The sequence below is a fragment of the Amphibalanus amphitrite genome, unplaced genomic scaffold, assembly GCF_019059575.1.
Source record: "Amphibalanus amphitrite isolate SeventyFive unplaced genomic scaffold, NRLGWU_Aamphi_draft 000766F_arrow, whole genome shotgun sequence".
Lineage (NCBI taxonomy): Eukaryota > Metazoa > Arthropoda > Thecostraca > Balanomorpha > Balanidae > Amphibalanus > Amphibalanus amphitrite.
The window spans coordinates 247,153-319,241 of NW_024882260.1; the positions used below are offsets into that span (position 1 = coordinate 247,153).

The 72,089-nt window shown below is 49.2% G+C and overlaps 1 protein-coding gene and 1 long non-coding RNA gene across 2 annotated transcripts; one reads left to right on the plus strand and one right to left on the minus strand.

Moving 5' to 3' along the window:
- The first annotated feature begins 833 nt into the window (after positions 1–833).
- Positions 834–36,045, plus strand: LOC122365842 (homeobox protein unc-4 homolog). The gene is made up of 4 exons (XM_043337424.1): positions 834–1,567; positions 33,527–33,696; positions 34,417–34,533; positions 34,785–36,045. The coding sequence occupies exons 1-4, from the start codon at positions 1,288–1,290 to the stop codon at positions 35,427–35,429; spliced, it is 1,212 nt and encodes a 403-aa protein (XP_043193359.1). The 5' UTR covers positions 834–1,287; the 3' UTR covers positions 35,430–36,045.
- On the minus strand, positions 17,609–26,491 carry LOC122365843. The gene is made up of 4 exons (XR_006253802.1): positions 26,052–26,491; positions 20,678–20,808; positions 19,034–19,995; positions 17,609–18,326 (listed from the first exon to the last, which is right to left on the minus strand). It is a non-coding gene; the product is annotated as an uncharacterized LOC122365843 (long non-coding RNA).
- Positions 36,046–72,089: the final 36,044 nt, after the last annotated feature.

Genomic DNA, 72,089 nt, shown 5'->3' on the forward strand with positions numbered 1-72,089 from the left:
AGAAATCACTTGAAACACGTGAAGCATAAAGAAGCTCACCAAAATAATACGCTAATGCCCATCATTTTCTTTTTCTTTGAGAGATATTCCTAGGAACGATCCCTTCGTCAATACACGGCGAAAACAGAGCATATTAATGCCAATTGTAGAGTCAATTCCTGCAGCTGCATGTGAAGTATAACGGTCATATGAAACAACAGCAGCAGCAACAGCATCAAATATCGTTCGATTGCATTACCAAGTAATGTGAGACATGTTGACATTATACCGCGATATTGACCGGTAACAGGACGGCAAATGCTATTCCCGGTAATATCAGAGCTGTGGTCGATTGGAGCGCTATTGGAGGCATCCATCAATTTTACCATTAGGTGGTGGCATGGCAGGCTTTATTCACCGCTAATTTTATGAGCGCTCCTAGTCCGATGCACGCCACATTCCAGTCAATCAGAAAGGTCATTAGCAATGCCATTGCGTTATATGCGGTGATTTCATTAGCCTACATACGAGTACCAGGCCATGCCGTTTGGAATTAATTCGCCCACAATCTGATCATTCTACCATTTAAGTCTATTAAGCAATGAAGAATTAATAACCGGACACTAATTTCAACCAGCTCTAATCTATCGAATTGCGGCGCCGTTATCGAATTAAGATCATTTACACCCGTGCCAGCTCTATTTCTCATCCAGAACGAGTCACTAATGGAGAGCGAACCGCGCCGGACGCTGATTGGTGGAGCGCGCCGCTGGCTCCGCCCACTATGGATCCGGGGCGGAGTTAGGGCGGGGCGTCGGTGGGAGCCGGCTTGGCTAGCCGCGCTAACAGCCGACATTCTAACTGGCTTTCGGCGGCCGGCGGGACGGACGCGGTTCTCGGCCTCAAGGTGCCGTGAGACGTGTCGAAGGAACATTTTCATCCGTGTTTGCGTGGCGTGGCTTACTAAAACGCTTACCAGCCAACTCAGCAAGTTTTCGGTGGTGGCAAGCGGCGGTGAAACGAAGATAATCGAGAAACAAGCGATCACCGGTGCGGCGGGTCGCAAGGAAGTCGAACTGCAAGACCAGAACTGTTGCAGAAGTGGCTTCAAGTCGGCAGCAGAGACTCCCTACCAGTGTTACCAACAGTGGGAACTTTATCGGACCTTAGACAGTGGCTGTTGACAACTCCAACGAACCCTGACAATCAGCGAAGTGGCAAAGAACGACTGGCAGCGGCCGATGCGGTGCTAAGCTGGCTCCGCCGCCGCCGCCGCCACCACGCCACCACCCGCCGCCGCCTCGCACCATGCTACTGGAGACCATGCTTCCCCACCTGGGCTACGGCGGCATGCCCTTCGGCATGCTCTTACCACGACCTCTGGTGCCTCTTCCGTTCCCGGTGGCACGACCCAAGCCGATGCCAGCGATGGAAGGCGGTCACCCGGGAGGACTTCAGTTTGGCGTGCAGCGAATCCTGACAGGTCACCTGACTGGTCATTTGACGGGTCATCTGACGAGTCATCTGACGCCACCGGGTCAGGGTCACAACAAGACGGAAGAGAGATGCGAGAAGGATATGGATGAGGGTGAGTAGAGAGGGGAGGAGAGAAGAGAGTAAAGAGGGGGAGGTGGTTGTTAAATATCGGTACCTCAGAAGCGGACGGAGAGCTTACTTATCATATCATTTACATGTTTGTGAATGGGTGTGGAAACGGTCTCAAAAAAGCTTGTGTGGTATGGAAATGGCCGTGTGAAAAATCGATATCAAAGTTGAATCTGTTGTCGAATAGATCTTACGACACCAACCACAAGCAAAATTGTTCTCATGTTGCTTTGGTGCGACGGGATTCCTACAACATATACCTATTTGAATGTACGGAACGAGTTCTGAAACCTGGTGCGTGGCAAGATGATGCCACCGCCCGCCGCCGCCAATTCAATAGGATAATTCGACAGAAGGTTTGAGTCTGCTGAGAACATGTTTTCTTTTACAAACTGTCATTATATTCATGTTAGACTACCATGCAGTGGTGTTTATACAATTTAGACCTCTCACACCCAAGGTTCCGTGTGGCTCCAACAGTGGTCCCATAACCTCACTGGGTCAAACAACGGACCTCTCAGTTCTCTGAGTGAAGCAGTAAAGTACCGATCCTTCCTAAGCCACAGCCGACGCGCCTCGACGGTCGGTCGGCCGCCCCAACTCGATCGCCACGGGGCGACCTGAGCCAAGGCGCCAGCGGCCGGGTTTTCCGACCGATTGCAGAACAAAACATACGCGGGGCCCGCACTGCAGCGGGTCGACATTGGGCCCGCTTACAAATGCGCAAATGAAATGGGCGTTCATAATACATGTGTCTAAGAGTTTTCAACCGCTCATCCTTTGGATGACATCATATTCATTGAATAATGTGTAACGCCTATGCTACCAGTAGTGGCGGAACACCTTCAATTAAGGGGGGGGGGGCACTGCCGACTTTTGGTCCCATTCTTTCCATGCAACGCCCATAGGGCTAATGTTAAAATGCCAAAATCAAAGGGGAGCACGGTGCCCCGGTGCCCTCCCCGTTCCGCCGCCTATGTATGCTACCATCGTATTGTCGTTGTTATCTGCATCACTTCAATACGAGTATGATGATGTCGCATACACGCAATAATTCAAGTAACCAGTTCAAGAAAAATAAAGGGTAAAAATGGGTAAAAAAAATAAGCAAAAATAAATTAGATTACAACCAGTAAGCTGGTCAGAAGAAAAAACTAATGAATTCTGGACAGCTGCCCATGCTAAAGTCATATCAAGGAGCAATCGGTGCATTTTTTCTAAATAGGCATCTAGACAGCTCCATTTCGTATATCCAAAGAGAAATAGATTATAAATACACGCGATCTGTCACTAAAGCGATATAAGCGTGTAACAGGATGCATCAACCGCAGTTTTATATAACAGAATAACAACAGACAAAGGAGCCTCAGATAAATTCCCAGCAAACATGCCCACATGGTTCCCATATGGGGCCCACATGGGCCCCCCACCTCTTCCATATGGGTCCCACATGGGAATGGCAGTGGGTGACACGTGGGACCCATATGGGTCAGCCCACGTAGGCCCCATATGGGACCCACGCGGCGCCCACATGGGACCCATATGGGTAGCCCATCTGTAGCCCATGTCCCACGTGGGCCCATCTGGCCCATGTTCACCCCATATGGGACCCACATGGGATGCCCATCTCCAGCCCATGCATGCGTTTGGCCCATCTGGCCCATTTTTATCCCATATGGGGCCCATATGGGTAGCCCATCTGTAGCCCATGTCCCACGTGGGCCCATCTGGCCCATGTTCACCCCATATGGGACCCATGTGGGCATGTTTGCTGGGTTACGCCATAACTGAAGAATTCTAGTGCAGAAAAAAAAGAATTCTGACCACAGAAGAATTTCATTACGTTACAGTACAACACTGATCTCACGTTCTGAAAAAAAATCATCCAATGCAAGCTCTTCGCAGATTTTTGCTCTTCTCTTCAACAGTTACATCTTCTCAAACCACATTTCTTGTTTAAAGGACAAGCCCTTAAAGAATTGTTATTGCTAAAGGTAAGAAGATCTAAAGAAGCTTACGGTCCTCCCACTTCCTAGTCCTGGCTCCTACTCCTAAGAGAATAACTCAGAGTGAATGTAGAACAGGTGCATTCATTGCTGATCTAAGACTCGTAGGCTCCAATCATGGACCATCGTTTTCGTGCAGACTACCGATTATAACCATGACATATGCCTTGAAATAACAATAGTCAGCACATTTTGATTTGATTAACCACATTACATAAATATCCATCAAACAACTCAATAGAGCTAATTATTCAGCTTTAGCTCCGTCGTAATTAGAGCTAGTTTCGTACTACACTGAAAAAAATAATGACACCTAAAAGGGGTGTTTTTTGAAGCGTACCAAAAACGCGCAGTTTTCTGGAGTCCGATTACACCCGGAATCAGACACTTTCTAGGGTATTATGACACTGGTTGAGGGTGTATTTTTACACCGTACGTCGTCAAATGATTCCCGGAATCATACGCCTTATGGAATAAAAATACACCCCAAATCAGAGTCATAATACTCTAGGAAGTGTCTGAAGTGTCTGATTCCGGGTGTAATCTGACTCCTGGAAACTGCGCGTTTTTGGTACGCTTCAAAAAACACCCCTTTTAGGTGTCACTTCAGGGAGTAATCGGATTTTGAGGGTGTATTTTGATCCCACACGGTGTATGATTCCGGGAATCATTTGACGACATGGGGTATAAAATACACTCCCAACCAGAATCAGATTACCTCGGGGGGTGTCTGATTCCGGGTGTAATCGGTCTCCTGGAAACTGCGCGTTTTTGGTACGCTTCAAAAAACACCCCTCGTAGGTGTCACCTCAACGGTGTCAAATGACTCTTGGGATGGTTTTTCTATACCGGTTCAGAGCCTGTTCCTGTTAGCGTCATACATCAGCTAATATAAATATTACCGGTACTATTGGTCTCCTAATATGAGAAATACCGGTAATATTCGAGTGCAGGGATTGGGTTGTGTACAGGGGTGAGGGATGCACTCGAACCGAGCTGCGGCGAGGGTATAAAGGGTATATGTATTCATCGCATCAGAAAAACAGGTCGCCTGGGCCCTTATCTTGAGACCAATAGTATGGTACAACTAACCAACATACTCATGGGTATGTTCTGCTTCTGAAATTATAGGAACGATTAGCCAGACTGCAACGAGACTTTAAATGTACACTGAAAAAAATAATGACACCTAAAAGGGGTGTTTTTTGAAGCGTACCAAAAACGCGCAGTTTTCTGGAGTCCGATTACACCCGGAATCAGACACTTTCTAGGGTATTATGACACTGGTTGAGGGTGTATTTTTACACCGTACGTCGTCAAATGATTCCCGGAATCATACGCCTTATGGAATAAAAATACACCCCAAATCAGAGTCATAATACTCTAGGAAGTGTCTGAAGTGTCTGATTCCGGGTGTAATCTGACTCCTGGAAACTGCGCGTTTTTGGTACGCTTCAAAAAACACCCCTTTTAGGTGTCACTTCAGGGAGTAATCGGATCTTGAGGGTGTATTTTGATCCCACACGGTGTATGATTCCGGGAATCATTTGACGACATGTGGTATAAAATACACCCCAAATCAGAGTCATAATACTCTAGGAAGTGTCTGAAGTGTCTGATTCCGGGTGTAATCTGACTCCTGGAAACTGCGCGTTTTTGGTACGCTTCAAAAAACACCCCTTTTAGGTGTCACTTCATTGAGTAATCGGATCTTGAGGGTGTATTTTGATCCCACACGGTATATGATTCCGGGAATCATTTGACGACATGTGGTATAAAATACACCCCAAATCAGAGTCATAATACTCTAGGAAGTGTCTGATTCCGGGTGTAATCTGACTCCTGCAGGTGTCACCTCAACGGTGTCAAATGACTCTTGGGATGGTTTTTCTATACCGGCTCAGAGCGTGTTCCTGTTAGCGTCATACATCAGCTCAGAAAAAAACAGGTCACCTGGGCCCTTATCTTGAGACCAATAGTATGGTACAACTAACCAACATACCCATGGGTATGTTCTGCTTCTGAAGCTTATAGGAACGATTAGCCAGACTGCAACGAGACATTAAATGTAGCTTACATGTGTCTTCACCCTTGCAGCTACAATTTTATCTATTGACGATGACGTCTTCTTTTCAATCAGTCTTTATACCAGATATTGTCAAATGATTCTGGGAATCATACACCTTATGGGATCAAAATACACTGTCCAACAGAGTCATAATTGCAGTTGTTAACCACGTGACGCAAATTAACAATACATGCATGTCATTCTTTATTTTATATGCAACAATAAATTCCAAAACATTTGGGCACGAAATGTATGGCAAAATCTAATGAAAACTTATCGTAAGGCTCATGGGTCCGTGACTTCATTCACCGTAAGGAATTACTCACATTTCAACAATGTTCCATCAACCGGTGATTATTGCTACTTAGGTAGAGTTATTCTGCAGCTTAATGACATAAAAACTTACCTCCGTCTCCATGGTGCATTGCTATCTTGTCCTACTTCAAAATTTCGCCGAGTGCAGCGCCTCGTTATTTAAATACGCATGTTGAGCAACTACAAATAAAATCAGTTTATCGTTAAAGCACTATCACTTGAAGTAAATCTACACTTTAAACAACGTTTGGCGACATTACAAGCGCGTTAATTCAAATAAGTTCCTCTCCCCGCTCACACCACACGCACCCACGTGGGCACACTTCCGGCAACTGAAGTCAACGGCTTTCCTAACGGTTTTCCTGCAAGGTCGAGCTATTTCATCTTCGTGGCGGACCGGCATGGCTAGAACACAAATGACGTCACACGACAATGCAGCTTGCTGATTGGCCGGGCATTGACTCAAACCACTGGACCTGAGCTGTGGTTCGCACCAGGGTTACAGAGTCAGAGTCAGAGTCGGGTGGAGTTGACAGTTGTGGCCGGAGTCAGAGTCGGAGTCGACTTTGGAAGCCGGAGCTGGAATCGGAGTCTGGGTCACCGAAAATAAATTGATACCGCAGCGTATCCGGACAAATCTTTGCATGGCATTTCTTCGTCGCGCAATTCTTCGTCCGCAAAACTTCGTCCACGCATTTCTTCGTCCGCGCATTTCTTCGTCTCCGCCTTTCTTCGTCCTGCATTTCTTCGTCTCGCATTTCTTCGTCCGAGCATTTCTTCGTCTCCGCCTTTCTTCGTCTTGCATTTCTTCGTCTCGCATTTCTTCGTCCGCGCATTTCTTTGTCTCGCATTTCTTCGTCTCGCACTTCTTCGTCTCGCATTTCTTCGTCTCGCATTTCTTCGTCTCGCATTTCTTCGTCTCGCATTTCTTCGTCTCGCATTTCTTCGTCTCGCATTTCTTCGTCTCGCATATCTTCGCCTCGCATGTCTTCGTCTTGCATGTCTTCGTCTTGCATGTCTTCGTCTCGCATTTCTTCGTCTCGCATTTCTTCGTCTCGCATTTCTTCGTCTCGCATTTCTTCGTCTCCGTATTTTTTCGTCTCGCATTTCTTCGTCCGCACATTTCTTCGTCCCCGCATTTCTTCGTCTCGCATTTTTTCCGCAAATCTTCGTCCGCAAATTGACAGTGCAGCCTACTGATTGGGCTATTGCCTATTTCATCTTCGTAGCGGACCAGCCATGGCTAGCTCACACATGACGTCACTCGGGGCATTGATTCAAATCACTGAACCTACACCAGGGGCAGGGTTACGGAATCAGAGTCGGAGTCCGTTGGAGTCGACAGTTCTGGCCGTAGTCGGAGTCGGTTGGAAACGACAGTTCTGGCCGTAGTCGGAGTCGGAGTCGATATTGGAAGCCGGAGCTGGATTCGGAGTCTGATTCACCGAAAATCTCTTGACTCTGCAGTGTTGGTTCATATAGGAACCAACACTGCAGAGTCAAGAGATGGTGGTATACCACCAGTGACGTCAAAACAATTTCTGTTATACTTTAGTGTTTTTTGATACTATCATGTGGAGTTTTTGAACCCTATGGGTGTCATTTCACTCAGTTGAGCGTTTTCGTAATCCGTGACTCGCTTATTAGGTGTAATTTGACCCTCAGTGGTGCCATAATATTCCGGTGTCATTTGAACCCAATGGGGCTCAAATGACACCGGAATATTATGACACTACCGAGGGTCAAATTACACTCAATAAGTCATTTGAACGGAATATTATGACACCACTGAGGATCAAATTACACCTAATAAGGGAGTCACGGATTGCGAAAACGCTCAACTGTGTAAAATGACACCAATAGGATATAAAAACTCCTCATGATAGCGTCAAAAAACGCTTAGATGTGTTATTTTACACTGACACCGTGCAGGATCTTTTGACACGACACCTAAAATGGGAGTCAAAATTTTGGGAGTCAAATGACCCTTGAGTATGTGATTCTGACCGAGATCAATTTACACTAAAAAACGGTGTATGGACACTGTTTTTCAGAATCGGATTACACCATGGGTGTCAGTTGATTCCCAAATAGGGGATCGTGATTCCCGGGGGGAGTAATTATTTTTCTCCGTGTAGCTTACATGTGTCTTCACCCTTGCAGCTACAATTTTATCTATTGACGATGACGTCTTCTTTTCAATCAGTCTTCAAACCAGATATTGTCAAATGATTCTCGGAATCATACACCTTATGGGATCAAAATACACTCTCCAACAGAGTCATAATTGCAGTTGTTAACCACGTGACGCAAATTAACAATACATGCATGTCATTCTTTATTTTATATGCAACAATAAATTCCAAAACATTTGGGCACGAAATGTATGGCGAAATCTAATGAAAACTTATCGTAAGGCGCATGGGTCCGTGACTCCATTCACCGTAAGGAATTACTCACATTTCAACAATGTTCCATCAACCGGTGATTATTGCTACTTACTTAGGTAGTTAGGTATTCTGCAGCTTAATGACATAAAAACTTACCTCCGTTTCCATAGTGCGTTGCAATCTTACTGTCCTTACTTCATAATTTCACCGAGTGCAGGGCGCCTCCTTATTTGAATACGTACAGAGCAAGTTACAAATAAAAACTGAACTTTATCGTTAATGCACTATCACTTGAAACAAAACTACACTTCAAACAACGTTTTGCGACATTACAAGCACGTAAATTCAAATAATTCCTGCCCTCACTCACACCGCACACACCACGTGGCACACCGCGCGCGCAACTGAAGTCCAACGGCTTTCTAACGGTTTTCCTCAAGGTCGCACTATTTCGTCTTCGTGGTGGACCGACTAACACAAATGACGTCACAAGACAATGCAGCCTGCTGATTGGCCTATTTCATCTTCGTGGCGGACCAGCAGCACACACATGACGTCACTCGGGGCATTGACTCAAATCACTGAACCTACACCAGGGTTACGGAGTCAGAGTCGGAGTCCGTTGGAGTCGACAGTTCTGGCCGTAGTCGGAGTCGGTTGGAAACGACAGTTCTGGCCGTAGTCGGAGTCGGAGTCGATATTGGAAGCCAGAGCTGGATTTGGAGTCTGATTCACCGAAAATCTCTTGATTCTGCAGTGTTGGTTCCTACCACCAGTGACGTCAAAACAACTTCTGTAATAATGTAGTGTTTTTTGATAATATCATGTGGAGTTTTTGAGCCCTATGGCAGGGCTGCGGAGTCGATGGATTTTCGGCGACTCTGACTCCGACTCCGATTCCGGCTTTCAAAAACCAGCTTCGACTCCGACTCCGACTCCGGGCAGAATTGTCGACTCCGACCGACTCCAACTCCCGACTCCGACTCCGCAGACCTAGCAGGGCTGCGGAGTCGACAGATTTTCGGTGACTCCGACTCCGACTCCGGCTCGGGTTTCTAAAATCGACTCCGACTCCGACTCCGACTCCGGTCATAACTGTCGACTCCGACCGACTCCGACTCCGACTCCGACTCCGACTCCGCGGCTCTGCCCTATGGGTGTCATTTCACTCAGTTGAGCGTTTTTCGTAATCCGTGACTCGCTTATTAGGTGTAATTTGACCCTCAGTGGTGCCATAATATTCCGGTGTCATTTGAACCCAATGGGGCTCAAATGACACCGGAATATTATGACACTACCGAGGGTCAAATTACACTCAATAAGTCATTTGAAGGGAATATTATGACACCACTGAGGATCAAATTACACCTAATAAGGGAGTCACGGATTGCGAAAACACTCAACTGTGTGAAATGACACCTATAGGATATAAAAACTCCTCATTATAGCGTCAAAAACGCTTAGATGTGTCATTTTACACTGACACCGTGCAGGATCTTTTGACACGACACCTAAAATGGGAGTCAAAATTTTGAGAGTCAAATGACCCTTGGGTATGTGATTCTGACCGAGATCAATTTACACTAAAAAACGGTGTATGGACACTGTTTTTCAGAATCGGATTACACCATGGGTGTCAGTTGATTCCCAAATAGGGGATCGTGATTCCCGGGGGGAGTAATTATTTTTCTCCGTGTAGGGTGACCCGCGTGCTCCGCAACGCGAAAAGGGATATTTTCGATCGGCGGGTGTTCGGTTGTTCTTGTGTCGGTTGGGTTATCTATCCATTTCGGTCGATTGCTTTTTGACGGCTAAACGTTTTGGTTTGTGGAAAAAAATATCCACCGCATCGAGGTGCCCGTGTCTGATCAGCCCCCGTTCACGAGCTTCAGAATTCCTTTACCGTGACGTCATCACGGCGCATGAATTTGCCTTCACCCATAGAAATGCATGCAAAGCATGGTGTGTTTCAGGCGGGCTAAGGAGAAATCTAAGGCCTACATGTGTTCAAAAGACGTACCACTAAGCCAATGGATTCTTCTCATTACGATAAATGGGGTTGAAATCGAAACATTCGGCCTATATTTATCTAAAATGGGCCAATCAAATGGACCCTGCAACTCATAATGAAGGATTTCCTCTGCGTTGAAAAATTTGTTTCAAGTGTTTTTTATCAGCGACAGGGGAAATCCTTCATAATTGCTACCAGATTACTACCATATTCCCTCGCATTTCTGTAGCGCATTGCCACACAAATAAGAGTTTTGTGAAGTTTATATTAATTTAATTGTCATATTTTGACTGATTTTGGCGATTTTTAATTATTTCAACGCAGCATGGATCAGATAGCTCTCATAGTTTGCTGAAGAATGTGGTTTTTGCTTGGTTATTTTCAAGTTATCTGTGATTTGGTGCGCCGTGATCGTAGCATTATACAAATTATAAAATTGAATCAACTTTTGAAGTGAAGTTCACATGAAAAACCAAAAGTTCAAGCATAGTAATTGTTTAAACATAATGATGCAACATGTGTCTCCCAGATGGAACTTATAATTCAATTGAAAACTGAAAATGGAAAACAGAAGATGGATATGCGGAGTTACTGAGATCACAAGGTGCTCTTGATTGTTGGTAATTGAAGATGTTGAGAGAACTTGTGAATATGCATACCAGTCCTGACTTGCTTGATTGTTTAAAACTATTTTAATTCTCATTATTGTGTAATGTGTAGTGACTGTGCACATTGCGCAGCACATGTGCGCAGAAATGTGCAGGTGGCTGGTAGGTGGGTTAAACTTCGGAGATGCGAATTTGGATATCAGTTATAAAATTAATGGTTATGCCTTGTAGAGTAAGCTCTGCTGGTTTTTTTGTAATTGTCTTTTTTATAATTGTAACCTACAATGCTGTTAGTTTCATTTTGAATAAAATGCTAGACCAGAATTTGCACTTGTTCATGCATGAATGGCTAAGTTTGGGGTGTTTATTCAACCCTGACTGCTCAAGTTTTTCAAAGGGACATGACCCAGCACGGCTAGATCAGCTGGTACCTACCTGTTGACTATTTTTGTTTTTGGTGGTGATGTGTTTGCTGTTTGTCTTTTGCAAGGTGGTCAATGAAATAAAATAATGCATTATTTTGGAATGTTTCCTTGACAGAAGCCAGGAGCCGGATTGATGTGTGCTGGTGAATGAGATGGTTCAAAAGCATTATCTGATGTTTTTCAATGTGCATAAGCCATAACATCCCTTTCATACGCTGAGGTTTTAATAGCTTCTCAGTCTCATTTTCATTCTCATTTTCAGTCTCAGTCTCATTCTCAGTCATTTTCCTGAAATATTTGGTGTAGATAAGAGATATCAGTACCTTCTCACAGGTACCTGCCTTCTGCTGGATGAATATTTAATTTGTTGGACGAAATGGACAGGTAGCCTTATGATAATGTAATGTGAAATCTTATTTGTATAAAACTTTGAAAATGAAGTTCTAATTATTCATATGTGCATACATTTTTGATGACTAAGAAAGTTTTCCACAAGAGTAAAAAATGTGGGAAAGTCTATCAAATGACACATTCTGAAGGCTCAATGCTGACAGAGTGCTGCCTCAAAGAATAACTGACTTGCTGGGTTACGAATATTTCTTTATTTTAATTTTCAAATGTAATGTACAATACATTGCAGTGAAATAACAAAATAGTGCAGTAAAATAGTATTGGCGACGATCAAACAACACGTGCGCCATTGATGTCTGCAACAATTGCTACCAGATTGCTACCAAATCCGTGACGTAGCTACGGCGCCTTTATTTCCCTAGTGAACCAACCTGAGTAGTAAAGTAATCTTGTGTCTGATAAGCATGCTTTCCGCTTCAGAATCTGTCAAATGTGCTTTATAATTTAGGCGCGTAGTTTTATGACAAATTAAAGGCGTATATAATTTTCACTAAAAATCGTTTTGCAGAGGTTTGAAACATTTATATTTTTAAGAATACTGTTGCTTGTCATGCAAACGTGATGATTGGATCTTGGAGAGAATTGAATGCTCTTTCCAATGATAGCATTTTCAATTGTCAAACGTATCAGGTTAAGCAGCAAAATCCGTGTAATTATTTAGTGGCACATTTTGGACAAATACCATTTAATTCAGCGATTTTTTCCACATTATTTTTGATCAATTAGCTTTTCACAATTTTTCCATGAGATACGGTACATTTTTATTGCTAATAGGCGCTGTTTCAACTCATTCCGTCTGACGATCACCTGAAATTAATATAAATTCCAAAATCCGTCCAAAACGTCCATTTTTCAAAAGAAAGTGTCCTCCCCGGTGCACGTGGCGCGTGCCAACCCCTGCACCGCACACCATTCGATAGCCCGTTCGATTCTCTACACGATGCTGTTTTCCCCGTACCGGTCGGGCCCACGGTTACCGAGATATTGCACCGGGACCGGACCCGTGTCGGGCAAATTTGGCTGTTTTCGCCCGTTTTTGCCAGCCGATTAATACATGTAAAGTCTATGACGCGAATTTGCACTTTTTGGGCACGCGCCACGCGCTCGCTATCGATCCGATCGAGCTGAGACCCATCAAAGGCACGTTGTCCATCCTTGTTCTATGAGTTGCGCAAACTTCAGCGCGGTAGGTGCAACGGTGTGACCTGTAACCCGCGCTACGTAGCACCATGTCGCGACCTTCGTAATAGACAGAAACTACGTCACCACAAATAGTAATATAGATTCACTTTGAGTTTCGGGATCATATTTTGTTTTATAGGTATGTGGAAGTTGTCGCTCCAAAGCCCTTTTCCTGCCCCAGCCTCGCTCATGGTTTCCCAGTTCTCTGGGGCAAGTCGAAATGGATGTCATCAACCACCCATTACCGACAGTTGTAATGGCTCGCCTAAGTAGTGGCATGCACACAACATGACATAACCCGGCTGTAAACCCCATACAGACAGCTCTACATCGAACTGCTTAGAGGTGATTACCAGAAATGCTTAGTCGTGATTACCAGACGAAATCAATATTGCTGGCAGCATAATGGATTTCAAAAGCTCCGTTTGATTTTGAATTCCAGGTGAAGCGTAAATGCGGGAAGTTCATTCACTTTGATGGTGTAGAATGTGGATGTGGCATATTTGTCAAGTAGGTATTCAAGTTTTTACTGCATACATGCCAACTGCCAGCCATTGATCAGTGAATGATGGCAGCCAGTGCCGGCAGTGTCGCCTCATTCTGAAGCTTGAATTCCATCCGCGACTAACGTTATCTCATAGGTGCTGTAACACTATAATTTGCACATGAACTAAATTTGTAAAGCAAAGGAATGATGTAAAGCACATCCAAACTACAGTTCTGGAAATGTCAGCTTCCAGAAAACATTTTAGGGCTTGAAATTGTGAAGCCGAGGTAAACCTTACCAAAATGCTTCGACAAAGCTAGCCGAAATACCCAAACAAATTTTTACCAGACATTTTTAACCAGATACGTTTCAAAATTACACAAGTTTAGTGTGCGCAACGTCACCGAACATCGAGTACCAGTATCATTACGCTCCCGTGCGCGTGCTAAGCGAGCCAGTTGAATTAATACACACCTAACAAACTCTCAGTGGCGCAATGACGAGACGCACTAACGCGCCGCTCAGTAGCTGTGTTATGAAATTCATGGTCCTGAGTCCCTGCCCCTGACGTATAGCACGACGGGTGCCTTTCGGAGGCAAAGACCGTGCCGCGCGCAATGCCGCTCGTACAACGATGCTGTGTACAAACACCGAAAGCTTTGTGTGAAATGCGGGAAATGTGCTGAGCGCGTGAGTAAAAACTGTATGACGAAGCAAGACCCTACCTATAAGCTGCCAAACGCACCACTTAGAATAAAGACTTATAAGCAGATGTTGGGACATCAACCATGAAGAACAACGATTGGCACAACTTGGCCAAATTTGTGCCAGGTCTGAACAACAAAGTACGCCATCAATATCGTTCTTCAAATGTACAGGACAGCTGTTATTTAGAGCCCATGAGCGCACTAAAGGATTCGCCTAGAAAAGCCTGAGGACACACCACAGTCATAACTGTTCCATGTCATTCCCATCCCATCTCATCTGCGTCCCATGTTTCCATAATGAACCACCCATTTTTAAAACCTACCCGACAGGATATGTTTGTAATTAAATTCGGCCCAGCTCGTTTGAGGGTGCTTAAAATGAGTGCCGAAATTGCCGCAGCGCCATTTCGGCCGCCATTGTGAATGGCCGGCCGCTAACCGCACTGACAACAATAACAAAAACTGCACGCCGCACGCCATTTCCGGCCCGTCAGCACGCGCATTTCTACGGCACCGCACCTCGGCCGTACAAATGTGCACCTCGTTTTGCCACCAATTAAGTCGTTATCAGCGAAGACGGGAAGAAGCAGAAGGATAATTGGTGCGTGCCAATGTGATGGGCGGTAAATATAGGCTCCGAGAGGAATTTTCTATCAATTGTGACTAAATATGGCAAGAGGTAATTAGGCGGGGTGCTATTATAAAGTCGCTGAGATGCGTCCGGCTGGCTCGCCCGTTGGATGCGGCTAATGGTGACGCCCATTAGCTGGGTACTGGGGGAATTATAGGTCGGTGCTGAGCGGTGATTGTCGAACGGACGGTGGTGGCGGCACCTGTTCAACCGATAACCTCCGCTAGCTGTTAGTGATCGGATAAAGAAAAATAAGCAATCATATAGACTTTTACAACTATTTCACCGCACATGAGATAAAATTCAGCAGATACTTGAAAAACTTGGCAGGTATTGTACATTTGTACAGAGGCCTCTTGCACCAAAATCCTCTTGCACCAATGCTTGGATTATTTTGTATCGTGTACCCAGTCCAAGTCTCAAATGTAACAATTTGCGTGCAAAATTTAGCAAGCACATGTAGGATTATGTATTGGGCTATTGCAAATAAATTTACCACCGTTAGATTAGCTTATTCTGAAACCGGTTTTTCGATTTTACTTAGCTAGGTAGTTTGGTGCAAGAGGCCTCTACTGTCTGCTATGCCATGTAAACTGTCTTCCTGCGGCTCTTGCTCGAGGAAAGCCTTTTTACACAGACAGTAACTCCACAAAGTAGCAACGATGTCTCCGATTATTATGATGCAAAGCGCATCGTGCCAACCCAAGCAACAGTAGATTGCTATCCAGCCCAATCCCATACCAAGATTTAATTGCCAATATCCTAAATGAACCTTTTCAGCAAATAATATTTAAATCAATATGACAACCCGATATTTTCACTATAAATTTCATTAGTCAGCTAGAATGATTCTACCGATGGTGCAACTTTTGACTCACGTTCACTCCCGGTTGGGGTGTCGTGTCAAAGTCGTCAAAGTGTCAAAGTGTCAAAATTGGGTCTTGTCTCGCAGTTGGTGTGTTTAAAATGGACCTCAAACTTACCAGGCTCGATCATACAGCACTTTTACTCGACAGTGACGAAGCTGTAAACCACCAAAAAGGACAACCACACTCTAGCATGAATCAATGCATGGTTTAAATTCCTTTCAAAGAAACATGCATATCCATTGGCCCTTCACTAACGCAGCAATGTGCGCCAAACAGCCAGCCAAGATGGCCAATCTGAATTTGTCGCCGGCGGGCACCCATTCTCGAAATTCGTATATGCATGGACGGAAGTAAAGTCCGTGTTTACAGGGACGTCCACGTTTTTCGGTGTCACGCCGTTGCCGTTGAATTTTCGACGATGCCCTCTTGACATGACAACAAGCGAAGTTGCCCGCTTGTTACTAGCCCGATTCTGTGCCGAAATTGACGTGTTTAAGGGTAGAGAATTCGACCGACATACATGGACCAAAAAAAGATGTGATAAGGGTGTTTGCATGGACAGTGGGCGGAGCCTAATTTCTCTATGAGTTATTTTCATATATCCATGGACTTGTGGGCGGAGCTTAACACAGTCCATGTAAGCACGGTTTTATTCGCTTACTCGATTCGAAAGCAACCTCTAATCGTGTTTTATCGCCATTAGATTGTATGTCATGCGCGTAATTTAACCCTCGCCAGACCTGTTGTTTTTCTACATACCGTTGGTACGACCCCCTCACCTTTTCGGCCCTAATAAATAACCTGAACTCATGTGACCTTTAGGAAAAATCCGAGATGTACAGCCCTCTGCAGACTGCGTGGTAGGTATTCTTTTTTCGATAAAACCGATAATAACTCAAAGACTAAGTTATCGGTCGGTCGGATCTCATTGCGTATAGATGCGCCATGCTCCACTCCTTCGATTGGTTCTATCACTGAACGAATTATACAACTAGTGTAGCAACAAAATGCAAAAGTTTGTTTTGGGGGCAGATATAAACTTTCTTGTACTGTTGTCAAACTAGCTGGAAAATGTATACCAAAATAAGCCCAATCTAAGGTGCGGAGTCTCGCACGTCTTGCTGTTACGTTTTCCGAGTGGCTAATAGCATATAGTATTCGCGTTATTCCCGGTTTTGTCGAAAAAAGAATACCTACCACGCAGTTTGCAGAGGGCTGTACAAGGTGTGAGGCCTCTAGATGATATTAGCCATTAGGCACTGTAAGTTTCATCTCCCTTTGAAAGCTCCTCTGGCACTGAGAGCGTTGCGAAGTTGCGACATTTTAGGACCGTGCAGATGCTCACTTATGTCGTAAGTCATTAACTTGACCTGACCTGAAAATGCGGATGATGTCACAAGATTCGGGTTGAATCAAATGTCAGGTATGCTAAGGTCCAGCTCTCTATCTTCAGCGTGTCCCGAGCTATCGTAAAAAATAACAAATATAAAAGGCGCGGCGCTCCCCCCCCCCCCATTCGGCCGGCGAGCGTTAGTTAAACCGCGCCTGACAGGGAAGAGGGCTATTTAGAGCCCCTCCCCTCCCTACACACTATACACAAACATATAAACACTAAAATGTGTGTGCAAATTTTATATAAAAAATGTGTGGAGATCTGGTGATTGTTCGGAATGATGGACTCGAGTGAAGCGTGAATTGTCGGCACCGATCACCCCGTCAAAGAGCAAGAAAGTAGCTGCTAAAGAGTTAAATGAGGTCATATCACATGGGCATGAATACACTTACTATCGACTGTTCGAATTATTCAAATGTATTGCTTAAGTCTCGCTCAGCTCCCAAATTCTGCAGAACAGAAAAGACTCGGTTGATTATTGTTGCGAGATACACAGATGAGTTTTGAAATAAGAAAAAAAATGGAACGCTTCACACCATATATTATCAAATATCAGCCACGCAAGTCAGCATGAATGATCAAAGAATGATATTACCTGGCGAACTGAGGGCAAACAATTGCATAATTTTAAGCCAGCTGATAATGATTTTCTTCGCGGTGAAAAGTAATCCGCCTATGTGATTGCGTCATACCGCCGCTCGTCAGGTCCGCATGAACAGGGCCAGGTCATTCGTTCGCGCGCCACCAGCGCGAGCGGACGGCGAATGCCGAGCGCAACAGTTTACATAACAACTTTGCACATGTTGAGGCGGAACAAGCAAATCCGCTGCCACAGACGAGGCATCTTTGTCACCACGCACCTTCATGAACGTAGACAATTAACATGAGTGTATGCCTAAACATTGAACATGAATCTCGAGCCGCAGTCAACGGCGGCAGAGCGCATATTCTGGGCGGGCACGCACACGCGGCGGCTGCCGACTGTGCGCGCGCGTGGGGCGGTGGCACCAGTGGAAGGGCGTCTAGCGTGCGCGTGGCGGCATCGGCGCCGGTAGACGGCCGTCTTGGCGCGCGCGCGGCGGCGGCGGCGGCGGCGGCGGCTGTCTTGGCACGCACTCGTCGGCCAGCTGGACGGAGTCAGAGCAGCCAGATTCCCAACCAGAACTGACGGTCTTCCGACGCAGCGTCTTCAGTACGGCCAGAGACAGACTCGTTGTCCAGCGCCTCAGTCTCCTCCGTCTGGCATCACACAGGGGTGGGGCTGGGTTAATACAGGCTGACACGGGGAGTAGTTAGGTTTAATACCGATCTGGCAAGAGAGAGGGTAATGGGTCAAACACTGAGCTGACACAGGAGGAACGGCTGGGTCGAACAGCGAGCTGACAAGGGGTGGGGGCTGGGTCAAATACCGATCTGACACGGGGAGGGGTCTGGGTAAGACATCAGGCTGACACAGAAGAGAGGTTAGATCGAACACCGAGCTGGCACGTGGGAGTAGTTAGGTCTAATACCGACCTGACACGATGGAGGGGGCCGGGTCAAACACCGAACAAACACGGGGAGAGGGCTGGGCGAACACCGAGCTTTTAACGCATAGGCGGTTACTCGACAGGCCGAAAAGGGAATGTCAGAGAGTAAGTCACCACAGGAGCTAATGCAAAAGGTAGCTGATATTAGGAAAGATAATTACTGACAGCACGGACACGGAAAAAGGCCAAGCTAGTCGTACGAGACACCATAAAGTATCACAAATTACCAAAAACACGTCGTTGGCGGTTCATGGTACGGCACATAATTGCCGCACAACTGCTATACGAGGCTCGGAAGACCAATTCCCCGCTGACCCTGCAGATGCACTATCAGCCAAGCCAGTTCAACAGCCATATCAGAGCGACCATGACGTACATAGCTTCCATCGGTACCCCCCCCCCCCACCTAATACCCACCTGTTCAGTATAATCAGCTGAGATGTAGATCAGCGGCCGCCCTGCCCGCAGGTGCCGCGGCCGCCGTCAGCTGTTGTGGTGTCCCCAAACTAGCTGCCGCCGTAGCCAAAACAAGGCTCTTGTGGGCCTCGTAGCCGGCGACCAAGATCGCCACCATGTCGTCGCGTTCGACATCGTGGGCCGCGCCGACGATGTTTCCCCGCGCACGGAGCCGGAGGCCGTAAAAGCACGGACACTCCAGCAACACGTGCGCCTAATTGTCTGCTGCTTCGCCGCAGACCAGGCAGCGGCCTGTTGGACATTCGGTGTCACTGCTGACTGCACTGGGCGCACTCTGACGTTGGCCTTCTTTCAATCCGGTGGAGATGCTGCCCCGATCATCCCCAGTGGCCCGACCAGCGCTGATAAGTGTAACAGCCTTCTCCCTGGTAGCAGCTCGGACCGGGGCGGGGGCGCCGTGAGCTCCGCGCGCGCACTGGAGCAGAAGCGGCCCGCCGGGACCCATATGTCCCAGTCGTCTCCATCTGGTAGCGGCTTGGACCGGGGCGGGGGCGCGGTGAGCTCCGCGCGCGCACTGGAGCAGAAGCGGCCCGTCGGAACCCGTATAACCCAGTCGTCTCCATCTGGTAAGCGGAGCAGGGAGCCGCCGCCGCCAAACCATCCTCCGCCGGCCCGTCCGAACAGATCCAGACGGCCTCATCCGGCAGCTCCCGGATGCATTCCTCCGCGCAGCACGGCCACTACAGATGCTGCGAGCCTGCGAGGCTGGCCCGCGGGCCGACTGCCGTCTGGACGCGCGCGCGCAACGGCGGCGCCAGCGAGCTGCTGTGTAGGCACTCGCCCGTCGGCCAGCTGGACGGAGTCAGAGCAGCCAGATTCACCAACCGGAACTGACGGTCTTCCGACGCAGCGTCTTCAGCACGGCAAGAGACAGGCTCGTCCAGCGCCTCACTCTCCTCCGTCTGGCATCACACAGGGGTGGAGCTGGGTTAATACAGGCTGACACGGGGAGTAGTTAGGTTTAATACCGATCTGACAAGAGACAGGGTGCTGGGTCAAACACTGAGCTGACACAGGAGGAACGGCTGGGTCGAACACCGAGCTGACAAGGGGTGGGGGCTGGGTCAAATACCGATCTGACACGGGGAGGGGTCTGGGTAAGACATCAGGCTGACACAGAAGAGGTTAGATCGAACACCGAGCTGGCACGTGGGAGTAGTTAGGTCAAATACCGACCTGACACGGGGATTGGACTGGGTCAAAGTTTAGACGTTTCTGTCACTGGCGGTGGACCTGCGCGTCACCCTCCCCGTCGGCGCCCACCTTCGGGACCACGGCCGTAGCCAGCTCGGCCAGCTCCAGGTCACCCTTGACATTCTATAGCTTAGTCTGAACACCAGAACACACAGGTCAGGTCAATTATCAGTATTTTGAGTAAATCAATAACATTTTACCAGTTTCCCACGCATTTACTTTGATGCACCATAAGAAGCGGCGGTTGCTGTGCACTAACGTTTTCCCTGTAACTACCCCCCCCCCCCACACACACACAGGCCTGTACCTTCCTGCCGTCCTCTCTTTAGTTCTTGTGTGCGGGTTCCCTCGTCCGTAGCAAGCCCCCCCCCCCCCCCAGACCCGACACACCTGTATCCGATGGGCGTCCGAGCGCGAGACTGTTGGTGATGGCGACGGCGTCGCCTGTATGAGCGCGCGCGAACAGTTTTTCTCTGGAATCCCTTGTGCACTGAAGGTTCATTTTTTCTGGAGGTCGCATCCTGCAACGAGGAAAAAAAATGTTAAAGAATAGCAAAATCCCAAGGGATGATGCATTACTTACCTATATGGCGGGCATCACCATACAGTTATGAAAATGCCATCAACATTTAACTGTCAAAAATGGAAATATGGCTTATGTGGCCTGCATCACTATGTTGTCATGAAAATGCCATCAAAATTCAAACATGACCATTGACCTTGAGTCTGAGTAGGTATCTTTGTACCGGGCATGAGCTGAGTTTCTGCTTAGCCTGAATACTCTGAAACTGGGCTTCAGCTTCTTGGGCTCGGCTGGGCTCTTTGACAAAAGCTTATCACATGAGCAAGTCTCTGACTGAACCGGTCAGCGGTCTCTTCAACTCAATGTGCTATAAATTGAAAATTTTGATGGAAAACAACATGCAGTTCCATTGATATTTCACTTTTTTGGATCATTTACCTTTCTGTTCTCACATACCGGAGCTGAGTTTTACATAGGCGTGGGGACAGGGGGAAAGGGGGCGACCGGAGGGCCATGCCCCCCCCCACTTTCGGAGGTGGGGGGCAGCAATGTTAACTCCCCCCCATTTTTTGATGAACTTTTGCGCCTGTTTATACCACTCGGCACCCTGAACAGTGAACACCAAAACTTGACGATTCTTCAGGTTCGGCCTTCCCTTCGAAATTCGATGAAGATTTCCTTTTTGTATCTACAGCGTTAAAGTTAATGAGCGCAAATTTCCTTCACTCAATGTAGGAAACCATATCAGAAGCAACAAAAGAGAGGTCTGTTGGCAGTATTACGTTGAATACGAGGCGAGGCGTATGATAGCAGTGAAAGAAAAGATTAGACAACAGTGGCCAGAGGACCGAAAAATCCATGCTTTGCTGCAAATAAAATAAAAATAAATCTGCTTTGCTGAGCCGAACGCATTGAAAATTGCAGATGCTTTCATCACACTGTCATCATCATGTCTCCATCAAAAGTTACTGTCAAAAACTTATGGTGAGCATTGGTGAGATTTCTGGTGACCTCTAGGCTCTACAGTCTACAGGCTTCTGCACACACTGCTAGGGGCCATGCTGGTCACTGAGGAGCCACGCTTGTCAGTGCCCTTACGCCGGTCTCTAAGAGCTCCAAGTGGTCGATCTCTGAGGATCCCACGCAGTCTTTGGAGGCTTCACGTCGGCCCCCTGGTTCTTAGGTCATTAAGGACTAAGCTGGTCCATTTTAAGCCTCAGCAGTCAGTATAGGTCTAAGAGCCTCAGGTCGCCCTAACGGAGCCAATATCGATCTCTTCGGGGCCCTTTGCTGGTTGAGAGCTGATGCCCTAAGCTTTAAGAGGTCCCAACTCGAGTTATGACACCTGCTCTGGCCCCTGATGGCTCCATGTCGTCCTCAGAGGCCTCACTCCGACCTCTGAGGTCTCATGCTGGCCTTTGACGGCCCCATACGAACAGATGAACCCACGCTGGCCTCAGGGCCCTACGAACGATGGCCTTAAGAGGCCCCTGCTGACCTCATGGAACCCAGGGAACATCTAGAAGCCTATATCGGTCTTTGAAGGCCTCGTGCCGGCCTCTAAGGGTCTTCTCCGAGGGCCCAGTTCTGCATAAGGGCTTAAAACGGCTGGCGAGGTCCTCGAGATGGCCTCTGATGGTTTCTGAGGGCTTAGCCGTCGGAGGACCGAGGAGAGCAATTAGATGCATCGAGAGTATTCCGATAGGGTTTTGGTAGAAGGGATGCAACTACCTGACATAATGACATAAATGACCGTGAATTGATCGACCTAGCGGCTGCGGAGATCTCTAAAAATAAGCCTCCAGGCTCTAAACAAGCCTAAAAATACATCACTTGAGCGGATCAACATTGACACCCATGACTTTCCACGTGGCACGGCAAGGGCCGGGCCGGAAGTTGCGGGGTCACAAAAATAGGTGGAGCGGTGTGTTCGAGACTGGCGGGTGCCAGCGAGGGCCGGGCAGCGGAGCAGCACGTGCTCCAGGACATAAAACTCTTCTCGGCACACGGCGCAGAGCGCCGCGGGGCACCGCTTGTCCAGGCACTGTTGGCCTGCCGCGGAGGGGAGACGGCCGATTTGGTGTACGTACTGGAGCGAGCGGCCCCAGTGGCCTGCCCTCATGTGGTGCACCGAAACGGCGTCCCCCCGGTCCTCTCAGAGGATGGGGACTGCTGCGTGCTCCCGAAGAGTGGCTTGAATAGTGACTCGGACCAGTTGCTGCACCATTGACGCGAGACCTCCCGGCGTCCCAGAAGACCCTGCTAGGAGCCGCCATCTGGACCGAACTAGCGGCCCTGGGACCAGATGGCCAAGGAGGCGGCCGCGCTCCCCCAGGCGGCGGTCCCGGTGGACGTCGCTACCGCCCACCGTGCGGCCGTCAGAATGGCCCGCGACCGCACCACCGCCGTCTGGCCGGAGGGCTGGTACCGGACCCTGATGGGGAACCGGCTGCCGCTACCGGTCGCGACGGGGGACAGATCGTCGGCCGTCGACGTCCATCAACTCCGCGCGGGCCACTGGTCAGGATCCCGCCAATACCTTCACCGGATTGGACGGAACTCTTCCGAAGATTGCCGCCAGTGCCCTGACTGTGCGGCGGGCCGGTGCACCGTGTGCCGGGAGGAGGCCGACACGCCCCGGCACCTCTTCTTCCGGTGCCCGGCCCTCATGGGCTGGCGTCTCCGGAGGTACGGGACGATTTTCCCGAGCCCGGAAGACGTCCGCGGCGACGGAGAGGTGGCGGCCCTGGCGGCCGCCGTGAGGGACCTCCAGAGCCGCACGGCTACACCGCGGTAACGCGGCTGGAGGGAACATTAACAACAACATTAACAACAAGGCCGCACAATGAACCGCCCGGGTAGCGAGCGGGCGTCCGAGGGCGGGGCGACCGCTTGTTTCGCCACGCCGTTCGTGCTCTCATTCCCCTCGATCCTGCAGTGGGCAGGAGCCTGGAACCCACTGCAGGATTACTTCACGACGCTCGGCCATGTTTAACAAGGTCTTCCATGCCTATCTCCGCGCCGAGGGTGGAGGCCTCACCTGGGCGGAAGCTCCTCCCCTGAATAGACTTAGGGCGGCTCGCAAGTCGAAGCACACGACGACCGAGGCGGGGGACGTCCCATCCCAAACCCTCTCCAGAGCCGCCCGCAGGTGAATCTGCTGCTAGACTGACAAGCGTGGCGAAAAATTCGGTGACCGCCATTCGCCGAAAAAAATTCTGCGGCCGCCCTGCTCCGAAAACTTAGCGGCCGCCATGCGCTGAATTCGACGCATGCGAAGTTACGCCGGAGCTGAAATTTTCGGCGCAATCCCCGCCACCACGCCGGACATATTCGGCATCACGTGTATTGTTTTCCAGTCTGGCAACAGGAACGGAAAAATTATAGTCATTTGATGTTTCAACTGGATGAATTGCTTTGAAATGTCCAAGGAAGTGGCCCTTGAAAGCCGCTCTTCTGTAAAACTAACTGGCGCAGTTTAGAAGCTACTTGACAGTTGCCACAGCCAAGTTGATTTCAATTTTCAAACTCAAGGAAGACTTTAAAAATCCCAAATTTCATTCCACAGGTTCCACTTCATTTTAATTTTCAAATTTGCGGAATTTTAGCTCAAAATTAGGTAGGTAGATGTGGTAGGTATAGATTAATATTTGTGGTTCTCATTGCAATGTCAACCTGCAGATTTTACAGCATTAAGTGTTTCTGCTTTTTATGACACAGATGCTGGGTTAAGATGAGTAAATTCACAAAAGAGAGGAAACACTTTGACCAGAGCATGGCCATGGACATTCACCTAAGTTACAAGTTTGCATTTCATACAAGGCTATTGTGCCTTTTCAGTAACAGCAGCAGGTCAGCAAACTCATCCACCAACTGTGCCCCTGCAACTGGGGGAAGCAGGGAAATGAAGTGTGACTAATGGTTGGTGACAAAGCCTATCTATTCATCTGAGTCTGTCTCAGCTGAGTCTTCATGGGTGGAAGCACTAATAGTTATGCAATGTCTGTAATTGTTATGAGGTAAAACAGTAGCTGCAATGTTGGATAATATACATAATACATACCTATGAGGCAGAATAAAAGAAATCTGCCAAGTTAAATGCAAATAATTTTATAAAAAGGTAAATATAATCAACCATGGTGATCAACCATGTCTATGAATATAGAAAATTGACAGAAGTCAAAGCAAGGTTGTCAAACAGCACAGCTGCCACATACCCAAAATACTCTATTAATTCAGATTTAAAAATGGATACACCCATAAATGATCACATTGATACATGCTTATGCAATCTCCAAATTAACATTTCCATACAATGTCCAGCAAAAATCCACAGCATAGGTACCTATCAAAATTCGGTGCCGGGGACCCCAAAAGCCTTAAAACTATCAATTGACACCACAGGCAAAATTTTAGGATTTTATAAGTTATAAAACAATGTATGATTTTTCCCCTTTATCATAAAGACCACAGGCCAGCCAATGACCATGCACAACAACACAATTGGACAGTGATGAAATTTAACTATATATACCTCTGGGAAAAAGTCACATTTTCATTGCTCTAATCTACTCTGGATATTACCTTTAAAAAAATTGAGCCAAGATGGTCTAGAACCCTACCAACCAGGACTTCGGAAATGGCATTCGGAATTATGTAGGAATTATGTCGGAATTATGTGTAGGTACTACATATGGCTACAGTTTATTATTTCTTGACAATAAAATGGCCAATAACATTTTCTTTTGTAATCAGATAGATCAGCACCACTGATAGGCAATATAACATCTATATATAAAAGTAAAGGAACACTCAGTAGCTGGCAACGCTGCAGACCTGTGCCGTCTGCAGTGTTAAACTTTGTGACTCTGCGTAAGAGGTTGGTAAATTGATTTTCCCCAAATATTCCAAACTGACTTTGGAGCATAAGCAAGATAATGCTGTTCTTGCAACAAAACTAGATTTTAAGGATTCATAACTGTGACTGTGACTGTCTTGAGCAGGCTCAGCTCAACAGCCCCTATTTGTGTACAAATATAGAACAGCATGTCAATATATTGACAGTGGTAGTCTATTTATTATTAGGAAAAGGTCATCTCATTCAAGCACAGGAAAATCAAGCTTGACAAACATGGCATGCCTAAATCTAATGCTGTGGCCATGCTCTTGGGCTTAGAAAAGTGGGGCAACAATACAAAATACAAAAATACATAGTAGTATGCCATACAGCCGAATGCTTACCTTTCTATTTCCACCCATCGTTATCCACTCGCCTAGAGCACAATCCAAACGCCAACCAAACGCGACACGACTCTTCCAACACAGAAAAACGCACATGGAAATTGCCGCGAGAACTTTCTCGGCGCCGCCGATGTTGCTTACCAACGGCTTCAAGCCTTGCAACAGCTGACGATTAGTGAGAACTGACTTCTTTTCATGGACGACCAATCAGAACCGGTCTTACAAAAATGCCAACCAATCAAAATGTCGCTCTAAAAGGGCGATGCTATCGCCACGTGGTGGTGAAAAAACACACTAATCTAGGATAGCATTTTACATAGGAGTATTCTCAAGGACGAACGGGCGCGTCCATGCATTTCGGATGATTGGTATATCGCTTCATCGTCCATGATAATGCCCGAAACTGCTATTAGGAATTCATGGACAGCGAGACGTCCATGCAATCCCAGCCGTCCACGTTAATACCCTAAAAACCGCAAATTGTCCATGGGTTTACAACATTTCAAGCACATACGGCTCTAGGCCGTTGTACACGGGCAACTTCCGCCGGCAACTCTCAGCAATCGGTTGCTCGGCGACTCTGGGCAACCGATCGCCCAGCAACCGGTGGCAGCATGCGAGCAACTCCTAGCAACACCAATGAATTTGCTTTCACATTGCTGACGTCACAATTACGTCACGCCGAGGCACTGGGCGACTCTCGACAACCGGCATTCCAGAGCCCACCGGCAACCGGACGCAGATGTTGTTTGAGGTTTGTGGCGTTGGATATTCAAGTTTTCTGCATATTATATATGTATCGATAGACGATATGTATTAATGATAGCTTGCCTGTGCCATCGTTCGCTAGTGATGCCACTATCTTTTTAACGCCAAAACGTGGTATTAAAAGTTAAAACAAATATCAAAGGTTGGAGTAGCTTGTATATGTTGTTTATCTGTGGCATGGGTTGATAATCACTAAAATGATATTAGTCCAAAGCGATTGTTTTATTGAATGGGTGCTTTCAGGGGTCATACAGCTCCCTTCATGGGCGCAGAAATGCGCTACGAATACTTGCGCCTACGAAGAAATGCGAGACAAAATAATGCGACACGAATAAATGCGCCGACGAAGATTTGCGGACGAAAAATTGCGCGACGAAGAAATGTCATACGAAGATTTGTCCTGGTATCTTCAGACTGGGCCCACTAGCTTGCTGTGAACTCCGACTTATTGAGATCTACTCACTGATACCTATAGGGCTCCGATATTTGGAATGAGATTAAGAACACCAATACAGGCCCAAGTGGTTAATTTTCTTTGAAACATAGGTAAAAATGGCCCACTTTCGTTATATATTATGCCCCCAGGTCCCCCCAGAAAATGGAATTCATGGGGCCCGGGGGGACGGTCCCCCACGGTTTCTCCGGCACTGATCCCCACCAATAAATCAGAATTGAGACCAATATCCAACCTGTCAAAATCCCTTTCAGATATCATGACTAGTAATCGGCATTGAAAAATCTAAGAGGACGGTATTTTGTAAATATTTTACCTATTTGCTGCTCCATAGCTGCATGCTCGTACAGGTCTCGCGGGTTTTAGCGGTAGGTGGCTCGGCGAGCGGGAGGGCAACCAGTTCCGCCTCTGTATCGGTGACCATTTGCTCCGCCCAGTTACTCGCTAGTGTGTACTACGACACATAGTAAAGTGGGGAGGGGAGGGTTAGAGTGGCAGCCTGCGTCGAGGCTAGAACCGGTTTCTATCGTCTGGGCCGGCGACACGGCATGCGGTCAGGGGACGGGGAAAGGTCAGAGGTCACTCACAACGTGCAGTACCGCGTCCCGTCCTCTCTGCGTGCTGACCAGCGCACGACCTCGGCCGTTGGCCAATCGGCATTGAACGGTCAAGGCCACCAGTAGCCAGCGGGCGGGGTGAGCCGACAGCGTGCCGATCCATAGTCGTCCAAAGTTTTTAGCCGCTTACCATGGAGGCCGGGAGACGAGTGCAATGCTATTGCCTATTTCATGGGAACAGGTTGTTTTTTTTTCGTTATTTTTAGAACAAAATCAATGTGAGCCGCTACAAAAGCAAAAAATAAAATGGAATATTCCATAACTCGCACCCATATCGGTGTTTTTGCAGGCGCTAACGTATGGGCGGGGTGGATCAGACCTCACAGTTGATCGGCTTCTGATCAAACTAGAGCTTCATGAAAAGAAGGAACATGTTGCGCGTGACGAGAGGAAGCCGATGATACCCAATTTTTAGATCATACGTCAATCGTTAACCATAGGTCACACGTTGACCTTCCAAGCCAGGTTAATGACCCAAAAGTCGGAAGGATCGAGACCTGCCTAGAAGTTTTTGTTTGTTGTGAGCTTTTATGGTGCTTTCGGTATAAGAGAGAGAGAGAGAGAGAGAGAGAGAGAGAGAGAGAGGGAGAGAGAGTGAGAGAGAGAGTGAGAGAGAGAGAGAGAGAGAGAGAGAGAGAGAGAGAGAGAGAGACAGGCAGACAGACAGACAGAGAGACAGACAGACAGACAGACAGACAGACAGACAGACAGACAGACAGACAGACAGACAGACAGACAGACAGACAGACAGACAGACAGACAGACAGACAGACAGACAGACAGACAGACAGAAAGACATACAGACAGACAGACAGACAGACAGACAGACAGGCAGACAGACAGACAGACAGACAGACAGACAGACAGACAGAGAGACAGAGACAGAGCGAGAGAGAGAGAGAGAGAGAGAGAGAGAGAGAGAGAGCGAGAGAGAGAGTGGGATAAATTGGCCCTCTTAGAAAACGGTCGGTATCTGTATTTATGCGACAATACACGAAATTAAAATGAACCTTAATCCTTCTCACAGCTAGCCTGTTCAACGTGTTTCCATTTCTATCAGTATCGCTAATGACCTCACCTTTAGGCCATGTGACCAGAAACCGGCAGCTAAACTGCGGATATTCTAGGGGCGTGGAAACCTTGAAGATTGACTGTGCCGCAATGTCACCCCTAGTGGTTATAAACCTGGCTAGATCTGCTCCATGCGCTCAGCAGATCGGCAAATTTGTAGTTAAACAGCCCTGAAGGCACCGGCCAAGTAAGCCACAAGGGACCAAACATCATTTCACATGTTAGGACGTTTCTAATCACAAGTATAGAAATGAGCGGTTAACCCACGAGCCGCTGGGCGGGGGGGGGGGGGGGGGCATAAAATTGCTCCCCCTTTACGTTTTGTGGAATATCTCCGAAACCTGATGAGCTACCAACGTGAAACTTGGCAAAACTTGGCAAGTCATTTCACATGGGATTGACACCAAATTGGAACACAACCTCGGCTAGGTATTCAGGAAGATGTGTGCAAAGTTTCTCTTCTCTATCTATTCATCGCAGAAGTAAAGGGCCCCCCAGTAAAATGATGCCCCCCTCCCCCCCCCCCCCCCCAGCGGCCGGCGGGTGGCGCGGAGGCCCAGCGGCCGCCGGGGTAATGAAACCTGACACCCCGAATGCCCATTCTGGCCTAAACATAATGGGCTCTAAAAAGTAGTCACAGACCAATGGCCATTTTGGTCAGGGTCATTAAATTTTCAGGGAGGTGTAAAATATCAAATTGCGGATGGCCTGAACTTATCCTGACCCCTGACCGCATGGATATTAAATTACTTAAGGTGAAAAAAAAATAACTTACGGCACTGAAAGCTTCGCAGCTATCCGCCACTTCCTACGCCAGTTATTCAGGAAAAACTGAGGAGAGGGGTTTATTTTATCACCCCTAGTAAAAGGTAGGGTTTGAATTCCATTAGGTAAAAGTAAACGGTATCATCGAAAAATAGCATTTCTTTTATATTTATCAATAAAAAATGGTGGATTCTTTCGTAATGTTAATAAATGTTTATTAAGTAAAAAATAATTTAAGTTGACCATGGCACGACATTTCCAATCTATTTTATACCTAAACCACCACCCCGTTAGTTCTAGCCCCTCCCGCCTGCCGTCCCCCCCACCCCCCCCCCCCCCACCCCACCACCACTACCACCACACCGGCTGAGTTACAAGGCTGAGGCGAGCGCCTCCCCTTCATGTGCGCCGAATAGCGCCGGGCTCTCGTGACCTCTGACCCCACCGCCCGAGGGCTCGGTCGCTGTCCAAGGACGCCTTGCGCGGCGGGCCGCAGTGATAGCCTCTGCCGAGTCCCGTCTCTATCCACCGTTCACCACGCGCTGGATTCATTCATGCGTCTGTGTTTCAGCGTCCTACCCGTTGGGTGGCACCACTGTAGTCATAGGCGACTGCAGGGAAGCCGCGGTCAGAATGCCCCAAACGGCAGATTTTGAGGTTTTCTTTAAATTTCTCCGAAACTAGCCGGCATACGATCAAACCTTTTTCCATGATCATGGTAGGGAGCTATACGAATAACTCGGTCACATCTTTAAGCCTACAAAGCTGAAGACGAAAAAGATATAGCCGGAAAGGCAAAACCTACCCTTAAAACCCGCGAGACCTGTACGCTTCATTCTGCATATTTGGAGGCAGGTTTCCGGAATTTAGGGCGATGGAAGGATGGGCTTAATTGGTTTGTGAGGATGTGAACTAGTGGTGTGGTCAAAACTACCAGCTACAATACTGACCGCAAGTTCCGACATACTGTGGCTAATATGCACATTGTCAAATTAGCGAATCAAATATATAATTATATCAAAATTATTTTGGCTCCAGATGTATAAATTTATACTTGGATTTTAATTCAAACGTCAGACCTGCCGAGATGTTCCAAATGATTTGGGATTGGATTGCAGGGAAAGCGATGGAATCGAACAGGCATGTAAGTGTAAAGACTTAGGGAAATTATAACTTCTCGCTTCATGCGCTCAACTCGCGAATTGTGTAATTCAATTTGGACACATCATCGCTTTTTTGCATCTATTTGCCGCCTGTCATGCGGCAATAACCGTCGATGCAGGCATTCACATTCATGTTGGTAAGTCGTGCCGCTTTACAGCTTTCACCACATAGAAAGGTAAAATAAAGGCTTCTTTGATACACCGCTTTAGTTTGGGGAAGCTAACATTTCTCTCTCAGCTTTGACCATATCTCTCGCTTTGAGATTTTGTAGATCTCTCAATATCAGTCATGTTATAGTTAATTTGCTCTATGTAGGCCCAAAGGCAATATCGACAGGGAACACTGCCGAGAGACACGTATATTTTCAATTGAAGAAATCCTTGCACGCCCATCCGTCATTTAATTTATTTTACTCCCGTCATCGTCCAATATAATTCAATTCGACTGTCCGTCAATTCAATCATATTTACCGCAAACTCATCAATGAGCATGTAATCATCATGAGTGTTATAAAACGCCTCGCTGTCCATGTAGTAATGCTCACTGAAGCCTTCACATGACCATTTGTCAGAATTAATAACTGGAAACGTAGGTATTGGAGCGGGTTAAATGGCCTTCTAGAACCCAGAATGATGTGCTCATATCACGATAGGTGTGCCATGCAGTTTGGCGGCGTATGCTAGAAAGAGCATGAAAAGGAGAGGGAGGAGGAAAGGAGAAAGAAAGAAAGAGAGAGAGAGAGAGAGAGTGAGAGTGAGTGAGTGAGTGAGTGAGTGAGTGAGTGAGTGAGTGAGTGAGTGAGTGAGTGAGTGAGTGAGTGAGTGAGTGAGTGAGTGAGTGAGTGAGTGAGTGAGTGAGTAAGAGAGAGAGAGAGAGAGAGAGAGAGAGAGAGAGAGAGAGAGAGTGAGAGTGAGAGAGTGAGAGAGTGAGTGAGTGAGTGAGTGAGTGAGTGAGTGAGTGAGTGAGTGAGTGAGTGAGTGAGTAAGAGAGAGAGAGAGAGAGAGAGAGAGAGAGAGAGAGAGAGAGAGAGAGAGAGAGAGAGAGAGAGAGAGAGAGAAAGAGGAGAGAAAGAGGAGAGAAAGAGGAGAGAAAGAGAGAGAGAGAGAGAGAGGGGGCAACCGTGTGTTTTCGTAGGTTGGCTGCAAGTGTTGCACCCACAGCCTGAGCCTGCTAAACGATTACCGGAACTCGCACATTGCTCGGCAAACGACCAGGGAGGGACAAGGCCATGTGCCTCGCCCAGCAATCTTCATAGACCGGATGGTTAGTTTAGGAGGAAACTTAGCTATTTCCTGACTAGACTGTTCTATGTATAATCGTCTGTGGGCACAGCGCACTCGATTCTAGTTCATAACAACACTGCTTTAGCTTAGTGTAGCTAGCTCTACTCCAGTTCAGTCTCTAGCCAAGCTCTCAATCTAGATAAGTTCAGCATTAGTTTTCTGACGTTTTCAGACCCCAAAGCGCTGAGAGAGCTAACAACTACGGATAAGTAAGTGTCCTTAGTCCTTACGTGCACTCTCGTTGCACGCAGTCGTCCTGCCACACCCTCTTCACCTACCACCGTCCAAACTCACCACGTCTACCCCAGCGCACCACGTTCGCCACGACGGCACGTGATTGGCGGGTCGCGCCGCGTCGGCCGCGCCGGCCATTGCTGCGCCGAGTACGCCGCCGGCCACGGGCCGACGCTACCCGGCTAACAGCGGCTATTAGCGCGCCCAGCTATGAAATACGGCCGTAATCATTTTAGCCAGCCGGCTCGCAGCGGCCCTAGGCCGTTGCTCCAATGGCGGCACGTTGCATGCGCCGGGATCGTATCGGTTTCAATTTGTCGGCCCGACAGTGCGCATTGATTGGCTACAAGGAGGCAAAAGCGGCGTTCCGACACGCCACTGCGCAGTGTTTGCCGCGATAACGCGCCGTAGTAAACGCCCCGGTCGCGCCTTGGGTGGGTTAAATGCCGTGGCGAGCGAGCGGGGCTTTTCTGAGAGGACCGAGAACGGAACCTTGTAAGACGCTGGCTGGCGTTCGAGGGGGTCCGTCGGGGCGATAGGAAATGTTGCACACATTTGAAACACTTTCCGGGATGACATGGGGGGGGGGGGGAGACCAAGCCTCCGTTACTTTAGTATTTCAATATGAGATGTGGACATTGGCTAACAACACCTTTATCTGGATACGAAAATTCGGTCTATTGCTAGAATGCAGCAAGTAGAGATGTTGACCGACAGGGCAAAATTATTCGCTGTGGTTGCGCTCAGTGCTGTACCGACGTGCAAATGTGGCGACCATCCTCATCGTTTCAACCTGGATAATGACCAACCAGCCTACCAGCTTGCATTTGACCAAGTTGGACACTCACTCGCGAAATGTTTGTCTCTATGCCTCCTCTCTCGGCTTCCCAAAACTCTGTTTTAGATTAAAAAAGAGGAGCTTTTTACCACCCTCTTCTCCTGATTCTTTTATATTGGCCCCTTGGCTAAACGACACTGCATTCATTGATCTTTCAATAGCCACCATGCTTTGTTGACCTTCCTTCCTCAGTTTACCACTGCACTCTACGTCGACCCCCCTCGCTTGCCCACCATTCTAGATTGACCTAACTTGCGATCTTCTCCTCCTTTCACCAACAGAGTTTGAAGACGGTGAGGACGCCGCCGCCAAGCGACGTCGCTCGAGGACCAACTTCAACAGCTGGCAGCTGGAGGAACTGGAGAGGGCCTTCCAGTCCGGACACTACCCCGACGTGTTCATGAGGGAGGCGCTGGCGATGCGACTGGGTCTCACCGAGAGCAGAGTGGCGGTGAGTGTGCTTGGAGGGGGTGTTCTAAGGAATGACGACGGGTCTTCACTCCTCGCTGCTGGCTTCTCCCAGCAGCGAAGTAGCGTTGAGCTAAACGCTCCTTGTATTGTATTGAACAATCATGAGCGATCCACATTCTGAAAGTGCGTGGCGATTACTACTAAATAAAAATACTCCTTTGGAAAAAATACACATTTTGAGGTTATTGTCTTGCTTGGACATCAAAACAATATATAATTTTAACGGACGTTGTAGCTTAACAGTGAATTGTAATCAGCGCGCAATCTGCATCAACCGCAGACTTACCAATATAAATTTATTTCCTTTCATCACCTTTTTTTCTTTTGAATAGATAGGTGAAATGCATAACAGCTTTCTTCTAAGCAATTCAATGCGGGACTTGAGCCCAGTTAACGGCCTGTAATGAGTGTTTCGCGCAGAATCGCCACTTTCCACCCTCTTCCCACTGTGCGTGTCGCCATTATCCTCGTCTAATGGTGATCTCAGCTTACCGCCGCAATGGCGAATCTAATGGCGGTCTTAGCCTACCACCACCACTCCACTAGCCAACACAATTAAAAGATAAGATTTCCGACAATCCCGGCGCAGTTTTCACTCTCCTTTGCGCCACTATCACCGCACGATCGCTGTAATTGGTGCGGCCATTTTCGGCTGGCTTCAGCCCTAGTTTTTGTGTCTGACTGTTGGGTTCCTCCACAGGTTTGGTTCCAGAACCGGCGGGCGAAATGGCGTAAGAAGGAGCACACGAAGAAGGGGCCGGGGAGGCCGGCACACAACGCTCACCCGCAGACCTGCAGTGGTGACCCCATATCACCGGTGAGGATAAAGAACGACCCCAACCGCTAGCGTGTTCGATAGGGAATGGAGTGAGAAATATTGAGGCAAACGATTACGTGTCAACGATCGTCGTACGGGAATGCAAATGCTTTGTGTCTTAAAGATTTATATCAGTGGACACTTTTGCCTACTACAATGATTGCTTACCTCCGACAAGAAGATGAGCCATTTGGTGAGTGACTTTTTCAAGTGAAGTTCGATACTAACTCTCAGCGTTCTCATATTCGCAGGAGGAGCTGGAGCGAAAGGAGGCCGACAAGAGGGAGCGTAAGCTGGTGAAGCAGCTGGAGCGTCAGCAGCGGAAGCTGGCCCAGAAGGGCATCCACGTTGAACTCGCCACACTTCGAGCTGAGTGGGAAGGCCGTCAGCGACGCGATGAGCCAGAGATTGACGTGGTGTCTACCGGAGAACCCGTCGAGCCGCCATCAGACGATAGCCAGCCACCGGTTAGTAATGTTGGTAACACGACCAAGAAGGCGTCGTTGTCGCTGTTCAGCATCGAAAGTCTGCTAGGCGAGAGCCGACCGGAACCTCGCCAAAGGCCGGTGAGCGGACCTCCAACAGGTCCTCAGCAAGACTGCTCGGCTCAGCCAGACTGCATGCCGAAGCCAGACTGCGGGCCACAGTCAGACAGCATGCCCCAGGCAACGCTGATCCAGTGTGGTCAACAAGAAGAACGCGCACCTCAGCTAATGCTGACCCAGTCTGAGCCTCAGGTTGAAACGAACCCAAAGGCCTCCGCCCCAGCTGAAGTTCTTCAAGAACCAGCTGGTGTACATGCCACAGCGCCTGCTTCCGGAGTGGGGATCCCTCCAGGACTGCTGAGAGTAAGAAGCCTGAGTGCCAGCAATGAGATGCCCATGAACGAAAGCTAAGCAGGTGTCCATTCGTTGTTGTTGTGTTGTTGCTTTCTTGAGAGATGCCAATGTAACTGTCGCGAGTCCTATCTGCTTTGTTTAAGTGAGTGGTTAACAAGTCCGTGCCGTCAGTATGTGACATGTGTAAACCTGCCAGCAAGGCACCAAGTCAGTTCCTTATACATGGCTCGTAAGCCACCGTCTCCGAACTCCGACGTAGAGTATATTTTTGTTACAAACATGTCCATGAACGTTGGTCTATGCCGTGTTCCTAACACTGTCCTTCAGCTGGTTGATTTCCAACATATCACTTCACCTCACGTCCGTATATGCGTGTGCTACGTCCTCAACGTGTTCCAATTTTGCACGAATAACTGTGTGAAAATCTGTGTGAGAGTGTCGAGAAGTGATAGTTAACCCATGAACGGTGTTTCGTGGCGCACATAGCTTTACCTTATTTAACACGGTAGTCCCAACAAGGGCCCAGTATACTATTGATATGTGGAGGGGATTTAACACGTCTGGTTCGCGATAGAGTGGTCAGTAGTGTTGTTGTAGATTGTGCTCGGTGGGCTGATGTGCTCTACGGCGCTATGTTCGCGTGTCGGTCGAAATATACAAAGACGAAGAAGAATCGTGGTCTTTGGTCATACGCCTGAGTAGTTTGGCCATCGGACGCCATGTAAGCTCTTAGCTCGCTTCGCGATTGTCCTGGGTGACGGACATCAAAAGTGGGACTTGGCGGCTGGTGGCGGACATAGTCGCACCGTGCAAGGCGTTGGGATCTGGAGGGAGGACCTGACGGTACGACATGAACGTGAACGAGGACAAGGGGACGTGGTTTGAGATCTTGTGGTAACATCTGACGAGAGACAGCATAGGATTCGAATCGGAGCACAATCGTAGAGGCGAACATAGTGATTTCACATTGGTAGAGCGTCAGGCCGAGATACTTTTGTCGACTATAGAATGGGAAAGTGTCGGACGGGACAATGCAGCAAACACCAAAGAAAAACATGCGTTACTTGTATCGGATAAGGTACTCCCGGTAAACGGTCGAAGAAAGACGCCGTATCGCACACACTTAGAACACGAATGGGGAAATAGGTCTGACTTCCGCGATTGTAGAACGTCAGTCACTGTTACCATGCGTCGATGCAAACTTAGGACATCTTCAGCTGTTTGCTTTACGACCAGCAGCGCTGCTTAACATGGAACCAGCGGTGCTGCTTAACGTAGAATTAGACGCACTGACTGGTGTGATATTTCGGTTTGGCGTCCTTCTGGCGGCGTCCGCTAATCTAGGAAAATCCGGGTGGTGTTGATTTTATCGTCGTGTTCTTTCAGAAACTTCAAGAATGATGCTCCCCTGAAACCACTCCATCTCTCTGCATAATGATTGTTTTGGCCTATCAGGTAACTAATTCAGACGTCTAATTTTAATTTCCATTATCTCCCGTTATTAATTCGCCGGGACTTTAATTTACTTCACCCAAAAGAGCCCATCATAATACGCCGTTCAATGAATGAGCAAGTACGTGTCAATCACGTCGGCGTTGAATGGGAAGTTTCGATGGAAACGTGGTTGGTATGGTAACGATCAGCCAGCGGCCCGAAGCAATGCGCCGGCGCACAGCCTCCTACCCGGCCCGGCACCCTTCCCCACTATTCTCACATCTCAGTCCCTTTTTAATCAAAGATCCCATCCCTAAGTGACCTCAGCCCTCGCAGTCAGGACTCAGGACTGATGTAAGACAACCCGTTCTCGCAGACAAGACCATTTCTACGCGATCATTATCCTCTCCCCGCCATGGTCCTTTTCAGGCAGTCAAGTCCTTCCCACAAAACAAGGATCCTCTACACTCAGTCAGGACCCTTCACAAGCCGTAAGGATATCACGAGTCACGACCAAGACCCTACCAATGCCATTAAAATGTTTCCCCATAAAGCAAGGACTTTATCTGGACAATCAGACCCCTTCCGCTTCAGGACGGCACATCAACGCGTGAACTATCTACCCTGAATCGCGTGCGCCTGCTGGTGTGAATGTGTGTCTGTGAGTGTGGGTGTGTTTGGGGTGGGGAGCTCCAACTCACTCCACCTTTCGTGTTCCCGGCCCGTGCCAAATAGCTGCCCACTTCCGCGGATCAATGTCTGTCGTGAGGGAGGGGAGGGGAGAAGGGGAGGGGGAGTGGAGGGGACAGCTAGGGGCAGCGGCCATTTTAGGTGTCTATGACACGTAGGTTTAGTGGGCGGCTAAAAGTGATAAGGATATCAAGCTAAGGTTGGATATAAAACTAAATTTACTCGTAAGAATTGCAAGGCTGCTTTTAGAAACAAACTTCCGTAATACCTTTCCAACGTCTTACGTCACTCATATTGCGGCATCCAGCCACAGACCCTCCCATTCCCTCCTCACAGACATCTTCATTCCAGACCATCTCATGTCACTCCGTACAGCCTCATTGAATCAGAATTAATTTGTCCGCAGTAAAACCGGCGACTACTGCCGCGGGCCGCTCTTTCATGTCTGCAGCGGCCATGACAGTCGCTTCGTTCGCCCTGAGGCGACGGACGAGGTTAGGGCATGAGGTGCTTCGACGTCCGCGCGGAGCCGCACCAAATTAAAACATTAATTCAATTAGTTTCCAATGATAAATCTCACCGGCTGACTTTTACGCGTCTTCATTGGTATTTGTGCCGGGGAAGCCAGGTGGCGGGGGGCTGTTGCTGAATGGTTATGGGGTCGTTTCGGAGACCGGGTACCACGAGTGGTCGCCGGCTGAAGGCTGCCAAATGATGTGGCCAGGGATGCCGTATGAGTCTGTCGGTGACTCACCTGTATTTGTGGTCATGACGCAGAAATTGAATGACTACCGTATGCTGCGAGGCTCGAAATATGTATTGGCAATTGTAAAACAATTTTCACTTCACCATGAAATCAGCTTCTATAGACGTCATATGTGAAAGATTTTTGACCTGTGTAAATTAGGCAATAGGCATAGAACAATCAAAACATCAATTAGCTAGCAAACAATAAACAGTATGTTAACCTTATCGTATTCATTTCACCTCTCATTTTTAGCGGTACCTTCCTCATCTCGTCTTCTGCACGCCCCGTCTCCCCCCGACCCCTCATCGTCCTCTCGTCCACCTCCAGGCGGACTCCTCCCAACACCAGTTTGTGGTCGGATGACAAATGTTTACAAATTACCGGCGCTCGGCCCTACCAATTAGAGCGGCTGCTCGCAGCCGACAGCCCGCGGCCTGCGGTGGACAGCCGGCAGGCTAGAGTTTGCGGCGGCCGGCCGGGTGTTCAGAAGTTGTGGTGGCCAAGCAAGGGTGCGCAGGGGCCGTGTGGACGACTGGACGGCGGGACGCCGCCGCCCGCAAAACCGCCCCCGCCCGCGAAGCCGCCGCTCAGCTTGGCATTTACCTTCATGCTGTGAGCCGCTGCCGCAGTGCCGCAGCCGCCGCCGCGGGCGCCGTAGCGAACGCGGTGCAGCGCCCACATACCGCCTCTAAATGAAGACGTTACGTCCTGCTAAATAAAGACGTTTCGCCCGACTAAATGAAGACGTTACGCTCGTCTATATAAAGACGCTCCCCCGTCTAAACGAAGACGTTCTCAGCCATGGCAGAAAGAGGGGGAGAAGATTCTGACGTGCTCGGGAATTTTCAGAGAACCTAGGACTGAACAGATGGGCTACGGAGAACGTGATATTTAAAGTCGCGGTAATCCAGTATCGTGGTTTATGGTTATATGTATATAGAAGCTAAGAATAACTCCAGCGTTTTCCATAAGAATAATAAAAAGGAAAAAATGTACGCGGTGCTTTGTTTGGAATTACGAGCGGAGAGCTGCAGCTTTAAGTGCAGCTGATACGTCAGAAAAGGAAAATATAATAGACCATTTTTCTGCCTGCAGTGGAATGAAAATTAAAGACGTTAATCGATTTCATAACCACAAATTATCCCATCTAAGCCACAAAATTCAATTAGAAGCCGTTCCGACCTTTTCGACGCACCAAAAACAACACTCGCGTACACACTCGTGACCCAGATACCCCCCCCCCCCCACATGAGCTGTCCCGACCCTTCCTACCCCTTCCGGATTCCCCTACGTCCTACCGTGTTACCCGTAACCGTCCCAACCCTTACCGTCTCGCCGGGCCTGCGGAGTCCCAGACGGCGGGTGGACTGGGCGGACTGAACAGACGGGGAGGAGGGTAGGAGGGTAGGATGGGAGGAGGGGGAGTCTCCTCCCGTGTCAGGAGTGGCCGGACAGGCTCAGCAGGTCCTCCAGCCCCCGGCGAGACTCCAACGCCACTTCAGAGTGCCGCCCCGACATCTCTATCATCCGAACCGGCCACGATAATGACCAGACGCACGAGCTACGGCCCCCGGCCGCGCGGCGGCCCCTTTCATTGGGGCCGTGCCTAATCACCACTATTGTTGTTCCATTGAACCCCTTAATTTAATTGATGCATGGCGCGGCGACCACTGGTATGTGAACCGCTCGGCCGCTCGGCCGCGGCTCGACGGCGGCGGCGGCGGCGGCGGCGACGGCGGAGGAGGAGCCGCGGAGCCGCCGCGAGGAAACTTCAAGCCGCCTGGTTCTGAGGGGGGAATATTTGTTTCTGGTCCCTAAAAAGCTGTTTCTGGCACCTAATTGCTGATCAGCCCCAAAATGCTTATTCAACCCTAATATCTGAATCTGGCACCTAATTGCTTCCACACAGCCTAAAGTTGCCAGATCGTCTAGTTGAACTCCGTATTTGCTGTTTGCTGATTCAGCACCAAAACCAAAACATCCAGCACCTATTTTATTCCACGTTTGCCTACCTAATTCGCGTAATCTTCCTGATTTTATGTATCCTAACAACATGAACGTTGCATTCGGTGATGTCAAGTGCCACTTTCGCCAGTGGAGATAATGATTAATGCCATTTCTAGCCAAAAGAGAATCACTAGCCAGCTATGGTGCAGCGTAGCAAGACGCTCCTATACCAGCCCGCTATGTAGAGACTAAGAGTTATTGCACCCTCAGCCATTTTAACGTGAAAAGTTTGGATCCGTCACTTCCAGCCAGGCTCTCAGGTCATAAACTGGAGTAAAGCAAAATGTCAACTCTGAACAGACATGCCACGCAACCGGCCATCTTTTCAATATTATTAGCTTTCTGCAATCATCGTCTGACTCCATCTCGATCAAAGGCAGCATCCGGTTTCTACAGGGGCGTTTGACTCACCGGCCACACAATAACCAAAAACAAAATCAAAGCTTCATGCACACATATGCCATACGTAAGAAACGGATGAAAAAGGCACAACCACGGCACAACTCTACGCGGCAAACAACGGACAATGTCAAACGCAAGATCCCGCGTTTCTTCAGCGGCCTTGAACGGAATGAAAACATTACATTTCTTTTTTGGAGCTATTTGATGACGTCAAAAAATACAATACCCGTTTTAATGGTCAAAATCGAGACAATTTCTCACAAAAATGTTTCATTTTAAGCATTACAAATAAATATTTTTAAATATTTAAATGACATTGTTTTTTTCAAACAAATTAATATTATTTGCTTACTTAAACGTCATATAGGGTAAGGGCGGGTAAGAGTACGCGGGCGATAAGAGTACGCATCAGCTGTTTTGGTTGCTTAGCAACGCGGGCTTGTCGAGTTCATGAAGTGACATGAAGCCGCCAGTGCGTGCTTGTCACCAACGGAACGTGGGCGTTGAGCGGCGACGCTGTTGAGTTTAAGGCGATGAATATTATTTTCGAGCGCTATGATATTATTATAGTATGGTACAATAATTTTGATACTTGGCAGTTGAGATCAGGTACATTTCCGTGATTGTTGTGGGAAACTTGTGAGGTTATCTGGGGAAATACTGTGCAGTGCAATATTATGTTTCCGAAGTTTTGCACAACGTTTCGGGGTTGTTTTGTGCGCGAATTGCATGTACGGTAAGAGGACGCACTGGTCAGGAGGGTAAGAGTACGCAGAATTATACATTAAATCGAATATACAGAAATATAAAATTATTAATATATCGCTCAATGACGTTTGTTTTGTAGGTATATCTCATGTGACGCCGATTTCGGTTTTAAGCGCAATCACGTGACACACCCCAGTCACGTGACCTAGAGGTGCGCTTTCAATAGACAGAGTGCGCTTATATCGAACCGAGAGTTGTACGCAATTAAAGACAATAAACGTGCTCAGTTTAACCTGCTCTCTTCAATAAAGCGAGATAAATGTTTCATAATGCTTCGGTACCAACGATATTGCCAATCCATCAAACATTGTAGTCAGGAGACGATTTGGCATTCGACACTTTTTCGAATTAATTCGGCGTTAGAATTGCACATATTTTAACAAATTGCGCTTTACAACAACAGTCGACTGAGCCGTCCGAGCGCACCCATTCCATCTGCGCCGGCAGGCGACAGAAACCGCCAGTGGCGGAATCAGGGAGGAAGGGGGGGGGGGTAAGAAAGTGGGGAAGAAGTAGCAAATGGCTTGTGGCGTCCGAAGCTCAATATGAGCCTAGGTACTCAACCGGAGCCGGAGCCGTCCACAAATCTACGGCTCCATATCTTCTTTGAATTGGGCTGCCTAATCGTAGGCTATGACTTCATTGGTGGTTGATTTATTTCAACCGAATGTCATAGTCATGAGCTGCTGATCGCATGTCTCTGGTCCATATGCATTCTGTAGTTACTATCATGAAATACTCGGGAAACTTTGCCCTATTATAGATACTGTGGCTGTTGACGGCGTTCGAGTGTGAAACCAAAGGCGTTAATGACGTAGAGGAACTTCAGTGAAAATGTCTCCCAATTACTCCAGTGACCTTGGCTCCAGGGTGGTGTTTCACAGCAGATCGCTGAGTGCGCTGCGCGCGTCGGCGCGTTGGGTTTCCATGGCAATATCAACAAACTTCACTCTGACGCTAAGCTATGACGTCATCGCAAAACGCTAGCGCGCCGCTCCGCCAGCACGCTAGCAGCATTCGCACTCAAACCTGTTCTCTTTGTACTTGGTTCCTTAGGACCTCTGTTCCAAACGCGATTCATCATAAGCTAACAGATCGCTCGCTACGTCATTCGAGTGACGTCAGGGGTATGCCTTAGCTCCCAGCGCGCGCAGCGTCGGGCCGTGAGACAGGGGCCAGGGCCCAGGACAATATTCATTAATCGGTTTATCGTCCAAGGCCGTATATTAGGGGGTTAACTCGTCAGTAGGTTTGTTTACATTTGCTCAGCTGACGAAATGACGTCAATGGTCGTCCGCCCCGCAAGGATCAGACGGCCGCACACAGTAGGTAGGTACATAACGCGGGCACAGGCAACAATCTCATCGACCTTATCTTGATAGAAAACACAACAGTAAAACGCTCTAAACAGGGGCGCAGCCAAGGGGGGGGGGGGCACACTGGGCTTTAGCCCCCCCCCCCCCAAATCTAGTAGGCGCCCTCACTGGATGGCGCCTTCCACGATCATTTCGGGGCGCCGAAGGCGCCTTTCTAATGTCCAGCACTCTAGGCGCCCTCGACGGTTAGCCATTGCGGTACACCATGCGGCACTGGCGCCCAGGTTTACAATTTTATATCTCTTTGTGGGTGAAGATGCACCCACAATCCTGAACTGCCAGACATCCACCTCCAATTTCCTGACCATCTAGCACCCTGGCATCATCTTCAGCGCCCTTCTGTCTGTTCGGCGCCCTTCTGATCTGTCGGCGCCCTTCTCGCCATTCAGCGCTCTTATGGCCTGCCGGCGCCCTTTTCACATTCGGCGCCCTCTGGGCTGACCAGTCGGCGCCTTCATGGTCCTTACCACACAGCATCCTCCTGATCTTTCTGCGCCCTCCACACTTGCCGGCGCCCTCCTGACCTGTCAGCGCCCTCCTTATCGTATTATAGCGCCCTCCTCACCGTACAGCGCCCTTATGGGCCCATCGATAGCGCTTCGGCGATACCTATCGCCTAGAGGCTGCAATGGGGCCCTTAGAGTACGGTGTCAGACCCCCCAGAGGCCGGTGTTAGACCCAAGGGTCAGCGAAGGGCATCAAAGGGCAAAGGCCCAAGGTAGGGCCCCAGAGGCTGATGTGGGCCTTCAGAGGCAAGTGCGTGACGCCCAAAGTTAAGGCTTGAGCCCCCCAGAGAACATAATAGGGCCATCAGTGGCCGGTGTAGAGACCTCATAGGCCAGTTTGGGGCCCCTCAGAGGCTAGTGTGGGGCCTCAGGTGTCGGTATGAGGCACTTAAAGACCGTTATGGGTCCTCAGAAGCCGGCATCGATCCTTCAGAAGCCAGTACGGGGCCCTCAGAGGCACATAAGGGTCAGTTTGGGTCCCAAAGACAGAAATGGGAGTTGGGACCATCAGAGGCCGGTGTGGGACCTTTAAAGGCTGGTTTGGGTCCTTAGGGGCAAAATTAGGGCCCTCAGAGACCAGTACAGGACCTGCAAAGGGCAGTTTGAGACCATCAGAAACCGAATTGGGCACTCAGAGGCTAATGTGGGTCCTTACAGGCCAGCATGGGGCCCTCAGAGGTTAGCGTGGGGCCCTAAAAGACCAACATGGGCCGGCGTTGGGCCCCAGAGGCCATTAGAGGGCCCTCAAAGGCTAAGATGGGCCCTCAGAGGCCGATGCGGGCCCTTAGAGGCCGGCATCAGGTCTTCAGAAGCCCGTGCGGGGCCCTCAGAGGCTAAGGTGGGTCCTTATTACAGGCCAGCACGGGCCATCAGAGGTCAGTGTGGGGCCCTAAAAGACCGGCATGCCGCATGGGCCGGCGTTGGACCCCAGAGGCCAACAGAAGGCCCTCAAAGGCCAAGATGGGCCCTCAGAAGCCGATGCTGACCCTTAGAGGACGGCATCGGGTCTTCAGAATCCAGTGCGGGGGGCCCTCAGAGGCTAATGTGGGCCCATACAGACCGGCATGGGGCCCTCAAAGGTCAGAATGGGACCCTAAAAGACTGGCATTGGCCGGCGTTGGAACCCAGAGGCTAGCAGAGGGCCCTCAAAGGCCAAGATGGGCCCCCAGAGGCCGATGCGAACCCTTAGAGGCCGGCATGGGGTCTTCAGAATCCAGTGCGGGGCCCATAGAGGCTAATGTGAGTCCTTTCAGGCCAGCATGGGGTCCTCAGAGGTCAATGTGGGGCCCTAAAAGACCGGCATGGGCCGGCGTTGGACCCCAGAGGCCAGCGGAGGGCCCTCAAAGGCCAAGATGGGCCCTCAGACGCCGATGCGGGCCCTGAGCGGCCGGCATTGGGTCTTCGAATCCAGTGCAGGGGCCTCAGAGGCTAATGTGGGTCCTTACAGGCCAGCATGGGGCCCTTAGAGGTCGGTGTGGGGCCCTTAAAGGCCGGCATGGGCCGGCGTTGGGCCCCAGAGGCCATTAGAGGGCCCTCAAAGGCTAAGATGGGCCCTCAGAGGCCGATGCGGGCCCTTAGAGGCCTGCATCAGGTCTTCAGAAGCCCGTGCGGGGCCCTCAGAGGCTAAGGTGGGTCCTTACAGGCCAGCACGGGCCATCAGAGGTCAGTGTTGGGCCTAAAAGACCGGCATGGGCCGGCGTTGGACCCCAAAGGCCAACAGAAGGCCCTCAAAGGCCAAGATGGGCCCTCAGAAGCCGATGCTGACCCTTAGAGGTCGGCATCGGGTCTTCAGAATCCAGTGCGGGGGACCCTCAGAGGCTAATGTGGGCCCATACAGACCGGCATGGGGCCCTCAAAGGTCAGAATGGGACCCTAAAAGACTGGCATTGGCCGGCGTTGGAACCCAGAGGCCAGCAGAGGGCCCTCAAAGGCCAAGATGGGCCCTCAGAGGCCGATGCGGACCCTTAGAGGCCGGCATAGGGTCTTCAGAATCCAGTGCGGGGCCCATAGAGGCTAATGTGTGTCCTTTCAGGCCAGCATGGGGTCCTCAGAGGTCAGTGTGAGGCCCTAAAAGATTGGCATGGGCCGGCGTTGGACCCCAGAGGCCAGCGGAGGGCCCTCAAAGGCCAAGATGGGCCCTCAGACGCCGATGCGGGCCCTGAGCGGCCGGCATTGGGTCTTCAGAATCCAGTGCAGGGGCCCTCAGAGGCTAATATGGGTCCTTACAGGCCAGCATGGGGCCCTTAGAGGTCAGTGTGGGGCCCTTAAAGGCCGGCATGGGCCGGCGTTGGACCCCAGAGACCAGCAGAGGGCCCTCAAAGGCCAAAATGGGCCCCCAGAGGCCGATGCGGGCTCTTAGAGGCCGGCATCAGGTCTTCAGAAGCCCGTGCGGGGCCCTCAGAGGCTAAGGTGGGTCCTTACAGGCCAGCACGGGCCATCAGAGGTCAGTGTGGGGCCCTAAAAGACCGGCATGGGCCGGCGTTGGACCCCAGAGGCCAACAGAAGGCCCTCAAAGGCCAAGATGGGCCCTCAGAAGCCGATGCTGACCCTTAGAGGACGGCATCGGGTCTTCAGAATCCAGTGCGGGGGGCCCTCAGAGGCTAATGTGGGCCCATACAGACCGGCATGGGGCCCTCAAAGGTCAGAATGGGACCCTAAAAGACTGGCATTGGCCGGCGTTGGAACCCAGAGGCTAGCAGAGGGCCCTCAAAGGCCAAGATGGGCCCTCAGAGGCCGATGCGGACCCTTAGAGGCCGGCATAGGGTCTTCAGAATCCAGTGCGGGGCCCATAGAGGCTAATGTGTGTCCTTTCAGGCCAGCATGGGGTCCTCAGAGGTCAGTGTGAGGCCCTAAAAGATTGGCATGGGCCGGCGTTGGACCCCAGAGGCCAGCGGAGGGCCCTCAAAGGCCAAGATGGGCCCTCAGACGCCGGCACCGATACCCGAGTGGTGTCATACCTGTCAGCTGACGCGCCGCGCGTCCGTCTCGCGGTGGGTGGGTGGGGCCCCCACCGTGGGGGAGGGGGCTGTCGACGAGATGAGCTGAACTCCGCTCTTAATGCGATGTTGCAATGCGTCGTGCGTCAACTCCGTGCTCCGTGCCCGCGCCCCGTGAGAGCCGGGCTGTGGAGGCCGCCGGCGGGCGGGCCGCGCTTTGGGCGCTGCCGACGACGGGCCATATGTACGTAAATGTCTCCGCGGCCTCTGTATTCGGTTGGTGGTGGGTGACGACCGCTGGCATGCCGGAAGGGCTTGTGGTTCAGAATGGTGATAATGATCTAGTTGATATGCTATTTATGCAGTTTCATGTGCTCTTTGCTGCATCTTTTGTGGGCGGATCGCGGAAGAGTGGAAGTGTGATGGATGACTGGACTGTGGCAGTAATGCTGTTTATTTGACAATAAATGCACTTAAAAAAAAAATAAAAAAAAAGAGGCCGATGCGAACCCTTAGAGGCCGGCATGGGGTCTTCAGAATCCAGTGCGGGGCCCATAGAGGCTAATGTGAGTCCTTTCAGGCCAGCATGGGTTCCTCAGAGGTCAATGTGGGGCCCTAAAAGACCGGCATGGGCCGGCGTTGGACCCCAGAGGCCAGCGGAGGGCCCTCAAAGGCCAAGATGGGCCCTCAGACGCCGATGCGGGCCCTGAGCGGCCGGCATTGGGTCTTCGAATCCAGTGCAGGGGCCTCAGAGGCTAATGTGGGTCCTTACAGGCCAGCATGGGGCCCTTAGAGGTCGGTGTGGGGCCCTTAAAGGCCGGCATGGGCCGGCGTTGGGCCCCAGAGGCCATTAGAGGGCCCTCAAAGGCTAAGATGGGCCCTCAGAGGCCGATGCGGGCCCTTAGAGGCCTGCATCAGGTCTTCAGAAGCCCGTGCGGGGCCCTCAGAGGCTAAGGTGGGTCCTTACAGGCCAGCACGGGCCATCAGAGGTCAGTGTTGGGCCTAAAAGACCGGCATGGGCCGGCGTTGGACCCCAAAGGCCAACAGAAGGCCCTCAAAGGCCAAGATGGGCCCTCAGAAGCCGATGCTGACCCTTAGAGGTCGGCATCGGGTCTTCAGAATCCAGTGCGGGGGACCGTCAGAGGCTAATGTGGGCCCATACAGACCGGCATGGGGCCCTCAAAGGTCAGAATGGGACCCTAAAAGACTGGCATTGGCCGACGTTGGAACCCAGAGGCCAGCAGAGGGCCCTCAAAGGCCAAGATGGGCCCTCAGAGGCCGATGCGGACCCTTAGAGGCCGGCATAGGGTCTTCAGAATCCAGTGCGGGGCCCATAGAGGCTAATGTGTGTCCTTTCAGGCCAGCATGGGGTCCTCAGAGGTCAGTGTGAGGCCCTAAAAGATTGGCATGGGCCGGCGTTGGACCCCAGAGGCCAGCGGAGGGCCCTCAAAGGCCAAGATGGGCCCTCAGACGCCGATGCGGGCCCTGAGCGGCCGGCATTGGGTCTTCAGAATCCAGTGCAGGGGCCCTCAGAGGCTAATATGGGTCCTTACAGGCCAGCATGGGGCCCTTAGAGGTCAGTGTGGGGCCCTTAAAGGCCGGCATGGGCCGGCGTTGGACCCCAGAGACCAGCAGAGGGCCCTCAAAGGCCAAAATGGGCCCCCAGAGGCCGATGCGGGCTCTTAGAGGCCGGCATCAGGTCTTCAGAAGCCCGTGCGGGGCCCTCAGAGGCTAAGGTGGGTCCTTACAGGCCAGCACGGGCCATCAGAGGTCAGTGTGGGGCCCTAAAAGACCGGCATGGGCCGGCGTTGGACCCCAGAGGCCAACAGAAGGCCCTCAAAGGCCAAGATGGGCCCTCAGAAGCCGATGCTGACCCTTAGAGGACGGCATCGGATCTTCAGAATCCAGTGCGGGGGGCCCTCAGAGGCTAATGTGGGCCCATACAGACCGGCATGGGGCCCTCAAAGGTCAGAATGGGACCCTAAAAGACTGGCATTGGCCGGCGTTGGAACCCAGAGGCTAGCAGAGGGCCCTCAAAGGCCAAGATGGGCCCCCAGAGGCCGATGCGAACCCTTAGAGGCCGGCATGGGGTCTTCAGAATCCAGTGCGGGGCCCATAGAGGCTAATGTGAGTCCTTTCAGGCCAGCATGGGTTCCTCAGAGGTCAATGTGGGGCCCTAAAAGACCGGCATGGGCCGGCGTTGGACCCCAGAGGCCAGCGGAGGGCCCTCAAAGGCCAAGATGGGCCCTCAGACGCCGATGCGGGCCCTGAGCGGCCGGCATTGGGTCTTCGAATCCAGTGCAGGGGCCTCAGAGGCTAATGTGGGTCCTTACAGGCCAGCATGGGGCCCTTAGAGGTCGGTGTGGGGCCCTTAAAGGCCGGCATGGGCCGGCGTTGGGCCCCAGAGGCCATTAGAGGGCCCTAAGATGGGCCCTCAGAGGCCGATGCGGGCCCTTAGAGGCCTGCATCAGGTCTTCAGAAGCCCGTGCGGGGCCCTCAGAGGCTAAGGTGGGTCCTTAGAGGCCAGCACGGGCCATCAGAGGTCAGTGTTGGGCCTAAAAGACCGGCATGGGCCGGCGTTGGACCCCAAAGGCCAACAGAAGGCCCTCAAAGGCCAAGATGGGCCCTCAGAAGCCGATGCTGACCCTTAGAGGTCGGCATCGGGTCTTCAGAATCCAGTGCGGGGGACCCTCAGAGGCTAATGTGGGCCCATACAGACCGGCATGGGGCCCTCAAAGGTCAGAATGGGACCCTAAAAGACTGGCATTGGCCGGCGTTGGAACCCAGAGGCCAGCAGAGGGCCCTCAAAGGCCAAGATGGGCCCTCAGAGGCCGATGCGGACCCTTAGAGGCCGGCATAGGGTCTTCAGAATCCAGTGCGGGGCCCATAGAGGCTAATGTGTGTCCTTTCAGGCCAGCATGGGGTCCTCAGAGGTCAGTGTGAGGCCCTAAAAGATTGGCATGGGCCGGCGTTGGACCCCAGAGGCCAGCGGAGGGCCCTCAAAGGCCAAGATGGGCCCTCAGACGCCGATGCGGGCCCTGAGCGGCCGGCATTGGGTCTTCAGAATCCAGTGCAGGGGCCCTCAGAGGCTAATAAGGGTCCTTACAGGCCAGCATGGGGCCCTTAGAGGTCAGTGTGGGGCCCTTAAAGGCCGGCATGGGCCGGCGTTGGACCCCAGAGACCAGCAGAGTGCCCTCAAAGGCCAAAATGGGCCCCCAGAGGCCGATGCGGGCTCTTAGAGGCCGGCATCAGGTCTTCAGAAGCCCGTGCGGGGCCCTCAGAGGCTAAGGTGGGTCCTTACAGGCCAGCACGGGCCATCAGAGGTCAGTGTGGGGCCCTAAAAGACCGGCATGGGCCGGCGTTGGACCCCAGAGGCCAACAGAAGGCCCTCAAAGGCCAAGATGGGCCCTCAGAAGCCGATGCTGACCCTGAGAGGTCGGCATCGGGTCTTCAGAATCCAGTGCGGGGGGCCCTCAGAGGCTAATGTGGGCCCATACAGACCGGCATGGGGCCCTCAAAGGTCAGAATGGGACCCTAAAAGACTGGCATTGGCCGGCGTTGGAACCCAGAGGCCAGCAGAGGGCCCTCAAAGGCCAAGATGGGCCCTCAGAGGCCGATGCGGACCCTTAGAGGCCGGCATGGGGTCTTCAGAATCCAGTGCGGGGCCCATAGAGGCTAATGTGTGTCCTTTCAGGCCAGCATGGGGTCCTCAGAGGTCAGTGTGGGGCCCTAAAAGACCGGCATGGGCCGGCGTTGGACCCCAGAGGCCAGTGGAGGGCCCTCAAAGGCCAAGATGGGCCCTCAGACGCCGATGCGGGCCCTGAGAGGCCGGCATTGGGTCTTCAGAATCCAGTGCAGGGGCCCTCAGAGGCTAATGTGGGTCCTTACAGGCCAGCATGGGGCCCTTAGAGGTCAGTGTGGGGCCCTTAAAGGCCGGCATGGGCCGGCGTTGGACCCCAGAGACCAGCGGAGGGCCCTCAAAGGCCAAAATGGGCCCCCAGAGGCCGATGCGGGCTCTTAGAGGCCGACATCGGGTCTTCAGAATCCAGTGCGGGGCCCTCAGAGGCACTTAAAGGCTAGTCTTGGGACTAGAGAGACAGAAATGAGGCCACCAGAGGCCGGCGTGAGGCTATCAGACGCCGGATGGGCCCCTGAGGCCGGTTTAGGGGCCCTTAAAGGCCAGTGGAGGGCCCTCAGAGGTCAATGTGGGTCCTCAGCGGTCAATGTGGACGCTTGACCGCCACTGAAGGGCTCTCAGAGGTCAGTGTAGGACCCTCAAAGACTGGTATAGGAGCTGTTAATAGCTGGCGTGGGTTTCTCGAGCCTCGTGACAATCGAATACGGGCCAGGGCCCCATACGGCCATGGGGGCCCATCGGTTGTTGGGGGGGGGGGGGGGCAAATGATATGATGCCCCCCTGATTTGCCTTTTGGGGGGGCATGGCCCTGATGTCCCCCCCCCCCTGCGACCGCCACTGGAGCCGTCCGCCTTGCATACACCTATGCATTCATATCTCGGCCAACACCGACCAGCTGAGCGCCACACGGACACATTTGGCAGCACATACACCATTGCGAAGGAAATCCCCTCCGCTAATACTTTACGCATAACAGGCCTAATGAAGAGGGGTCCCGCGCAAGCAACAGGTAAGTATGTGCATAGAGTAAATACAACAAAACTGATCGTTAACATCTAAACATGCTAAAGTATAGCATAAAAGGCATTAAATCCACAAAACCAGTGGCTGAAGCCGCCTCTGTCAAGTAAATTGTGCCGTCAAGTGTAAGTGCAATGCGCCCAAATCAAACATAAAAGTGTCTGGAAAGGGCGCATATGCGCTCGGATCATACTGCAGAGTGTCGTAAAATGGCGCAGTGCGCTTTTATCTGACTCGGTAGTGTCGTTTTTAGGCTAAGTGTCTGATAATTGCGCCTGAAGTCGACTCGGGAAAATTATTCAAACAGGTATTTCGAGAAAAATACAGTGTTAAAAGCAGAAAAAAAGCTGTCGGAATGCGTTTTGCAAACACACCTATCAATTAAAAGTGTTTGGGTCACCTTCAGGTCATTATTTAAAAAAAACTTGTTCACCGAATTCCAGCTCAACATCTAGGTAAGGTATACGACACCCACTCCGTCTTCGCGGCAAAATCCTTCATCTGAAAATTCAAGTACATATGGTTGTGAGTGTGATGTACCAAATGTATGCATTATGCATCAGAAATGACGAGCGAGAAAATCTCTTTCAAATGAGCATCATTTTTTAAAGATTGGTTACGAATTAAACGAATGAGAACAGAAAAACGGAAAGTGCTCGACCACTCAGGCTCCAACAGGACTGTTGAATACAGGCGCAATTTACCCACGATTTGTCGCGAATGAGCGCAGTTTCACCGCATCGTTCTGCATCGCGTTTTTCTCATTTGTGGCGGAATCAAACAGTGTCCTGATACTATCACATATTCCGGGGGGCTAAATTTACCTCTTTTCATTGCAGCGAGCTTCCTAGAATGCATAACTTTGAAGATTTTGCGACATGAAAGAAATGTCGTATTTCAGCGCAGTTTGAGTGTGCAATTTGCGGCAACTGTCGCTTTTAAGCGCTGTCGTTTTATTTTGCGCAAAGTCGAATTCGAGCGCAAAAAAGTCGAATGAGGGTTGAATCGTATTCCCATCAATGGGGCACTGTGATGCAGATGCGTACCCGAAATTCTTCCAAATACGAGTTATTCTCCCTTTTGATTGTGCATTTTTTTAAGAAACACACGACGTGATTATTTCCTGATTTATAGACTTGAAATATTTATTTTAAGTTTTTCTTTTTGGATACTAGAATTAACTTAAATGCCTTCTGAGTTTGAAGTTAAGCATTTGGACACTTACAAGCTGCATAGGTGTGTGTTCATATGCTTGCGTACTCCACCCGCCTGGTGTGCGTACTCTTACACACCCCATATGGTAAGAGTACGCAACTGCAGCGGTTCAGAAAATGTCAGTTTTAGACCACTTCCATTTACGCTGAAGGATCGTTGCCCCATGGGTTGATGGCTAATTCAATGAACTTTAATATTCCCTATTTGCGATTTCTTTCTTTCAAATATTAAACAAATGAGAGCAAGAAATCCACTAAGTGCGTACTCTTATACGACTTCACCCTACAATGCTGAGATCACTACGGGGCTGTCTTAGAGTGTAGCTGCACTGGCAACCTTTAGGCTAGACTCCAGGGGTCATTATACCAGAACAACATGATTCTACCAGCCAGTAGTTCATTTTTCTACTAGATTGGTGCTACGCTCAGCATTTAGGTGCCAGATTCAGAAAAAAGAGCAAGGCGTACCGATGAATAGGTGCCAGAAACAGCTAATTAAGGTCATTTTCCATGATTGGTGCTGGTATCCACCAAATAGGTGCTGAGGACCAATTTTGGGGCGAGTCAGCTTTTAGGTGCCAGAAATAGCTTTTCTGGGACGCAATTAAATGGCGTCCGTTCTGAGGAGTGCGCCGCCTTTACTTCGACCACCAGCCTGCGCTCCGACACCGGCCCCTGGCACCAGCTAATTGGAATTCTAATAAAAACGAGCGCTGCTTCTCGGGTTTCGGTGCTTTTTGTGAGGTGTCGGGTGCATAATTTCACACCTGTGCCCTGGCAGGAAAGACGTGAGGTATAAATCAAAGACTGAGTAACGGCCGGGGGAGTTTGGGTACCAATCGGTGCTGGGGAATAATCGAGGTCTGAAGGAGCGATTGGGGGCTGAAACACAAATCGGAGGTGGGGGAACTCATACGGCAGATATTGAGCTAAGAGCGTCAGAGTTTAAGAAGCTAGCAGAGCTGAGGATTGAGGTCCTCAATGCTGAGAAGTGAGGGATTCTCGAAACTGAGGGGTGCCTGAAACTGGACCGTGGTTTTCGGAGTGAGGAAACAACTATTAGTAATAATCGAATGTTAGCTGCTTAAGCAGTTCGAGCTGAGGAACCAGCAAGTTGAGTGTCGGCGAAGTGAAGCGGGGACCGGAGCTGACTCTCAAACTAGAGCTGAGGAAACGATTGACGAAGACGATTAACTGCTCAGAACCGGCGCTGGAGCTGAAGGGACGATCGTAGCTGAAGGAGACTGAATTACGGGGCCAGCCAGGCCGAGGAAAATCACGCCCGCCTGCAATCAGTTCCCACTGCGTCGGTTGGCGAGCGGGGGCGGTTCGAATCGTGATGCTGAAGCCATCGTAAGCGAAGCACGAGTGGAGAAGAGGCGTTATGGAGCAGGTTTTGAATTGCTTGTATGTGGTGTCTAATGACAGGTTTCCGGCGACATTTGAAGTACTGGTTCAAAGTCTGCTGTACAAAGTGCACATTCATGCTGCGGTATTTACTTTTTGTATTTAAAACAGCCAGCATGGGTCTATTCTCCAAGTGCATGAGAGCAGCTCTGCAGAGATATAGTCAGAGCGAGAAACACTGTAAAGCACACTTCCATCCATGCCTGAACACCAGTAACCGTTAACATTGCTCGTCCTAACAGCCATCCCGTGTCCATCCCTCGCAACAGTTCTATCGCCCCACCCGCCACAAGTGTCTCTCCCTCTCCCTCGCGCCTCTCTCTCTCTCTCTCTCTCTCTCTCTCTCTCTCTCTCTCTCTCTCTCTCTTTCTCCCTCTTTTTTTCTCTCTCGCCCTCTCCCCCCTCTCTCTCTCTCTCAGCTCTCTCCCTCGCGCCTCGCTCTCCGCAGTGTCGTCCATGAGTACCGGGCAGCCCCGGGCGCGGTGTCATTCCTCCCAAATCACAGCCCTGAACGGTGTCAGTCGTCCTAATGACCAGGTAGGCGAGGGTCTGCCGTCTATGGCTCACTCACTCACACAGCAGTCGACACTGGGGAGGCCGGGGGCAGCAGTGGCGGCAGCGGTGGCAGCGTTGGTGGCGGCAGTGGTGGGATTCAGCGCGGCTTCATAGAGACCATGCTGACAAAGAGAAGGATAACTTGTGAATTGTGTGGTGTTTTTAGTATAGGAAGAACCTTCACAACAATTTGTAGAAAAATAGTTACATTTGAGCTCAAAATACGAAAAAAATAGTTCGCACTATTGTGAAAAAGTCTTGTGAAATATACCCAATCAAAACAGAAATCGAATTTTGTTTTACAAAGTGCAGCGTACAATGATCGCACTTGCCTTTATTATTTATTGCTTCTGTACCCGGTTTTTCAACGGTCTTAACGCCACTGTTCACTGCACGGTTATCCGAGAACACTGTGGTATGAGGGCCGCCTTTTAGCGGCATTTTTCCATCTGTCCACTACAGTTGGCTGCCGATATTTAGCGCGCATTACAACGTCGACAAAAACTCTGAAAAAGCGGCGTGGTGCGGCGCACGGCTGCGGCGGTGGCGGCGCACGGCTCAGCTGATTGCTAACCACGGGGTGTCAGCTGCCTTCCTGTCGACGCCGCCAATTATGTCACCATTACGGCGATGTAATTAATAAATTTACACCTCTAGTGACGGAGTGATGAGGGGCCACAAGCAGTGGAATCGCTGGTCTGCGCTGGTCAGTGGCGGCGGAAGTCGCCCGAGCGAGGAGGCGGTGTCGGGACGCAGCTGCACGCGCTCCGGTGATCACAGGAAAATGGAGACCAGGGAGAATTGAAGGTCAAACTCAGGGCTACCGAATTCCGAAAATATTCTCACAAATTAAACTCATTTGTTGGTATGAATTTCATCAAACATCATTCCACAAATCACACCATACACCGAAAACCACGCAGCAATGCTCCATCAGCCGGCCTGATCCAACAAATACAGTCGTAAGTGGCCCAGCGTCCAATTCTACCTCACTTCCACCGCCGGCTACGGTCAATCATTGCGCAAACACCCGTCCGATCGCCGCGGCTCGGCCAATCCCGCGCGTCACCCGATACCTGTTTGCCACCACCACCGCGTGATGGCCGCATTCTATTTTGACGCGCCGAAAAACAATCCAGCTGGCTATTTGCACCGGGAAATTCAGTGGACCACTCGATATTGGGCGGGTGGCCGGCGCGTGGCGCCACGCTATCCCCCCTCTCCCGTCCCCCTATCGGTCCCCTCCCCGAGGCGGGGTGATTGGGCAGGAGTGAGTGGCAAAATGGGGGCTGGGTTCGGTGGTCGTCGGCGGACAGGCGGCGGTGAGTCATATCAAAAGCAGTGACGGTAAACCGATCTCACCCGGTCGTCGGAAATTGTTGCAAATAAAATTAAGTCTATGAGATAGTGTCATTGCAAAGCAGTCTCACTTTTAGGCCACTTGTGAACTAGCTGTGCTGCTCAAAAGTAAGAAATGACTTTATTCATCATACGAAAAAAAATCAGATAATTTACAGACAACATGGCATAGGTACCAAGACGTGTCTTTTGTCTACTGCCCGTGGTACCCACCCATAATGCAAACGAGGATATATAGGCGGCAGTGCGTGTAAAAGAAAAACGAAAAGCCGAAACACCACTGGAAGTAGGGTGTTGAGTCACCTACAGTCTCCCTGCCAACGCCGTTTCGCTGCACTCCCTCCTACCTCTCCGCTCTTACCTCCGCACCTCCCATCGTCCGCCATTACAACCCCCTCCAGCCCGCCTCCACCTAATTGCCTAATTGCCAACTAAGCCAGTGAGTGTGAGTTCCAAGTGGCCACGGAGTCCACCCAATTGACCGAAATGGGTAGGTCGACGCACAACTTCACACTCCCTCTCTTTCCGCTCCTCTTCCTCTGTACTCCACCCTCTTTCTACGCTGGCGCAATGTTGTCCGCCTCTCTCTATCCCTCTCTCTCTTTCTCTCTCTCTCTCTCTCTCTCTCTCTCTCTCTCTCTCTCTCTCTCTCCTCTCTCTCTCTCTCTCTCTCTCTCTCTCTCTCTCTCTCTCTCTCTCTCTCTCTCTCTCTCCGTCCCAGCCCTTTCTCTACCTCTCTCCAAACCAGCTCCGTAAACTCAGCTCGCTAGAAGCCATCAATTAAAGCGTCCCGACTCGAGAGCACATAACAACTCGGCGTGAGTTATTCAACGCCTTTACACCATATTATTGCATGCAAATGTGTTGTCAAACACCAAATGGCTGCTGTAATTTGCTGGTGCGCCTCGACAGAGCTGGTCTGGTCCGACAACAAACTGGCAGCTGTCTTGGAACCAAGGCGAAGAAGGCGCTGAGAATGAGGTAAAAGGATCGGAAGCTAGCAGGCGAAACATAAATATATTGATTAAGTTATGAATGGAGGAGGAAAGCAACAAGCTGTAAGCACATAAGAAAGAAACGGTACATTTAACCCTCGCCCGCACATGCCATTTTCCCATCCTAGAACGCACATGGGGGGGGGGGGGGTTGCCACCCCCCCCGCGCCATTTCGTTCCTGTTGGAGATAGAGCTTAGCGGTAAAGACCAAAAAGATTCTTTGGGAAGAGACGAATCCAATGATTACGGAGCGAGCGAAGCGAGCGGAGTCTTTACTTAGATAACGGAAATTTCTGAGTATGAGCGGCCGGCCGGCCGGCCGGCCGTGCGGACGCTTTTGCGAGGCTTATATCTCAGCAACCACTTGACCGATTTACATGCGGTAATTTTTGTAGGGTAGCTTCATTCCTTCTACCAAGTATTGGACTATTCCCGATGCATGTGGGTGACCCCTTATGCACGTGCCACGTGCAAAACGAAGAGGTGTCAGTTTTGCAATTGTTGCAATATCTCGGTAACTACTTAGCCGATTGCGCTCAAAGTTGGCATGTAGGTAGGCACCCACTAGGCACTGCATATCCATGTGCCAGAGTTGGGGTGCTGCTGCACGTGCGCACGTGCAGGGGTCGTTTTCAGATCTCGAGAACGGCTCGACCGATTGCGCTCAAATTTGGTACACAGTTAGGGATCGGTTAGTAGGGTGCCGTGCACATTGCACAAGTCAGTTGGGACCCATTTTGCACGTGCGCACGTGCAGGGTGCCGCTTCCAGATCTCGAGAACGGCTAGACCGATTGTGCCCAAATTTGGCACATCGCTAGAGACCGGTTAGTAGGGTGCAGTGCACAAGTCAGTTGGAGGTACCCCCTCGAAATTCCGCACGTGCAAGGCTCACCCTCTCGCTCGCTCCGTTAGTCGCCCCAAAAGGCGTTAGACTGGTACCCAGTTTTACCTTCTCAGGTCAGTCATTGACCTTCCAGGTCAGGTCAAACTAAAAAATGTTGCTGTTTTGGGTCACCGTTGGATATCAAGTGTGCTGCTTATCAAATACCGATGACGATGCTGTTTTCTGGTGCCAAGCCAGCTAGAACCTCTTTGTCACACTACCCGACCAGAATTTTGCTGCTGAGGTCATTTCAGGTCAAGTTAGGTCAAGGTCAATTATATGTGTTTGTATGTCTGTGTGTGTCTGTGTGTATACTGATGTGTGCACCGATTGTTTTTGGGTCCATATTACATGAAATCATGATCTGAGAAGCTTTTACAAAAAAATGCAGTCAAAAAACTTCAAAAAAGTAAATTCAGCTTGCCTAAAACGCAATTATCTTAGATGACCTAGGTTGACCTTGACCCTGACCTTGACCCCTGTACATCGTCGAACAACATGTTCCATGATAGGTGGGAGGTAAGACTGGCAAAAAAGGCCGAAATCAGGGTGTCAAAAGCTCATAAGGCCCATGGCAAACGCAATATGTTGAGAATTGGCCATTTGGGTCATGACATGACCTGACAAACAAGGTCATATCTCCGAAACCAAAAATCACAGAAACTTGAAATTTTCAGTGGACATCAAAAAAGGATAGAGGAGCAGCTATACGAAAAATCAGCTTTCTATCTTTAAAAATGTTGAGTGCAGAGCAGAAAGACTGCCTGGGGGGTGGCAACCCCCCCCCCCCATGTGCGGGCGAGGGTTAACAGCGAAGGCGGAAAAGTCAATTTGTGTAATAATGCTTACCTTCGTACTGGTCATGGCTCACCTTCAGCTTACGAGTATCAATTTCACAATCTGCGCCAGACTTATGCCGCTCTCCTAAACAACGTTTGTCTTTTATTTCATCTTACGTATCTTCATGTTTCACATTTTAATTTGACTCAAAACGAACCACGAATCTATAAAGTTATGATTTTATGCAAGCCTTAAATTTCTGTTTCATCTTCCTTTGGGAGATGGAAACAGAACTGCAGTTCTGTTCCTGTTTCTTACGGGAAGCCATGCCAGTTGCCACCAAGCTGTCAGCTAAACAGTGCCTGTCGTCACAGTTTTGTTCGCACTCCTTCAATCCTGCTGTGAAAGTTGGCACATGTGGAAGGGGAACGTGTTGACGGGGTCGTGAGGGGAGAAGGCGAAAGGAAGCCCCGTGGTTGCATTTGGGGATGGTAGCAGCCGACAGGTGCCTTGGGGAGGACAAGGGATGAATGGAGAATCAGCACATCATGGCACAACCGCGCTGAACTCAAACGATTTAAGTTCCTACACTTTTCCAACGTGTCTTGCGCCTATTTTTACACCTTGCCTTGCTCAACTAAACCAAATTGAAAATACCTACATACGTAGGAGATTAAGCCTTATGGCACTGACCGCGACAAAACCCCACGACTGTGCCCACCCTCCCAGCTACCAACACGAGCCCAGCTGTCATCCATACCGTGAGCTGTCGCCGTGAGTCGGACTGCGCGCTCCCCTTCGCACCCCACCCTCCACCACCACGCCATCGGCCATATGCGCGTATGTTGCACATAATCACAATAATCGGAGCAGAAATATGCCAGCCACATTACCATATAAATTATTTTGTCATCGGAGCCGCAATGTGCCGCCTAACTCCCAGGGCGGAGGTACCGCCTATGTAAATGAATCTGCGCAGGCGGAGGTGGCGTAGCATGCTAAGGCACGCGCAGAAAGTTGGCAACGTGCCAGCGCGTGAGACTGTGATACACGCTTGGAGCTACACTGTAAAAAAAAGTTTAGCATTTGGGGTACTAACGGCTGCTATTCGTAGCACCTTTTAGCGTCAAAAGAACCCTACGACGTATTTACAAAGAAGCATGGTGCTAATACTGTGCTAATGATAGCTAACATTCCCATCAAATATTATAAGTTTAGATCACCTATTCTTCTACTGAGCTTAACGTCTACTTCTGCTAGTACCCAGTCCATCAGTGAGTGCTCTTTCAAGCTGGATTTCTAATTAGAACCATTTTAAGTGTTTTAGAAGTTGGTAATGCTGAATATGGTGCTTACGTTAGTATCACAATAGAACCGGACATGCTTACAGAGGAAACAAATTTGAAATTGGCGCCAAAGAAAGTATTATAGCTAAGCCCTGCTTTACAAATCTCTGGGAGTCTTATCACCAGCCCTTTAGCACGTTTTGACGGCGCAGAGCGATATGCGCATGCGCGTGCCAGCTGTTTCCGGCCACGTGTTGCGCCATTTTAGTAGAGTCCGTTGGTCGTGGTGGGAGTGTGTGCACGTGCTCCGGTATATGAAGTGAAATGAAGTGAAGCGAAGTGCTCCGGGCACATGCCACCGAGTGATAGCTCTGGAATGATAGCTTAAATCAGCTATTATCGGTGGAATCCGTCGTGCGTGGCATGGGAGTGCGTGCCCCTGCTCCGGGAGGCAGTGAGGTGGAGGGAAGTGCAGTGCAGCAGTGCAGTGAAGTGAAGTGAAGTGCTCCGGGGCCGGGTGGTACATGAGCATTTGCCACCGACACATGCCACCGACACCGACGTTGATCGACTTTGGTGAGTCTGACACGTTGTATCTTTTGACATTATCTTATATTGTTTAAGTGCTTCATATTCCGACTTTGGCAAATCGCGCTTCTGGGTCTGAAGGAAAGTTGTGTTGTTTGCGAAAATAGCTCCCAACAGAAAAAAATCTTGGAACTGATCCAGTTTTTTTTTTTTGCTCCAGGCATGGGGCCTGGTCAGTTCTACCGTCGACTACCACTTACAATGGAGGACAACTACGACAACAACACGGGGTCTCCGGTTCCGTCTATCACTAAACGCCGTCTGGTCGTGGATGAGGTCGAACTTATGGCCATGAACGGAACGTCGGTTCAACGACCCCCCCCCCCCTGCCTCCCCCAGTCGATCTCGCGTTAATCGTCGGTCACTGCGAGTGTGCAGGTATATGAGCGACCTTTCGTTATTTCCCGTGCGTTTGTTTGTGTATATATTTACATTTGTTTTTCATGCAGATGATATGAAGTGTTAATAAATGTTCCATTATTATTTTTTAATTTTATAATGTGTTGGATGCTTGAAAGATGCACTTACAAAGGAATATTGCAGAATGCAAAACACAACCATTGAGACTTGTAGTTATCACTTATCTAGGATATAACCTTTTTTGCACGTCTTTTCGGCCTTACACAACTTCCTTTTTGGTAATTGATTAGTCCTTTTTGCAGTAACTTGTGAAAGTATGTGCTGCTAAAGAAAGCAGTTTTTGCGAACTTTTCATGCAGCAGCTTTAACTAGTATAGATATTCTACTTTCAGCCCCAATGCTTTCGTTAGCATTATTCTACTTGTCGTGGGGTAACAATAGCGCTAAAACGGTTCATTTGTGAGTACGGAAGGTACTAACTGCATGCTATTCTTAGCACCTTTTAAAGTTTAGCACCGCTAGGGTACTGAAAATTGGTCTAGCAGGTGTAGGGTACTACATTAAGTACACGGGTGCTAAACAAATATGGGTACTTATATTAGCACCTTGATACTAAACTAGATCTCAGTTAAGTACGAATAAAATGCTTAGCTTAACACCGCTAGGGTACTGAAAATTAGTCAATTGAAAAGTACCTCTATGGTGCTAAACTTTTTTTACAGTGTACCTGTTCCACCAATGAGCAAGAAATAGCGGCAAGAGTCACGACGTGGGAAGAAATGGCGCGTTAGGAAGCATATCGGACGCGTTAGGGAAACGTTAGGGAAGTGTTAGGAAGCGTTAGCGGCGGTGTTAGCCGTAGCGAGGAAGCTTCCATAGGCGGTAGAGCGCTCTGAAACGATGCAAGCCACCTGTCATCAGGCGTGATTGTGGTGCGCGTGAGAACCGGCAAATATGTGCCAAACGTCCCAGCACCTACCTGGATCGCACCTATATCTGAGCTGCGGCTCATTGTCGGTTAGATACGAGCAGTTTTGTGGAGGTGCTAATGACCAGTAGGCGCAATGTTGAGGCTGTGATTGATAGGGGGAATTTCCAGCCTGGTTGTACGGCAGTCGAGGGAAAGCGAGGAAGATGGTGGCTTCGGTTCGTGACAGGGTTTAGCTATCAAAAGGTCATGACCTCAGACGAGCATCTTTTTGCAAGCATTTTTTTCTAGTTGCTGCGCCTGCAGTTAAAAAGCTTTCCGTCTGTTTGCTTTGTTGAAGTGCAATTTAGCACCAATGGAAGTCATTCTCTGATCAAACTTTTACAAATTTTTAACGTTGCATGCCATTCAAATTTGATACTTTTCTGAGAGGATCTATTTTTGCTTTGTTTTCCAGTTTTCGTTTGAATCACCTTTCACACTTGCTGCGATTTCGCACATCGCCTCCGCCTGATATTTGCAAAGTACTTCAGCAATGTCAACAAAATACCTCATCGCACCATCCACCGTCCACAGTCCACCATCCGCCGTTCACCGTCTACCGTCCACTGTCCACCATTCACCACCCACCACCCACCATTCACCATCTACCATCTACCAACCTCCATTTACCACCATTCCACCTAGCACCATCACCCGCCGCGTTAATTATATTTACCGGGTCATTAAGGCCATATATCGGTGTCGCCACTAACGATTATTGGCCACTGTTCCCGTTGCCGTGTATCACTTAGTGTGTGACATATGATGAATTCTTCATGGAACCGACGGCACAGAGGTACCGGCCCGGCGGATCGCTCATTGGCTGACAGCTTGATTGACGCCAGCCGATTGGACAGTACGGTTTATTGGAGAATCGCATGGAGCGATCTGTCTGGACACCCATTGGTATCGGTGATGGATGGTCGTGCTGCGTCTAAGGAATTATTGGAGGTGGGTAAGTATTTCTGGTGAACGGGAAATGGAAGGAACGATCTCCCACGATGGACCTGGTGCTCAGTTCAGGTAGGATATCGGACGGCCGGATAAGACATTGCGCCAGGCAGCGGACAAGACAGCGGGACCAACGGATAGCGGGATAGGCAGGATAGCGGCAGGCAGGATAGCGGACAGGTAGCGGTCTGGATAATGGGACAGCGAGCCGTAAAGTGGACAAATAGTGGTATAGATAAGCGAGTGAGATCGGTTCAAATTTGGAGCTCAGTAAAAGCCATTACTAAAGTCTAAGAAAAGACGAAGGGTCCGTTGAATTTTTCCCGTTTCCCGTTCCCTTGAAACGTGCAACTGATAAATAGTCCACGATTTGAGGGAGCTTGAAATAAAGATATGGGTCAACCAAATTTATTTATGCTTCCTACAAAAAATTATTTTTTGGAAGCTAAAAAACATACCAAAACGAACCCATTGTCAAAGCTTCAGAACTATTATGCGTGCTGGGAATGGAACTGACATTTTGAAACACAGTGACAATTCCCCTTAACCCTATTAGTGGCAGGGGGGTTGTTTTTATCCACCCCTCAGGTTTTTCGGGAATATCTCCGAAACCGCTGAAGCTACGATGCTGAAATTTTCTGACTTTTCCTAAAACTAAATTGGGCACATTCCCTGAAAATTTCAAGTTCATAACTTTACCAGGGGCGGCTCCAGAGCACTGGGAATTGGGGGGTCCTATTCGTGAAGCGAGTCATTTGGGCGAAGATCACGATGCTGCACCAGTTTTACGAACAGTGAATGAAAGGTATCATGTGATAACATATACAAAGTTATTGTGCATCCTCTTTTGACACGTTTTTGCTATAATAGGCGGATCCAGGCGTCCAAAAAGGGGGTTATTTTTTACCTCCCAACATACAGGGTGTTTCACTAAAAGTGTCAAAAAGTAAAAGGTCATAATGCACATAATAACAATGTTTTCTACGGAAATTTGCATACCATTTCATCCGCAATTGTTGGACATTTGAATATATAAAAACGATATCACCGTCACTCAAACCTATTCCACACATCTGCCCCTTCTTTTGATGCACCGTTTCGGCACGTGTCCGGAGGTGCCTCACAGCCCGTTTTCATCTTCAGCGTCCAGACTGTCGGCAAGCCTTGAATGGTGCTCTTCAGCTCCCGAAGTGATGCGACTTGAGTCTTCCTCAGCTCTCCGAGAGCTATTGACCAAAACCGGAAGTAAAGTTGGTTTTGGTCGGGGCTTCGCGCTGGCCAGAGGCGGGCGGCGAGGCAGCTAATTGTTTCGGCGCAGGAACTTCTAATCCAGCCAGTTCCTGGTGGTTATCCATTAAAGTGGCTGTTTTTGATAACCTTTAAGGCCTTGGCTATTTCTGATGTTGAAATTAGCTTCTTGTCATCTTCAAAGACCCTCAAAAAGACCCTGACCTTTTCAACGGTTCCGCCGAGAGGTGGGGGACCCCGCCTTTTTTGGACTGGGACCGACATCGAAGGAACCCTTTTAAACCTCTCAAGAAGCACTTTGAACCTTTTATAATCTGGAACGTAGCGAGGTGAGAGAATAAAACGTTTCCTGAAAAGTCGGCATACGGTTTCAATGTTTCTGATGGCACCAAAGGTAAGTGTAATTCACCCCTCATGTTGCGGTGTAAATAACCTGTTCTTGTTCTGGATAAGGGAAAAAACGACTAGTAACTTTAACCTCCTGCCCTCGCTCCGTATGAGTGTAAAATATATCTTAAATGGACAAAGCATAAATGTCCAAAAATTTGCAACAAAGCCACGTGCGCAACCACGTGATTTGCATATTTTATATAACTTTAATAGGCATTTACTTTTTGACACTTTTAGTGAAACACCCTGTAGGTGCCCTGACACCGCCTATGCATGACCAATACAATTTTAGTCGTTCTCTCATAAGAAAATTGTAACATAACAAGACCATTGCCACCCTTTTTAGAAACAGCACCAACAAAAATCTTATTTACTATACTTTTTGTGTACCCCCAATCTCGATGATCTGTATCCGCCTATGATTTTTGAAAATGCATATTTTTAGGATCCATGTAAATTCCTGGTTCATTCTCTATCGATCGGCAAAAGTTGCGTTAAGATTGGTTCAGAAACCTGGCCGTGATAAACAGTCTAAAATGTATCTGCAATTTGCCCGTTTTTACCCCCCTCTACCCCCCTATTGACATTTTTATTTTTTTTTAGAAATGTAGATCTCGTTGAGCCACATCGAATGCCGTTTGAATTTTGAAAATCGGCCCGTTAGATCTCGAGATATCAAGGGGGGGTCGTAAACAGCCCCCCCCCCTGCCACTAATATGGGGTAGCCAGGAGCCTGCCACTAATAGGGTTAAAACGTTACAACCAATAAAGCTGCGAACAGCATTGACGAAGAAAGCATATATAGCATGTCATTTAAACATGACAATCTTTTTGCACAAAAAGTAATTGATATATAATGTGCCTGTGTGTGCGTACGTGTGTGTATTCTGTTCCTCATGACATTTGAGAAATGCAGTCCTCACAAATGAAAGGAAAGATAACGGCATCGAACTTTTTTTCTTTCTGTAACTATTCATGATTGACAATTGTAAACAATTTTCAAATCCCAGCGTGATAACATGGTACCAAAAATAATTTCATTTACACCACCACCACCTGCACATTGAATATCGATCCGTCTATCCCCATCATGGACACCACTCCTGCAAAAGGCAACTGTCTTTCAAACGGACACGATCATTAAAAATTCATCCTTGGCGTGCATACTCCGCCACGCAGAGGGGTGGTCGCTAGCCGAAACTCCGCCCACTCACACGCTACACGGATAATGATTGGATAATTGCAGGCTCGCGCAAGAAACGCATTAGCATTGTTGATTCCAGCCTGAACATGGTGCCGCTAACAAGACTGCACCTCTGATCGGTATCGGTGGCTGTCAATATGTAGATGACCGACGTCTGCCTAACACGCTTCTCCTCTAGCACACCTCTCTAACACCCTAATTGCGCCGTGCAATAAGGTCGTGTTTCACGCTTCTCGGCGGCGCAGTTTGGCTCCACTTGACACGTAATTTATGGCCGACAGAACGAGAAAAGTGCGCTCCGGCCGGCTCGCCAGAGTCGAACAATGCCCGGCGAGCGAGCAGTGACAGCCCGATTAGACCATTAGTGATGAACAATGGCGTCGGAGAACAGGCTAGTCATCTCGAGCTGAGCTCTGAGCTGGTCGCGGTCGGACCGGCCGGCCGGTAAGGGGCAGGTGAGAACTCAGCCGGCCGACCGCATGCCGGCCTGTCGCGGCCTGCTCCAAGCGTGTTCAGCGAGACGTCTGGTCACTGGCTTGTTTTGATGCATATATTTAGCAGGTGTAGCAGGCCATGTTGAGGCCTTATCCACCGAGAAACAAAACAGCTATAGAAAATCGGGGGTATCAAAAGATGTTATGTCTGAGACATGATTTTACTTCAAAGCTGTCCATCAACAACGCAAAAGGCTATAACATCATTCGTTAACACGCCAACGAAAGCAGGGCAATATAAAGAATGACGATTTCAGTCATGATATTAGCCCAAAACTGGTCCTCATTTCCAGCATTCGTTAGGTGTCCTCCCCTAGTCCCCTTACACCGTCTCACAATGCAGGTGGAACAGCACCCCTAACAAAGACGTCTACCCACCCCAGTACCTACAGCGAGTCAGGGCGGCGGCGGTGGCGGCGGCGGCGGGCGGCTGGCGGCGGGCGAGCGGCGGCGGCGGCGGCGGCGGCACCCACTAATTGCGGAGGCCGGGGGGCGGTTCGGCCATGTCTCAGCTCACCAAAACATTTCAATCACAACACCGCACGGCGTATGTTTCAATTAGGCCAGACCGCCGGTCTATGGAGAATGGAAGAGGTGCCGGGATAGGGGAAGGGATGGGATGTTACCAGGCCATGGCACAGCGGGGTGATCCCACCACTCGCAGGCAGTGGAGGGGTGTAAAGGACCGGCAATATCCTTCCCTTCTGTGGCTAGGAAGCTGCCCCGCGGATCCCGCACTCGGCAAGAGATATCCATCTGACAAGTGACATTGGACTAACATTTAGTTTATAGTTGATACGGGCGTGGCTTTACTTTTGCATGAATTTCAATGAAATTTAAATCGAATTCGTTATAAGACATACATGAACGAAGGAGTTTCAACAAAATCAACAAACAAAGCGAGCGTCGCCGCCGTCCTTCTTGGCCTTTTCAATAACCCTCAACATTTCCTCAAGGTTTCCGACTCTGCCCGAGTTGAGGAATTCCGGATTGTGTTCACTTCAGTTCACCTAGTCACCTGTTCATCCAGGTCACCCAGGTCGCCGCAACTTCTTCCACTGAAGGTTCACCCAGGTGACATCTTCCGTTCGGGTGACGGGCACTGCTTTTCGCCAGGGCGCACCACACGACCCCAACAGGCAGATTAAGTCATTAGTCGTGTACTGGACATTCCGAGGCCTATTTCATAAACGCCCGTCCGAAAATTTCTACGGATTCAGTGTACGCATCTTTCAAAAATATCATATTTTGATATGCTTTTTATACGTTGTTTGCGTAAATTTATCACAAAATAATATAACACAAATCTAACCCCCCCCCCCCAAAAAAAAAATAGGTACGTTGATAAAACTATGTCGTATTGCTCGTTCATGAAAAGAAAGGCCAGCATAAGGTGATGAATCAATTATGTATCAAAAATGAATATCTTCTGGACCACCTACTAATAAAAGACTATTGATAAAAATGCCAAGTGTAATTTAAGATTTTCACAAATTCCAAGGGAGCTATAGTTACAGGTATCGCGGGTTTTAGCTGCAGGTTTTGCACCGATGAAATTTAGTATACTTCAGGCTATATCTTCGTCCTCTTAAGCTTATAAGTGTCGAAGATGCGATCGACTTGTTCGTTCACAAGCCTGCCATGATCGTATAAAATGGCTTCATCGTAGATCGATTAGTTTCTGAGATATAACCGGAAATGTAAAAGGGCAAAACCTACCGCTTAATCTCGCGAGAGCCGTACACTTAAAAGGCACAAATACATGGATATTGGATACTAAAAAATAGATATCATCTATTTGCGCTCTATGCAGGCGTGTTGTTGACAATATAGGCAGTTTTCTTTCTTCTGCAAGACCTCCCACCACCCAACCCGTATAATTTTTGCTCCACCGCACATGACCGTGCCCCTGCCGAGATTCAATCGTCCGCCTCGGTGATTGGTGCTCGCGGCAAGTCCCGGGCGGCTCCACACCATGTTATTACCATACTACTCATTTGCTCCAGGTCCTAATTATTGGCTATACGCCGCTCACCAGTCGGTACAATCTCTGACATTGGGGAGCGGAGTTAGGATGGCAGAGAGTGTACTGGATGTGGGTGTTCGCTGTCGAAATACTACTACTGAAAACCCAGCCCAGCTACTTGTAAAATTCGTTGGCGCGCCTGAACAGAATAGGGACGATTTTAGCTACTTGAAGCTCCGATAAAAATTGCAATGTGCAAGAAAGCAAGCTTTTCCATTTTAAAGTATTTCCCCTTCATTTTTAAATGTTTGGAAAGCCACCATTGCTGTTTTACCAAATAAAAAAAGATGTTCCATGACAATTTTAGATGCAATCGGTACACTGCACCATCGTGCTACAGCGCAACCAACAAACACATCCAATGTCAAACACCCTGTAGCACCAGCCCATGAGTCAAGACCGCTTGCTTTGAGTCTAGAGGTCCAAAACACAAGACTAAAACAGCAGGCGTCCAAACGTCACAGCTGTCATGATGCCTGCAGCGGTACGGTAAACGGTAAAAACTGCGGGGCCGAACCGAGCAGCTGCCGCGGTATTATACCCGGAGCCTGGAGGGACCAATGCTAGCGGTCTGTGGAGGGACACAGGGGGCCACTGGCTGTGGAAGTGAGTGCTGGCTGATGAGAATGACACGGTCCATGAATGATTTTGGGGAGGGATAAATTATCGATGAGAGTCTGTCTAGTATGGGGAGTCAAGTGCTCATGACCCGGGCCCGTATTCAGTGTGCTCGAGTGTTCATTTTTTTTTTGTCATGCACTTTTATGGGCTTAAAGGGACTATCCCACCTTTAACCCGCGCCCCGCTGGGGGGGGGGCAGAATCTGCCCCCCTCCCGTTTTTCGCCAATAACTTCTAAACGCGTTACGCCAGCGACGTCAAACTTACGGTACCTTATCATACATCAATTTGACACATTCCCTGAAAATTTGAGCAAAATCCGTCGAAAAGTTTTTGAGAAATTGACGTTTTAGTGACGTCATGTTCGCCATTTTCGCCTCAAAAACGGCAAAATTTCAAACGCCGCTAACATCTTCAGTTTTAAAGGAATCAAGATGTAACAAAAAAGGTTATACGTGATTCTACTTTTTCTATCAAATGGCTATCTCGGCTTTTTGAAAATTTTGGATTTTGGCCCAAAATTTTTCAAAAAACTGACTTTTTTTGGGAAAATAATTATAAAATCCAAAATTTTGAGTGTATCGAAAAAACCGGAATATATGTCAGAGAGGTGGTCTATATGCACCTACATACCAATTTTTAGAAGAATCGGTTCAAAAATGTGGGAGTTATTCAAAATTTTATGACGTCACGACACACAACATTTTTGAAAAATGATTTTTTTGGAAGTTCTAGACCTCGTACGGAAACAAAAATAGCACCATTCGATTCGCCGTGAAAAAACTGCATCAGATAGACACCTTTTTAGGCCTTAACAACCAACTTCAAAATTTGACCTCACTTGACCTGACCTTGACCTGACCTCGACCTGAAATTCATCCAGATGTGGTCCATATCACTTATTGAGTGTGCCTATTGAATTATATGAGTAAAATGACCCATAAAACATGTGTCGCACATGCCCTTTTCTATATTTTGTTTTTGGTGACCTGACCTGACCTGACCTGACCTTGACCTTGACCTTTGAATGACATTGTATGCAACGAATATTGTCTTGGTAGTCTAAGAACACGTTTTGGGCAATCAGTCTCAGTCCATTCTTCGGCAACTACGGTGCAAGGCCGATACTGTAGAAACTTGCATTTTGTACCCTTGGCCTGACCTTGACCTGACCTCTGACCTACTTAAGCAAAAAAATTTGGGCTCTTAAGATCCGCCTTGTTGAGAGCTTTCGATTGCCGTTTTCCCCGTCTTTCTACGACCATCGGTTCGGAAGTTAGACAGGGGGGGGGCAGAATCTGCCCCCCCCCCAGCAGGGCGCGTATGGCTGAATAGCCCAGCGGGGCGCGGGTTAACATGGGGTTTGAGTTGAGATAGCCAAGTTTGCGGCGAGGTTCAGAAACCACTATCTATCTAGGTTGCAACCCCCGCGGCCTCTTGGTGTTGAAGAAATTCGTTCCCTTCATTTGAAAATGGGCCTTGTGCAAGGCCCTATCTTCAACATGGATCGACCGTTAGTGTGACGTCACCTCGTTTATTCATTCTGATTTAAATGGGTTTGTTCGTTGAAAAATCGCTTAAAATTGGTCTGAACTTTGTTGTGGTGCCTACAGAGTAAAAAGAATCAGCTTTATGACAGTAATGTGGCCTGGGGAAGGAGGTAATTTTGGGCTGTGACGTCACATATTTGAAAGTTTGTGTTTGGAATATGGGAAGCCTAAGATGTTTAATGAAAAATAAATGCCAGAACCATGTTCCTGGTCATCCAATCTATAAAGTCGGGCACAATTTAACTGGTTTTAACAACATTTTAGAAGGTGGGATAGTCCCTTTAATGTTCAAAAAATGGTTAAAGAGTATCGTGACCTCCATGACTATCGCCAGTGCCCATGCGTGAGCTTGATCGGGTCGGAAGTGGCGCAGATCACATCTTCGCAGAAAACCTCTAGCCAAAGGGAAAACCTCTCTTTTAGCCTACGAGCTTCGTCTTCTTTAGCCTTAGAACCAACTTACTGTCTTCTTCAGTCTTCAGTCCAGCGAACCCACCAGTCTGTGGCTTGTCCAGGTGTGGGGATGTTGAGCCACCTGCAGTATGTGAAGATTTGTAGTAAATAAGGCCACCAAACACCGGCAGGGAAGGTCGAGATAGACAGCGCACCAGCCGCTTTTTCTGAGTTTGTCCGTGCCTTGATAGCGGCGAATTCTGGCTAATTGAGGGTGGAGACTGATTCAAATTATTTATGTGCCAAGGGGGAGATACCAGATAAGTCATGCAACCACAAAATTGGGGTCTAGAAATCTCTCACATTTGTAGGATGTTGATGCTAGTCAGCTGAATCAGCTAGTCTAACGTTTTTATACCGGAAGACAATCGAGAGAGAATTCCATTACGCCAAAATGAACGTTTTTTTTTTTCTTTCAAGGGAGATATCTGCCTTCTAAACATGATACGTACGTAGATTCAAACAGATGATCTTTTCATGTGAGAGAAATGAAGAACACAGGTTGCAAAAATTCATATCCGAAGGTTGGGACTTTTCAATTAGACAATCACTATTCTTTAGAATTGTGATTTTCTATTGAAAATCCCAACCTGAGCTACCTCTCTAGGGGGGTGTTTAGCGTTTCTGCCGCGATTTTGGTCATTTTGATCCCCGCGAAAACGGCTCGATAGATTTTCTTGCCATTTTCAGCGTTTTATCCGAAGGTTGGGACTTTTCAATTAAGACAAATCACTATTCTTTAGAATTGTGATTTTCTATTGAAAATCCCAACCTGAGCTACCTCTCTAGGGGGGTGTTTAGCGTTTCTGCCGCGATTTTGGTCATTTTGATCCCCGCGAAAACGGCTCGATAGATTTTCTTGCCATTTTCAGCGTTTGGTCCCGTATCGGGGAGCTACCAGCTGGCATCGGTCGCTTGAAATATAATTAACCCGTTTTGGGGTAATCGGCACGTGCATTTTCCCATAGGGTTAACATGGGGAAAATTTTAAAATGCGATTTGCGCAAAAACTCCACGTTAGAAATGAATTATATTTTTAGGGTCGAATCTCGGGCCGGGACCCCACCTCATGATGGTAATTATTTAAAATATAATTAACAAAATTTTGGGTAATCGTTAAGGACAGTTACCCCATGCTGAGTCTATGGCGAATTCGAAAAATAATTTTCAAATCGATTTTGCAAAGAAATTCCACGTTAGATTTTGAAAATGTTCCAATATGTTGTGCCCCGGGGTGTCGGCTACCACAAGGTATGGGTCAGATATGGGGCGATTGAAAAGCACGTGCCACGTGCAAACGTGTTTGATGGGGTAACCTCGTGCAAAATCCGACATTGGCCAACTGGGGGTCCTATGGCTCAGAAACGACTTCAGCTAGCGACACCAAATCAGTGCAGCCGGTGAGCAGACGAGTCCAGCTTGTTGCACCAGCGGTCACGTGGCGCACGTGCTATTGCACGTGCCGTGGCACGGGGTCAATTTTGGTGCTTAAATATACTAGCATTGTGAAATGCAAGGAATGGGGGAAATAGCCGTCAGGCCGTCAGTTTTTATGATAGGGTCGATCTGAAAACGGGTATAAGCACAGAATGAAGGGGGCTAAAAAACTGCTATCTCGGAATTTTTGTAAAATGAAAAATTTAAAATTCTGGGGAAACTATATATTAGAAAGGTGAAATGTCCCTAAATTTTCCCATTTTTCGAGTTTAACCGTCCACTGTTCAGAGATGGTGACACCGGCCGGGGTCATCTTTTACATGCTGATGGCCACGTCGATGGGTCATTACGTGGCGTGAACGGTGAAGCTGTCACAGGTCCGGCACGTGCCACGTGGCCACGTGTTTGAGTCGAGTACCT

Excerpts from the sequence above, each read along its gene's own strand:
- LOC122365842 (XM_043337424.1), top strand. The coding sequence starts at position 1,288 with ATGCTACTGGAGACCATGCTTCCCCACCTGGGCTACGGCGGCATGCCC. Across the intron at positions 33,697-34,416 it reads TCACCGAGAGCAGAGTGGCG|GTTTGGTTCCAGAACCGGCG; the intron begins GTGAGTGTGCTT and ends GTTCCTCCACAG. Across the intron at positions 34,534-34,784 it reads GTGGTGACCCCATATCACCG|GAGGAGCTGGAGCGAAAGGA; the intron begins GTGAGGATAAAG and ends TCATATTCGCAG.